Consider the following 60,948-nt stretch of genomic DNA (forward strand, 5'->3'; position numbering starts at 1 on the left):
AGAATGATTTTTGGAAGAAAGGGTTCTTTGATGATTCTTTGGACTGCACGAAGTGTTATACATAAACTAAGCAAAAGAAGAAACATCCCTCTTTCAAAGACAATTCGTAAAAATCCAAATAACTTCTAAGATCTTCATTGTAAAGGGTTTAAAAACACTGTTTCCCACGCTTGTTCAATGAACCATAAATAATTAATGAACATGCACCTGTGGAACCGCCGTTAAGACACTAACAGCTTACAGACGGTTAGTAATTAAGGTCACAGTTTTGAAAACTTAGGACACTAAAGAGGCCTTTCTACTGACTCTGAAAAACACCAAAAGAAAGATGCCCAGTGTCCCTGCTCATCTGCATGAACGTACCTTAGGCATGCTGCAAGGAGGCATGAGGACTGCAGAGGTGTCCAGTGCAATAAATTGCAATGTGAGATGCCAAAGACAGCGCTATAGGGAGACAGGATGGACAGCTGATTGTCCTCGCAGTGGTGGGCCACATGCAACAACTCCTGCACAGGATCAGTACATCTGAACATCACACCTGCGGGACAGGTACAGGATGGCAACAACAACTGCCCGAGTTACACCAGGAACGCACAATCCCTCCATCAGTGCTCAGGCTATACGAAATAGGCTGAGAGAGGCTGGACTGAGGGCTTGTGGGCCTGTTGTAAGGCAGGTCCTCACCAGACATCACCGGCAACTAGGTTGCCTAGGGGCACAAACCCACCGTTGCTGGACCAGACAGGACTGACAAAGAGTGCTCTTCACTGACAAGTCTTGGTTTTGTCTCACCAGGGGTGATGGTCGGATCCACGTTTATCATCGGAGGAATGAGCGTTACAGCGAGGCCTGTACTCTGGAGCAGGATCGATTTGGAGGTGGAGTGTTCGTCATGGTCTTGGGTGGTGTGTCACAGCATCATCGGACTGAGCTTGTTCTCATTGCAGGTAATCTCAACACTGTGCGTTACAGAGAAGGCATCCTCCTCCCTCATGTGGTAGTACCCTTCATGCAGGCTCATCCTGACATGACCCTCCAGCATGACAATGCCACCAGCCATACTGCTCGGTCTGTGCGTGATTTCCTGCAAGACAGGAATGTCAGTGTCCTGCCATGGCCAGCGAAGACCCCGGATCTCAATCCCATTGAGCACGTCTTTGACCTGTTGGATCGGAGGGTAAGGGCTAGGGCCATTCCCCCCAGAAATGTCCGGGAACTTGCAAGTGCCTTGGTGGAAGAGTGGGGTAATATCTCACAGCAAGAACTGGTAAATCTGGTGCAGTCCATGAGGAGGAGATGCACTGCAGTACTTAATGCAGCTGGTGGCCACACCAGATACTGACTTACTTTTGATCCTCCATTTGTTCAGGAACACATTTTTCCATTTCTATCAGTCATATGTCTGTGGAACTTGTTCAGTTCATGTCTCTTGTTAAGTTGTTGAATCTTCTTATTTTCAAGTTAAGTTTGCTGAAAATAAACAGTTGACAGTGAGAGGATGTTTCTTTTTTTGCTGAGTTTAGAACCATACATAATATTTGTTATGCGGAGTGGAACAGGGGAACCCAAGAGCAGACTCAGACGAGGAGACTGGGATGAAGTAACCAAGGTATTCATTGAAACACAGGGGGAGATGGATTGCAGGTCAGGGGAAGCTCGGGCGGGTTGCTGGAAACCAGGTGCGGAGGCTGAGGCTGGAGCGAGAGGGGTTGAGACAGGGTAAGCAGGTCCGGAGGGGAATCCAAGGGAGCAGTAGAGTGTGGAACCCAGGGCAGAGTAGCAGGATGACGAGACGTGGGACTGGAGACAGGGACCAAAGTCAGAGCGGGCAGAAATCTAGCGGAGAGGAAAACAGGCACAACAGGATCTAAATAGTAACAAACGGCTAGGAACATGGACTGACTGAGCAGAGATTACGATCTGGCAGAGTGGAAGTGGCAGGGCTGAGTATTTGTAGGGGTCTTGATTAGAACAGGTTGCAGCTGGTGGGGATCTGCTCTGACTCCAGCACACCTGTCTCCGCCCACACAATCACACACACACACAGTGAGGGAGAGAGAGAGAGCACTGGGGGAGTGGTGGCAGGTCAAGGAGACACAGGATGAGCGTTTCAGGAGAAGATGTGACAATATTTCCCAGCATGCTCTTTTGCAGGGAGATTTTCAGAATTGTTTGTTTCTGTACATTTATTGGTTGATTCACTTTATGTGACACAAATATAAATAACATGCTGTTTTCTAAACTAATCCAATCTATTAATCATTTAATTTATTGCACCAGTTACTGAGATGGTTGTTCCAGTTTAGATGATTGAGGTAGTCTCCATTTCCAAACCTCCTTACCCTGATAGTCATTTTAAATGCAGGTTGCGGGTGATTAACAATTCCACTTGTTGGCTATCCTAACTCTGGCTGGATTCCAATAGAAATTACACATCACTTTGCAAGCCAGCGTAATGTGACTTGCAAACCTGATGTGGCCTGTAAACCAGGAGATTCCTAACACCACCGTGTTAGGGTAAAACTAGGCCCTCAAAGAAAGGCCTTATGATATATTGAATGCATTGTCCTAAATAATTTAATTTGAAAGGCTAATAAGGCTGGTGGAACCGTTCATAGAGGGTCCTAGGAAGAACCCTCCTAAGATAAATGGTTCCAAGTAGAACCCTTCATAGAGGGTTCTAGGTACAGCCATATAAAAGTGGTTCTTTGAAGAACGCTACATAGACGGTTCTAGATAGATCCCTCTGCAAAGGGTTCTACCCATCACCAAAAAGGGTTCCCCTATGGGGACAAACTGAAGAACCCTGTATGGTTCTACTTATAACCTTTTCTTCTAAGAGAAAGCGACTTTACAACCAAACTGTTTCCATCAGTTCTGTATTTCTCCACTCCCCGTTTACACTCAAGAGTATGTGAAAAAGAGAGAGAGCGGAGATAGAGAATACTCAGGGTTTAATGAATGTACTATCATAGTCACAAGCTTATGAATTCCTCATCATACGAGTGACAAGGTTGAAAATGATACGGGATGTCACATTTTAATGGAGAGCGAGCTAACGAGACAAGAGAGAAAAGAGGGTGAAAGAGAGAGAGAGAGAGAAAGAGAGTGAGAGAGAGAGAGAGGGAGGGAGGGAGGGTTGCCATTGGCTCTTCTGATGATGTGGTTGTCACGCTGATAACAGCTGTGGCTCATAGGGATCATATTTTATATTATCTGCTGTATCTGTTGTTGGAGGGGACCAGAGGGAGGAGTTCATTGCCAGGGAGTTGACCGTGTCTCCAAATAAAACACTAGAATGATTTATGAGTCTGAGCTGCTGGAGGGGAGACACACACATACTCACACACACACAAGCACACACACTCACGGGCATCTGCAACAAGCTTTTCCTAAGATGTACTATACCGGTAGACCCTCCAACCCCAGGATAGGACGAGGCATCAGGAGAGGACAGAGCGAGAGAAAACACATTTCCATCACGTGGAGCCAGAAGCCTTATCTTGCACACAGACTACACACAGACACGCCAGTGGCATTCGGTGCAATTTAAGAGGGAGGACAATACATTTTTTATGAGCATGGCCTTATTTCTATTACAGCATATTGGATGACTGTCATTCATATTCCATTCACCCAGTTCAATGTAACATCAGGTATGTTTATCCCTGCTTCGTTCCATTTGCTTCCGTTTAAGAAATAGTTTTCAACAGTATCGGCAGAATGAATACAACACCCTGATCACATGTTCATGTTCATAGCCACATACAAACAGCTTGTTGCATTCCTTCTCACATCTAAGCGCTCTCTTCCTCTCACCTTTTCTCTTCGTTTGTAGATTTCAATGTACAGCTGTCTGTGACCAGGCATAAAAACCTTTACAAGCCAAACCTTCGTATCATAACCTCTACACACAGCCAACATAGTTGTCAATGTGACCATATTAGCTAAATTAACGTCATAGTCAATATAGCTATAGAAGTAATGCGTTAGTAATCCCACTACAATCACGCAATACACTGTACAATCAGTAAGCAAGTTAGCAGTTACACTGGCAGGCCTATAAATAACACCAAAAGCTTACCTTGACTTAGAAGAGTTCCAGTGTTGGATATTCATAGCTAGCTAGCTAACTTAGCATCCCTCTGTCTTAGCTGGGTATTTGAGTAGGCTAAACTAGCTAGCTGCATTTGCTAGCTAAGTAAGTGAAAGTGAAAGCCCCCCCAAAAAAGACTGAATATAACTAGCTCTCTCTCTCTCTCTCTCTGAAGAAAATAATGTGTTTATAACTGTTCAACTATTGTCTTTCTCTCTCTTTGAGTCAACTACTCACCACATTTTAAGCACTGCAGTGCTAGCTAGCTGTGGCTTATGCTTTCAATACTAGATTCCTTCACTGATCCTTTGATTGGGTGGACAACACGTCAGTTCATGCTGCAAGAGCTCTGATAGGTTGGAGGATGTCCTCCTGAAGTTGTCATAATTACTGTGTAAGTCTATGGAAGGGGGTGAGAACCATGAGCCTTCTAGGTTATGTATTGAACCAGAGGACAGAGGAAGCTAGATGTCCTCTGACTAAACCATGGTGCTACCCTACAGAGTGCTGTTGAGGCTACTGTAGACCTTCATTGCAAAACAGTGAATACAATTATTTGGTGACGTGAATATATTTTATATAGTTATATCTAAAAAGGATACCTTTTAAAATGTTTTACTATTTTTATTTTTATGAAATTCACTTAGGAGGATGGTCCATCCCTGCTCTGAGGAGCCCCCACTGACGCACGCACAAGTGCACATACACACACACAAGCAAGAAGAGGAGGGCAATACAGATGGGCATAGAATGAAGGAGGAGAAAGTGAAGTGCTAATAAAAGGAAATAGCCTTTACTTTCTCTCCCCTTCAATCAGACCACGTCTGAGCTAAGGAAACAGGAGAGTACTGTCACTTAGGTGGAATTCATTCCAAACTGTCTTTCGGCTTGAGTTCCCTATGTAACTGTGCCGCCACAAATGAATCTAATTCAAAGTTAACTCAAATGTACCAATGACCTTTGTTGATTGCCTTGGCAACCAATCATGCCATGTTTTAGTGATTGGTGCATTGTGCTGAAATGTTTACTAAAAATGCAGACTTGTGGTTACCCTGTTGTGTGGAATGACAGCATAGGGCACAGAGTCCCTGTGTGTAGGACTCTTTACTGATTCACTTTGTTATTTCCACTGATCTCTGTCTGCATCGTGACAGTACCAGGAAGTAAACATTCATAGAACAACAAAGGCATACTCATTCCCTGGAAATGCTCGTTTAAAAAGTCAAACTGACGTGTTGTTGACACTCCAACTCAAGACTGTGCATGCCCGCGTTTCTCCTCTACTCTAATTTATTTAACGTTTCACTCAGATTTCATTGAACGCAAAACAAATGATTGGGTTTCGTGCTCCGTCTTCTGCGCCTCCTCTAACAATGTTTTATTTACACAATTTAGATAGGATGCATTCGAGTGAAGACGTGTGAACACACACTTTGATTTGTGATCCATACGTCTACACCAATCATTATCCACATTTAACACCCAGTATTGATAGCGGATCTATTGGCTGATGGTGAAGAAGACAAAGCAAGCAGGATTGACTGGAATTGACTCTGGGCTGAAAGATGATCTAAACAAAGCCAATAGGCCAATTCCATGCCAACTCTGGAAATTTGACATGTTTGAAAAGAATATTGTTACAAACAATACATGTACTGTGCCTTCGGAAAGTATTCAGACCCCTTGACATTTTCCACATTTTGTTATTCTAAAATTGATTCAATCGTTTTTTCCCCTTCATCAATCTACACATAATACCAAATAATGACAAAGCAAAAACAGGTTTTTAGACATTTTTGCAAACGTATATATTTTTTACTCAGACCCTTACTCAGTACTTTGTTGAAGCACCTTTGGCAGCAATTACAGCCTCGAGTCTTCTTGGGTATGACGCTACAAGCTTGGCACACCTGTATTTGGGGAGTTTCTCCCATTTTCCTCTGCAGATCCTCTCAAGCAGGTTGGATGGGGAACATTGCTGCACAACTATTTTCAGGTCTCTACAGAGATGTTTGAATGTGTTCATGTCCAAGCTATGGCTGGGCCACTCAAGGACAGTCAGAGACTTGTCTTGAAGCCACTCCTAAGGTGTCTTGGCTGTGTGCTTAGGGTCATTGTCCTGTTGGAAGGTGAACCTTCACCCCAGTCTGAGGTCCTGAGCGCTGTGGAACAGATTTTCATCAAGGATCTCTCTGTACTTCGCTCCATTCATCTTTGCCTCGATCCTGACAAGTCTCCCAGTCACTGCCGCTGAAAAACATCCCCACAACGTGACGCTGCCTCCACCATGCATCACCATAGGGATGGTGCCAGGTTTCATAAAGGCCTGATTGGTGGAGTGCTGCAGAGATAGTTGTTGTCCTTCTGGAAGGTTCTCCCATCTCCACAGAGGAACTCTGGAGCTCTGTCAGAGTGAACATCAGGTTCTTGGTCACCTCCGTGACCATGGACTTTCTCCCCCGATTGCTCAGTTTGGCCGGTTGGACAGCTCTAGGAAGAGTCTTGGTGGTTCCACACTTCTTCCATTTAAGAATGATGGAGGCCATTGTGTTCTTGGGGACCTTCAATGCTGCAGAATTTTTTTGGTAGCCTTCCGCAGATCTGTGCCTCGACACAATCCTGTCTCGGAGCTCCACAGACAATTCCTTCGACCTCCTGGCTTGGTTTTTCTTCTGACATGGACTGTCAGCTATGGGACCTTATATAGACAGGTGTGTACCTTTCCAAATCATGTCCAATCAATTTAATTTACCAGAGGTGGACTCCAATCAAGTTGTGGAAACATCTCAAGGATGATCAATGGAAACAGGATGCACCTGAGCTCAATTTCTGTTTTTTATTTTTAATAAATTTGCAAACAATTCTAAAAACCTGTTTTCACTTTGTTGTTATGGGGTCTTGTGTGTAGATTTCTGATGATTTTTATCCATTTGATCCATTTTAGAATAAGGCTGTAAAGTAACAACATGTGGAAAAAGGCAAGGGGTCTGAATACTTTCCAAATGCACTGTATGTCTGACAATAAGCAACATCTAAAAGGGTAGATTTAAGATATTAATATGTTTTATGTTGAAAAATGAATGTTAGAATGTGCATTTCGGGAATCTAGACTTCCTCCATATTTGAGAGAACACTATAAGGAGTATAATGACACCATGATGTTGTCTGTATCATCTACGGTTCACAGATCATAGGGTTTTACAGGAGGCATGTATAGGTCTAAAGCGGGATTTTCAACAACAACAAAAATGTTAGGGATAGAAATGTATAAAGCATGTTAAACATCCTTCGTCTCAATTAAGCATCTATGTGAGAATTGCCAGAATAATCTGAGATCACAAAAATATTTCACGCTTCAACTGGCATGGAATCGCCCAATAGTAATATGTCGATGTGTGAAGGACAGCCTGCCTCAACACAAGAACATTACGCACCTGTATAAGTCGACCAAGACACTGCAGCACCAAGAGAGAAAAGCTCCTCTTCTCCCCAAAAAAAGTATTTTTAGCCCTAATGATGAGTGCCTGTAATTCTTGGCACCCAACAGCACTTCAGAAAGCTAATTATATAACCCATTAAATTAGCTAGACCTTTTAAATGAAGCGATTCTGGTAGAGAGCGCTAGCAATTAATACAGTTCTGAGAACAGCCCAGACGAAACAATCCCCCAAAAATCTGCACAGCAGACTGTAAAAGTGATAGTCATCTTGAAAATGAAAGCTTTAAAGCCAATAACCTGACGCCTGAATGTTTGGCATTCAGGAGACCATTAGAGCTACAGAGGTTATGATAATGTGCAATCTGCATAGACATTATCCATGTTTTATCTAGGAGCATGGTGGGTAAAATGCTCTATGTCAACACTTCCAGAGGCCATTAAGCGTCATTAACAGAGAGAGAGGCATTAGCAGCCATAGAACATGTAATAGTCCTTGTTTAATTGATAAACATGAATTTGATTATTGTTTACATTTGTTTCACTGACGTTTTATGCATAATGTTGTTCGCTTCTGCCTTTTGCACCAAGAAAACATACCAAAGATGAGGTCAAGATGTTGAATTTCTTACATATTGTATAAAAGCACTGCAGCAAAGAAGGAAAACAGTACCTAAATACAGAAAATGACAAGACTCCTCTGAACAATGTAAGAAACTATTCTCAAATCAATTTCCTGATAATGAGAGATTATCTATGGTAGTGAGATGAGAGAAAGCATAGAAAAATGTTTAGTCTCTCTCTTCTATTGTTTTGAGAGCTGAAACTGTGAATAATTCTCATAATTCCATTTTCGTTTTTTTTGCCTCTGACTTTTTAGAATTATTTCCATGGCCATCATCTCCCTTCTCTTTTCTTTCCATTTGTCTTTTTGTGGGAGGAGAGTGAATGCATGAATTATCTTTCAGTGTAGAATGGTTGTGCTTTAATGAGTTTTATCTTCCCTCGCTACATTTATCGCTCTCATTCAAACTCAGCCGCCGCTGCACTTTCAAAAAATGTATTTCCTTAATATATGATATTTCAAAAGCCGCCTAGTGTCCAACAAAAGCCTTCATTCTTTTCTCTTTTTTTCCCAGAAGGAAAGAGTTTCTCGAATTCCGAGCAGAAAACAATGGAGTTGCTGAATGAAAGGTCTCCACTGCTGCGTACAGGATGAATAGACTAGGAAAAGTCCCTGGAGTTGCCTCTGAGCCACTGTAAGAAAAGCTAAGTCTCCTACTCCTGTTATTACTTCTATTAAAAGCAGTGAAATACTGTCCTTTACCCCTCACGACTAGCCCCAGGAAGAAAAGCAGGTGTGAATGTGAGTCTTAAATTCATGTTCAAATGTACATAATACTGTATGTATGGAGGAGGATGCATTAAAAATGACAATTTCAACAATTGTCCATAGTTACCAGGTTAAAGCTAAGAACCAATAAGCAAACAATCACAAATGTAAAAGTGCCTGCCTCCTCGCTGAATGACTTTGCATGCTGACATACTGACTGAAATGGGTTCAAAAAGGACAGAACAAAGTACTGTGGCACGTTGAACTGTGGCACTTCATTGTTATACATTAATAATTGATTTGATTCATGTCAAATTTTTCCATTGCCAAAATTGCATTGTGACATGCCATGCCTAACAAACAGGGTCAAACATGTCATTACAGAATTAAGAGTAGGATTTTGTTGGACTTTGTTCAGTTGTTTGCATGTTTCCTCTGGGAATAACACGTGATTCATGTAGTGTTCAAATTTGATTTTGTATTTATTTATGTATTTATTTATGTATTTAACCTTTATTTCACTAGGCATGTCAATTAAGAACAAATTCACAATGACGGCCTACCAAAAGGTAAAAAGCCTCCTGCGGTGACGGGGGCTGGGATTTAAAATAATAATAATAATAACAAAAATATAGGACAAAACACACATCACGACAAAAGAGACACCACAACACTACATAAAGAGAGACCTAAGACAACAACATAGCATGGCAGAAAGACATGACAACACAGAATGGTAGAAATACAACATGGCAGTAGCACAACATGGTAGCCGCACTAAACATGGTACAAGCATTATTGGGCACAGACAACAGCACAAGGTGTAAGAAGGTAGAGACAACAATACATCATACGAAGCAGCCACAATTGTCAGTAAGAGTGTCCATGATTGAGTATTTGAATGAAGAGATGGAGATAAAACTGTCCAGTTTGACTGTTTTCTGCAGCTCGTTCCAGTCGCTAGCTGGTGGCAAATCTGATGGCCAAATGGTAAAGAACATCTAGAGCACCCTTACTTGCCGATCTATAAATTACGTCTGTATAATCTAGCATGGGTAGGATGGTCATCTAAATCAGGGTTAGTTTGGCAGTTGGGGTGAAAGAGGAGTAATTACAACAGAGGAAACCAAATCTAGATTTAACCTTAGCCTGCAGCTTTGATATGTGCTGAGAGAAGGAAAGTGTAAAGTCTAGCCATACTCCCAAGTACTTGTATGAGGTGACTACCTCAAGCTCTAAACCCTCCGAGGTAGTTATCACACCAGTGGGGAGAGGGGCATTCTTCTTACCAAACCACAATGACCTTTGTTTTGGAGGTGTTCAGAAGAAGGTTAAGGGCCGAGAAAGCTTGTTGGACACTAAGAAAGCTTTGTTATAGAGTGTTTATCACAAAATCCAGGGAGGGGCCAGCTTATTATAAGAAAGCACTGTAAATTATTCATGTAGTGTTAAAATTTGATGAGTAATCCTATCCATGGTGAGCAGTATATTACTTACAGTATTTCATGTAAAAGACAAACTCCAACTCTGACAGTTGAAAGTGGAAGCTCGTGATGTGTTTAAATCAACAAGCTCATTCTTAAAATGTAATTATAATTTGATTACATCTCTTATGGCGCACCAGTAAACACAATACATCACTTAGAGAGATATTACCATCAGGCTCAGTGCCTCTTCAGAACAAGGCTACGGCAGAGCCAGTCATCTGAACACCATTCAAATCTACATCTTCAGGATGCCAGCATGGGTGCCATGCCATCATGAGTAATGGTGCTAATTTATATAAAGTATTTACAATCTATTTGCAGACTGTCATGATACGCAATTTCAAAGGTGTGAGGAAGAAGGGGAGGACTGTCCTATTCAGTGAATTACAGAAGGAAAAAAATGTGAAAACCTTATATCAACTTATCCTTTTTAGAAAAAACGATACTATAAAACTATACATTCTGTGGTTGCCATAGTGCCATGAGGTAACCTGGGCAGAGAGCTCTGTAAAAATGTTACATATTTGATTGCTTTTAAGTGTTTTTTATTGCATTTTTGTGTCAACTTTTTCGTTTTTGATAACTTGTTGAGCTGTAATATCTGGAACCCACGGAATTGTAATAATTATTTTTTTAATTTAATTTTTAATTCACCTTTATTTAACCAGGTAAGCTAGTTGAGAACAAGTTCTCATTTACAACTGCGACCTGGCCAATATAAAGCAAAGCAGTTTGACAGAAACAACACAGAGTTACACATGGAGTAAAACAAACATACAGTCAATAATACAGTAGAAAAAAAGAAAGTCTATATACAGTGTGTGCAAATGGCTTGAGGAGGTAAGGCAATTATGGCAATTATGGCAAGTCTGGCAAGTTTATTTATGGCTTCGCTAGCTAGCTAGCTCGATTTGAATGATGCAGCAGCAACACCTGATCATAGGGGGATTTTCAGGACTGCTGCTGAGGTGTGGTGGTCTTACTGACGCTTTTACAGTCGCCGAAGCATCACCCAGGTGGGTGCTACATTTCAGAGAGTGAAATTGACTATATTGACTTCAATACAAAACCTAGGAGGCTCATACTCCTCACCCCCTTCCATAGACATACATGGTAATTATGACAACTTCCAGAAGACTGCTTTTGCAGTATGGACTAACATGTTGTCTATCCAATCAAAGGATCAGAGAATGAATCTAGTAATACGCATGTGTGATTTAGAAGCTTGGTGAGTTAGTGACATTGTTGGATAGGTTGAGAGATTGAGATAGTGAGTAGTGATAATTGAGCATTTTTGGGATATTATGCCATTCAAATTAGTCTCTTCAAACTACAGGAGATGGAGGAGGTAGATTATATAAAGTTTTTCTTGGTTTTATAACTTCATTGTTGTGTCGAGTTAGTGCCGTTTTTTTTCGCCAGAAGGGCTAGCTTAAGCTAATGACAATGTAGTGGATTTTTGTTGAAGAACCCCTTTATTTGACCACATTAGATTTATGCTTCTGGAAAAAAAGACCTCATCGATCATGTAATGAACGAAGGTCTGCGTATTCAAACTGCGCAACACAACGAGAAGGTAAGAAGAAACAGGAATGTTCTCAAGCAGCTTATCGACACTACTGTATTTTTGGGCATGTAAGAGTTGGCTTTTAGGGGCACGATGAGAGGGAAAGTCTTGCTAACAAGGGCAACTATAGTACAAAGAGCTTGTAGAGGTAATTGCACGGTATGATGCTTTACTTGCTGAGCATATGGATGTTTCTACTGTCTTCTCTGGGATATCAAAATCATTTCAGAATGATTTGATAGCTTCCATCTCACTAACTATTAAAAGTGAGATTAATAGAGAGGTTGACAGAGCTTTTTTTTGTGGCAATTGGATGAAACCACAGACATCAGCTGTCAGCCATCGTTAGGTATGTAGATGATCAGGGCTTTATTCAGGAATGTTTCTTGGGCTATTTTGATGTGTCAAGTGGGCGAGATGCTCAGTCTCTCTATACACAGTGTTTGACTGTGTGAATTCTGAAGATTAACTTCATGAAGAAATGTGTTGCCCAAACCTGTGATGGCGCTGCTGAAATTGAACTTATCTGCTATTTGTATTCCCCTCCTGGTCCCCGATTTAAGAGGTGATGACCACTACACTCCAATACCAGTGTAAACTCTCTCCTGACATGAACTGAAACCACGTCTCATTTGCCCTCTCATCCACTGGCACATTGAATGTTTCCTCTCCAAGCACTGTGAGTAGCCCTATCAATTTTCTCTCATTACTGTAGAGTCGCACACACAAACACAATCACATTATTAGAGATGAATGTGATTTTAATCTTTGCTTGGTGTAACGGTTTTCTGTATGTGAAGGAGAGTCAGACCAAAATGCGGCGTGGCTATTGCGATCCATGTTTAATGAAACAAAGTAAACACGAATCAAATACAAAACAATAAACAACAAATCACGTCACCCCGCTCCTCCGCTCTCTCCACTGGCTTCCAGTTGAAGCTCGCATCCGCTACAAGACCATGGTGCTTGCCTACGGAGCTGTGAGGGGAATGGCACCTCAGTACCTCCAGGCTCTGATCAGGCCCTACACCCAAACAAGGGCACTGCGTTCATCCACCTCTGGCCTGCTCGCCTCCCTACCACTGAGGAAGTACAGTTCCCGCTCAGCCCAGTCAAAACTGTTCGCTGCTCTGGCCCCCCAATGGTGGAACAAACTCCCTCACGACGCCAGGACAGCGGAGTCAATCACCACCTTCCGGAGACACCTGAAACCCCACCTCTTTAAGGAATACCTAGGATAGGATAAAGTAATCCTTCTCACCCCCTTAAAAGATTTAGATGCACTATTGTAAAGTGGCTGCTCCACTGGATGTCATAAGGTGAATGCACCAATTTGTAAGTCGCTCTGGATAAGAGCGTCTGCTAAATTACTTAAATGTAAATGTAAATAAACGTGCCACGAAAACCGAAACAGCCTAATACTGGTGCAAAGTAACACAGAGACAGGAACAAGGACAATCACCCACAAAACCCAACACCAAACAGGCTACCTAAATATGGTTCTCAATCAGAGACAATGACGAACACCTGCCTCTGATTGAGAACCATATCAGGCCAAACATAGAACTAGACAAACTAGACATGTAACAGAATGCCCACTCAGCTCACACCCTGACCAACCAAAACATAGAAACATACAAAGCAAACTATGGTCAGGGTGTGACACTTGGACTAACTAATTCTTAGCGATTTTGTGTCTATCTGTGTTGTGTTATTGTTTTGTGTCTTCCCAGTCAGATCCTGCCCTCAGTGGAAGAGTTGAGCTCTTCTGCAACAACCATCCATGATGACCATGAAGCCTCTGAACACCTTAACCCCTGTCCTGTCCTGAAGTCAAGCCTCTGAACACCTGAACTCATGCCTGATACCCTCATTCAATTACTGCTGTGATCCCATCCCAACACTGTGTAAGTAGACCTCTCATTCCCATTCCCATAATATTTTACTATAAATTACTTTATTAAATGTTTTAGGTTAAAATAATTTGCCTTTGACGTTTTCTGAAACACACTTTGTTGTCACTGTGTGGTCCAAGCCTATACCGTCGGTCTCCTATCCTCCTACATGTTTTGAGCCACCAGCCTCCAATGGTTTCAAGATGGGAGAGAAAGGGAGGGGTGAGATGGGGCTAGAGATAGCTTTGATGGATGAAGAGAGAGAAAATGGGATAAAATAAAAACGGATGGGGAGAAGGACACAGATGGGGGATAATGTAGAAAGTCAAAGAGAGAGAGACAAAGAGAGTCTGCAAAAATAAGAACAATTCTGAAATAGAGATTAGATGATGGGGGGCTGTGTGAATGTGTGTGTGTGTGCTTGTGTGCGCGCCATGTGTCCATTTATAATATCCATCATCTACACAAAGCTATTGTGAATCATCTCAATTCTCAATGCTCTGCATTGCCATCTACTTTTCCTTCCAAATGTACTCAGCAAAACAGAAATACCTTTATTTAGCAGACTGCCAGGCAGAAGTTGAACTTGTTTACTGTAACTGTGACCATGATTGGTATTCAGCTAGCTTTCCATTCCTATTGACTAGATCCTATATAATCCATGTCCATCCTCTTTTACCTGTTAGCTGGAGTTGGAGCTGTTCCAAATCTGTTGAGTTTTGTTTATATCTTGCACAAAATTGAAGAACTGAACCCCCCCCCGCCTCCCCATTGCATCCTGTCATTTCCCGAACCATATTTACTTCTTTCCTCTCTTGCACCCTCAAAACACTTTTGTTGTCACCACCTTCTCTCTCCCTCACCTCCTCCCATTCCTCCCCCTCACACCCTCTTGTCTATGAACAAGGTTCACTGAAGATCACATCTAAGCAGGAAGCCATTGATGCATACGCTATCGGGGCTGCACTGTGCGCGACGCATGTGGAAATGTGGCATTTGAAGAAGACGAGCTTGCGTGTTAAAAAAGACAAGGGATGAGTGTGAAGGGTGGGGGAAGAAGCAGAAGAGCGAAGGAAAGTATGACGGCGTGCTGCTTGCCAACAAAGCGCCTAGTGTCTGTCTGCTTCCGGGGAGCTGCGGCAGGAGCGGGAGACGTGACCTGTCAGGGAGTGAGGGTGGCTGGCTGAATGACTCCATATCACCCTTTCAGCTCCAGCAACTTCCCATTTATATTGTAATGCAAATCCAATGCGTATCCCAGATGGTGCTTTTCCAGCATCGTGGGTGCATAAAAATATGATTATTTATCCACAGCGCACTCGCGGAGTCCTTACTCCACCCTCCCTCTCTCTCACTCCCCCCCTCCTCTCCTCTCCCCTCACACTCGCAAAGACAAACCTGTGCTCTGTATTTTCTCTCATTAATGATAGAACTTCAGGTAGACAGTGAGGAAAGGTGGATAGAGAGAATGGATGTAGAAATAGGAAGAGAGGGTGATGTAGAATTTAGCAGAAGAGAGACAAGACAGAGAGAGGTGAACGAGCAGCAAGAGTGTGATAGAGAGAGGGGGGAGTAATAGAAAGACACAGGTAGCTCCTCTGCTCCTCTCCTCTGGCTGACCATTAGGCTGAGGAGCGTGAGCAATAACTCTCCCAACTCAAGTGCTCTGTTAATCATCTCCAGTGAGAAAATACAGCTTCCTCCTCAGCGCATATCGCTGTTAAATGTCACGTCTCTGACACAACACGGTGGGAATCCTGGTGGAATAATTCACCCTTTGTCTCTGTGTGTGAGATATGGCTCACCAGCTGTATGTTGCCTTTTATAATAACTCACAGCTTGTTGGTGTTACGTACAATAACCAGTTTTGTCACAACATGGCCATAAGAGGGCTTTGTTTGTTTTGTAATGGCTGTTGCATGCAAAAAAACTTTGCATATCTGTCTTAAAATGAAATAGAATGGTAACTCAGTAGACTTTTGAGGCCTTGGTCAAAAACACCGAAAATATCTAAGGCATAACCTGAGTGAAAGTCTGAGACAAGTTACAATACCCGAATGCGGTGAATATACTGTCTGCAAATACAATCCCTTCTCATTTCCAGTCTGTTCTAAGCCCCTAACTAACTAATGTAATAGCATTATGGTGTCATACGTGATGGAACTTGCTCCTGTTGAAGTGAGGGCACACAGCACAGTGAGCAGTGTTTTGCTGTGAGAGTGCAGCATCATAGGGGATTGAGTTCTCTGTAATCAGCTCTGTAACTCAGCCTGTTGTGTTGTCATACCTGTGCTTTTATCACACAATCCTCACCATACCTCCCTGTCTGTCTGCCTCTGAGATTGTTTTAAAGAAGCCTTCAGTGCTGTCATAGCTGAGTAATCAAATCCCATTCTGGTGTCAGAGCAACTCATCCAACCCCATCACCTCCTTCAATTAGGAGTTTTGACAAGGTGCCTCTCACTTGAACTCCACTTACTTAAAGCACAATGTTTGAGTGATGCAGCAGCAAGTAGAAAATAGAGGTAATTATGGAATATGATGAGCAGTACAATAAGGATGTGTCTGACAGTACAGACAGGATGTTTGGGAGGGGTGCGCGATGGGTGAGAACTAATCCTTAAAGGGTAACAGATGTTTTCTTTAACATCGTTTGGCATATAACAGTTTATTTGCCTGTACCAGCCACAACACGAAGACGACTCCTTCATGTTCTTCCCCATTTTTCAAATTCAAATTGTTTCTATAACGCAGAAGAGTATTCACATACAAAGATCATGTAGGTTTGTTCATGAGTAAATATGATGATACTGTTATATATTTCAGCCAGGGAGGGCATCCCAGTCTAATTCATAATTAACCCATTGCCTATCTCTCTGGAGTGGGTGCTCCTACACTCACCTGATTGATCACTGCTAATTAGTAACACAGCACAGTCATTATGGTTGGTCTGCCTGCTAGCAACTTCCCTGTTTCTGTCATTTAGTGTTTCCAAACTCCATAGTCCTCCACAGTTTTGTGTTATTTGTTAACATTAAGCTAAAATGACTGACAATCTAAGATGACTTCCCTCTTGAATATTTGCAGTGTTGCCAAAATAGAGAAAGCGAGAGAGTAACAGATGGACACAGAAATAGCCAACAGGGTCAAACAAAGAGAGAATGTAGAGAAACTCTACACATTAAATCAGCAATTAAGATAAGTAGTTCCTCGTAATAAATCCCATATAAACCACAGGTTCTCTGAGCTCCTTCGGGCTTACATCTATAATGTGCATCTTTGTCTTGTCGTACTCTACTACCCAACCATCGTCCACAAATAGAACAGATTCTAGGTAATCTAATTTAGAGCAATGTAAATGGTATAATGGAATCTATCTTCGGTAATTGCCCTACTCAGCCAAGTAGTCATTAACCGCGAGTAGGGAAGAGCTGGCTGCTTTCTGCCATAGCCTACTGAAGACAAAGTGTGACAGATCTCCTCCTCGTGAGATGATTCTCTCTTTGTTGCTTTTTCTGTTTGAGAGCAAATGACCTCTTCAACTGTGTGATGGGGAACATGAAACTTGGAGTTGACAGGGAATCAGAAGATCACAAAGTTCATCATGAACTTCTGTCCTCCTGATGTTTGTCTCTGCCTGACCCCTTTCTCTCTATTACGGCCGACCGAGCTCAGACAATGAATTGTGGATATTCATGGCTGCACTGACACTCGGATGAACTGCACTTATTGAACATCTCAAGCATGGGGATCAATTGTTAATTGGCAAAGGTTCTGCTGGACTTTCTTTTTTTGCTGACGATAGATGGAGAGATGGTGACTATTCACCACAACAACGCAAACCATGACGTCTTTCTTCTGTGTAGAATATTATTTCTTCATAACAGTCAAGCCCATTTCAGCTCTGTCCCTGACCAATTGTTGCGAGAACTAAAACGTTTCAGTCGGCTTGAATTAATCACCCTCTTTGCAAATTGGTCACGTCTTGCTGATGAGACCATTGTTTATTTCCAAATCTAATTGTTTGTTTTCCAGATCATGAGATTAGAACATTCCTCTGTGATAACTGTACTTTTTTCTGAATGATTTATCATTTGGTTGATATTGTTGTATTCCTGATCTCTGCTGGTTGTCATAGTATCTCTACTCTTTACCTCCAGACGCCCACACAAAGAGGAGCTAGCAAGCTAGCAGTTGGCCATTAGCCTGGGTAGTCCATGTAGCTCCCTGTAGCTCGCCATCTGTGCTCAAAGAAAACCTTCACAATGATCACCTCAGCCAGAGACAGATAAAAGAGACAAGAGTGTGAGGTGACTGGGAGGTCAGTGTTGGTGTTCTTTGCCCAACGCCAAACTAAACGTAGGGTGGGAGGGGAAACATTGCCTGATTAACGAGTGAAGCAAAGAAAAAGAAGGGATGAAAAGACAAGCAAATAGAGAGAGAGAGAAAGTGAGAGGTGAGAAAGTGAAGAGAAAAAGTGAAGAGGCAGCTAGAGTCATAGGACACTGGTCGAGTCTAAAATAGATACACAGCTAGCATTGTTGGTCATTGACTTCCTTAAATTTGCAGGACACATTAAATAAATACACAGTTGAGGGGTTTACTACGACAACTCAGAGACAACCCAGAGAGTTTCAGTTAGCTTCACATTCCAGCTCAGGCTTCCTCCGTACTACGAAGGTGGATATTACTCATCCACCTGCACCTAACTCTAGCAGGCTTGTAACTGCATATGCACCTCGTACGTGGCTAGTCGAACGTCATATTCTTCATTGAGATAATGCTTAAACATCAATCCATGGGCCACATTTTCATTTGTGCTGAAATCTTGCAAGTTCAGCAGGCTATGGTGTGAAATAGGCTTGTTAAAGTGCCATCTTTATTGTGTTACTTTTATGTGGTTTGATGTGGTTATCAATGCAACTACCTTTTTTCCAACTCCTATTGATAAAATATATTGTTAAAGACAAAAGTTTTACTGTTCTTGAAGTTTCAAGTTTACTCTTTTTTTTATACATAAAAACACACAAGATTAATAAATATTTAGTCAGTTGTCACCGGCTTCAAGTGCATTGACAACGTCGTCCCCACAGTGACTGTATAACATATCCACATCATCCCAGACACCCTGGACCCACTCCAATTTGCATACAGCCCCAAAAGATCTACAGATGACGCAATCCCTATTGCACTTCACACTGCCCTTTCCCACATGGACAAAAGGAACACCTATGTGAGAATGCTGTTTATTGACTACAGCTCAGCGTTCAACACTATAGTTCCCTCTAAGCTTATCACTAAATTTAGGACCCTGGGATTGAACACCTCCCTCTGCAACTGGATCCTGGACTTCCTGATGGGCCGCCCCCAAGTGGTGGGGGGTCGGCAACAACACATCCGCTAGCACTGACCCTCAACACGGGAGCCCCCTACCTGTTCACCCACGACTGTGTGGCCGTGCACAACTCCTCTCACCATCATTAAGTTTGCTGATGACACAACAGTGGTAGGCCTGATCATCAATTCCGATGAGACCTGGCAGTATCGTGCCAGTACAAGAGCCTTTCCCTCAACGTCAGCAAGACAAAGGAGCTGATCGTAGAATACAGGAAACGGAGTGCTGAACACGCTCCCATTTACATCGATGGGGCTGTAGTGGAGCGAGTTGAGAGCTTCGAGTTCCTCAGTGTCCACATCACTAATGACCTATCATGGTCCAAACACACCAGCACAGTCGTGAAGAGGGCACGACCACTACTCTTCCCCCTCAGGAGGATGAAAGATTTGTCATGGGCCCTCAGATCCTCAAAAAGTTCTACAGCTGCACCATTGAGAACATCTTGACTGGCTGCTTCACGGCTTGGTATATCAACGGCTTGGCATCTGACCGCAAGGCACTACAGAGGGTAGTGCAAACAGCCCAGTACATCACAGGGGCCAAGCTCCCTGCCGTCCAGGACCTCTATACCAGGTGGTGTCAGAGGAAGGTCCGAAAAAGGTTAAATGACTCCAGCCAGCCAAGTCATAGACTGTTTTCTCTGCTACCGCACGACAAGCGGTACCAGAGCACTAAGTCTGGGACCAAAAGGCTCATGAAAAACGTCTACTCCCAAGCCATAAGACTGCTGAACAGTTCATCAAATGACTACCCGGACTATTTTCATTGACCCCTTTTTTTTTGCACGGACTCTCTTGAACTGGCTCTATGCACACTCACTGGACTCTACCCACAAACTCACACATACTACACTGACATTCCAACAAACACATACACACACAGACATGCATACTGATGCCACACACACTCACACATAGACACACCTTCACACTCTTCACACACACTGCTGCTACTCTGTTTATGATCTATTCTGATTGCCTAGTCACTCTTACCCCTACGTACAGTGCCTTGCAACAGTATTCATCCCCCTTGGCGTTTTTCCTATTTTATTACATTACAACCTGTAATTTAAATAGATTTTTATTTGGATTTCAAGTAATGGACATATACAAAATAGTCCAAAATGGTGAAGTGAAATGAAAAAAATTACTTGTTTCAAAAAATTATTAAAAATAAAAACGAAAAAGTGGTTGCCTGCATATGTATTTACCCCCTTTGCTATGAAGCCCCTAAATAAGATCTGGTGCAACCAATTACCTTCAGAAGTTACTTGATTAGTTAAATAAAGTCCACCTGTGTGCAATCTAAGTGTCACATGATCTGTCACATGATCTCAGTATATATGTACCTGTTCTGAAAGGCCCCAGAGTCTGCAACACCACTAAGCAAGGGGCACAACCAAGCAAGCGACACCATGAAGACCAAGAAGCTCTCCAAACAGGTCAAGGACAAAGTTGTGGAGAAATACAGATCAGGTTATAAAAAAATATCTGAAACTTTGAACATCCCCCAGAGCAGCACCATTTAATCCATTATTTAAAAAATGGAAAGAATATGGCCCCACAACAAACCTGCCAAGAGAGGGCCGCCCACTAAAACTCACGGACCAGGCAAGGAGGGCATTAATCAGAGAGGCAACAAAGAGACCAAATATAACTGTGAAGGAGCTACAAAGCTCCACAGCAGAGATTGGAATATCTGTCTATAGGACCACTAAACTGTACACTCCACAGAGCTGTGCTTTACGGGAAGAGTGGCCAGAAAAAAAGCCATTGCTAATGGAAACAAATAAGCAAACGCATTTGGTGTTCGCCAAAAGGCATGTGGGAGACTCCCCAAACACATGGAAGAAGGAACTCTGGTCAGATGAGACAACATTTTTTGCTTTTTGGCCGTCAAGGAAAATGCTATGTCTGGTGCAAACCGAACAACTCACATCACCCCGAGAACACCATCCCCACAGTGAAGCATGGTGGTGGCAGCATCATGCTATGGGGATGTGTTTCATTGGCAGGGACAGGGAAACTGGTCAGAATTGAAGGAATGATGGATGGCACTAAATACAGGGAAATTCTTCAGGAAAACCTGTTTCAGTCTTCCAAAGATTTGAGACTGGGACGGAGGTTCACCTTCCAGCAGGACAATGACCCTAAGAATACTGCTAAAGCAACACTCGAGTGGTTTAAGGGGAAACATTTAAATGTACTGGAATGGACTAGTCAAAGCCCAGACCTCAATCCAATTGAGAATCTGAGGTATGACTTAAAGATTGCTGTACACCAGCAGAACCCATCCAACTTGAAGGAGCTGGAGCGGTTTTGCATTGAAGAATGGGCAAAAATCCCAGTGACTAGATTTGCCAAGCTTATTGAGACATACCCCAAGAGACTTGCAGCTGTAATTGCTGCAAAAGGTGGCTCCACAAAGTATTGGCTTTGGGGGGGTGAAGAGTTATGCATGCTATAGTGTCCAGTTTTTTGTCTTATTTCTTGTTTGTTTCACGATAAAAATATTTTGCATCTTCAAAGTGGTAGGCATGTTGTGAAAATCCATTTTAATTCCAGGATGTAAGGCTACAAAGCATGAAAAATGTGAAGGGGGGGTGAATACTTTCGCAAACCACTGTACTTGTACATATTACCTTAATTACCTCAACTACCTCGTACCCCAGCACATTTACTCAGTACCGGTACTCCTTGTATATAGCCTTGTTATGTTATTGTGTTACTTTTTAACTCTGCATTGTTCGGAATGGTCTTGTAAGTAAGCATTTCACAGTAAAGTTTACACCTGTTGTATTTGGCCCCTGTGACAATTTTCTTTATAGATTTTTATTCAAATGAGCAAAAATAGCTTTTTAGGAAGAAAAAATATTGCAAGAATTTTGCTGACTGTCTGGGTGATCTGAGTGGGAGGGTAAAACTGAAAACTAGCTGTTATTGGCTGAAAGATTTGGAACTCTCAATTCAATTCAATTCAAGGGCTTTATTGGCATGGGAAACATGTGTCTGAATTCTGAAGATTAACTTCATGAAGAAATGTGTTGCCCAAACCTGTGATGGCGCTGCTGAAATTGAACTTATCTGCTATTTGTATTCCCCTCCTGGTCCCCGATTTAAGAGGTGATGACCACTACACTCCAATACCAGTGTAAACTCTCTCCTGACATGAACTGAAACCACGTCTCATTTGCCCTCTCATCCACTGGCACATTGAATGTTTCCTCTCCAAGCACTGTGAGTAGCCCTATCAATTTTCTCTCATTACTGTAGAGTCGCACACACAAACACAATCACATTATTAGAGATGAATGTGATTTTAATCTTTGCTTGGTGTAACGGTTTTCTGTATGTGAAGGAGAGTCAGACCAAAATGCGGCGTGGCTATTGCGATCCATGTTTAATGAAACAAAGTAAACACGAATCAAATACAAAACAATAAACAACAAATCACCTCACCCCGCTCCTCCGCTCTCTCCACTGGCTTCCAGTTGAAGCTCGCATCCGCTACAAGACCATGGTGCTTGCCTACGGAGCTGTGAGGGGAACGGCACCTCAGTACCTCCAGGCTCTGATCAGGCCCTACACCCAAACAAGGGCACTGCGTTCATCCACCTCTGGCCTGCTCGCCTCCCTACCACTGAGGAAGTACAGTTCCCGCGCAGCCCAGTCAAAACTGTTCGCTGCTCTGGCCCCCCAATGGTGGAACAAACTCCCTCACGACGCCAGGACAGCGGAGTCAATCACCACCTTCCGGAGACACCTGAAACCCCACCTCTTTCAGGAATACCTAGGATAGGATAAAGTAATCCTTCTCACCCCCTTAAAAGATTTAGATGCACTATTGTAAAGTGGCTGTTCCACTGGATGTCTTAAGGTGAACGCACCAATTTGTAAGTCGCTCTGGATAAGAGCGTCTGCTAAATGACTTAAATGTAAATGTAATGTGTTAACATTGCCAAAGCAAGTGAGGTAGACAACATACAAAGTGAATATATAAGGTGAAAAACAACAAAAATGAACAGTAAACATTACACATACAGAAGTTTCAAAACAGTAAAGACATTACAAATGTCATATTATATATATATATATATATATATATATATATATATATATATACAATGTACAAATAGTTAAAGGACACAAGATAAAATAAATAAGCATAAATATGGGTTGTATTTACAATGGTGTTTGTTCTTCACTGGTTGCCCTTTTCTCGTGGCAACAGGTCACAAATCTTGCTGCTGTGATGGCACACTGTGGAATTTCACCCAGTAGATATGGGAGTTTTTCAAAATTGGATTTGTTTTCGAATTCTTTGTGGATCTGTGTGATCTGGGGGAAATATGTATCTCTAATATGGTCATACATTGGGCAGGAGGTTAGGAAGTGCAGCTCAGTTTCCACCTCATTTTGTGGGCAGTGAGCACATAGCCTGTCTTCTCTTGAGAGCCATGTCTGCCTACGGCGGCCTTTCTCAATAGCAAGGCTATGCTCACTGAGTCTGTACATAGTCAAAGCTTTCCTTAATTTTGGGTCAGTCACAGTGGTCAGGTATTCTGCCGCTGTGTACTCTCTGTTTAGGGCCAAATAGCATTCTAGTTTGCTCTGTTTTTTTGTTAATTCTTTCCAATGTGTTAAGTAATTATCTTTTTGTTTTCTCATGATTTGGTTGGGTCTAATTGTGCTGTTGTCCTGGGGCTCTGTAGGGTGTGTTTGTGTTTCTTTGTGTTTTACTCTCTTTGTCATTGCTCTATTAATCAATTTACCGCATGGTGATGTCACAATGGAAACCTGAAATTCCACCCATGCAAACCTGCTGATTAGAAGGTCCTGTGTAGATTGTATTTTCAACCAGCAGCTACTGTATCAGGAACAAACTTTTACAGTGTTAGTTTTGGCAGCTGATTTTACAACACAGGAAAAACTGCATTTTGACTGCACTGGGCCTCTGTTACATTGTTGGTCATCAACTTACTCCTTAACTCTGCAGCACACATTAAAGCTTAATCCATAAGAGCCCCTACCTGTAGCTTTTGAACACCCTGTGGTCCATAACCCTTTCCTTTGGCAGCTCTGACTGAATACCCTGCAGCTTCAACTGTAGGCCGTCATTGTAAATAAGAATTTGTTCTTAACTGACTTGCCTAGTTAAATAAAGGTTCAATTTAAAAAATAATAAATAAACTGAGAGGTTACCAGGAAATCTTTTCACAGAGAGGAAGAGTACCACCCCCATCCACAGGCTTAAAGAGTAACTACAGCTTCATAGTCACAGAAACAGCAACTGCCTGCTCCACATTGCCCGCTCACCCAACCAGCAGCAAGCCACACACACATGCCCACAAACGCATCCATCACAATCAATTACTCACACAGTGCAGGTCTCACAACAGTTCGTTAATGTTCAATTACCAGTAAATGTTCAATAGCGAGCCTAAAACTGGGAAAAGTTGCAACTCTGACAAGAATGCATTAAAGTATGATAATAAGAACGATAATGATAAGATTAAGGATGAGCACAAGAAGAGCACAAATAAATGCCTTGAAGCAGATGTACTATAAAAAAGGGTGTGTTGTTACAGCACTTGAACTAATGGCAAATTCTCTATTAAAATTATGACTACAGTATGTAATAATTATGAATATCCTTGGTATTATTATTAAAGTCCTGTAATCTCTCTGTCCTAGTTTAATAACTTTTTAATTTAATAGACAAAAATGTGTGGGCTGTCCTAAATTTCAATGCCTGCACAGCAAAAAAATAGATAATTATTTTGTATATTTGTCTGAATGTGATCTTATCTGCAATTACTATCTCCCCTCCCATGTATGCCTCTATTCTGTCTTTTGAAATAATTTATGACCGTGACTTCCCATTCATCTAGCTGAGATTTTGCTTCTGGCCTCAAGAGCAGCCATTTGCAATGATGGCACTTTGCCATCAAACTGAAAACCTAATTTCATGAAACAAGGGCCAAATGCTTCACAACCCCTCAAGTCCCACTAATTATACAGTAAAATCACTGATGTTTTCAGTATAGGGAAAAAAACATGCCAGTACCTCTAGCTCTTTTCTCATATACCCAGACTTCGCAGGAGGTTGGTGGCACCTTAATTGGGGAGGACAGGCTCATGGTAATGGCTGGAGCGGAATTAGTGGAATCACATGTTTTCCATGTGCTGTCCTCCCCTCAGCAGCCTCCACTGCCAGACTTTGACTTTGGATGTTGTTTTGCAGACACAACTGGTATACAGAAAATTCATAGTTTAAGTTTTGACCGTTTATTGGGTTTAGTTGTGTTTTTCCTGTAGTAGTGTTATGTTTCATCATCATCCTCCACATCCCCAGATTCCAGGGATTCTCAGCCCCTAGGGAAGCCAGTCCTAGCACTTGCCTCAAGTTTCATCAGATGGTATTTGAGGTAGCCTAGTGGTTAAGAACATTAGGCCAGTAACTGAAAAGTTGCTGTTTGAATCCCTGAGCTGACTAGGTGAAAATCAGTTGATGTGCCCTTGAGCAAGGCACTTAACCCAAGTTGCACTGGATAAAAGCATCTGGTAAAATGTTTATTGAAATTAGAAAAAAACTTTTCTGAATAAATAAAAAATGATTCAAGTGTTTACTGAAAGAAAATGCCTGTTGATCTCTCTTGAACTCTTCTGTCTACTTTATGTTTTGAGTGGGAAATTTCCCATTTTCTCAAGGTCTTACAAAAAGCTCTTGAGTTTGAGGGACAAACAAGAGTTGGCCTACTTCTTATAAAAATACATATGACAAGTCTATTTCTGCATTTTCTCAAGGACATTTAAAAGTAGACTCCGCTACATGACATAGCTGCACAAAGTAAACAGCATTGTGGGTCATATTCCGCAACAACTAAGAGTGTTGAAACATGAAGCTAATGCTCTGACAGTGTGAAGCGAACTAATCCTTGCACATGTGCAGATACTGTGTGTGACTGTGTGAGCGCTTGCAACTTGCTCATCGCAATATCTGCGGTGCTGCTCGTGGCAACATAATTTAGATGATTCTACATATAATAAAGAGCGGCTGAACTAACCGATTCTGCATGTGTTTTTCTGTGGCTCATTAAGAAAATGTGAGTCTTTGGGGTGTGTAATGTTCGCTTTATCATACCCTGGCAGTTACTGCTGTTTGTCCCTCTTTAGTCATGGTAGCAACCACATAGTCACTACCACTTCTTCAAAATAGTCAGATTTAACATAAGATAAATCAATAAATCTGTGATGAATTTTGACAATGATTATTTCTTAGTCATGCAATTTTACATCTAGCTAAGGAGTTTGGTGCAGTATTTAAAAAAAAAAAAAATGTGCATGAAAAAATCAGTGCACTGCAGACAGTATGGAGTCAGCTGCTGCTGGCTGCGTGCAGGACGGATTTCTGAGAACACGTCAACAACTTCATCATCAGCAAGCTGTCAAACTATCATAAATAAAGCACAAGCGGCTACACACTGTTTATCTGTGCCCAAAATCACTAGCTAGCTAGCTACGTTCCATCTCTGTGATTGTCAATGAAGTCAGTGATTTTCCTTCCATTGAAATACATTGAAATTCCATTGAAATCATCTAAGCATTTTTTCGGGGGCGCCTAAGTCCAAAAAGTGTAAACTGGGTATTGACAAGTGGCAGTTGGGATGCAAGGGCCCATCTTTTCAGGACTCGTTTTGTATTGTCTTACGTCAGAGTCCAAGGTTCCCCACTGGGCACAGACGTCAATTCCACGTCTATTCCACGTTGGCTCAACGTAATTTAATTGAAATTATTTGGAAACAATGTTGATTCAACCAGTGTGTACCCAGTGGGCCTGTGTAATGGGCAGGGGAATATATACGGCTGTGATTATAATCAAAGAGAATTCCCTTGGTAGATAGTGCGGTCGACATTTGATTGTGAGGAATTCTAAGTCGAGTGAACAGAAGGACTTGAGTTCCTGTATGTTGTTATGATCACACCACGTCTCGTTAATCATAAGGCATACCCCCCCGACCCTCTTCTTACCAGAAAGATGCTTGTTTCTGTCGGCGCGATGCATGAAGAAATCAGCCGACTCCGATAGAGCCTCTCGAGTGAGCCATGTTTCCGTGAAGCAAAGAACGTTACAGTGTCTGATGTCTCTCTGGAATGCTACCCTTGCTCGGATTTCATCAACCTTGTTGTCAATAGACTGGACATTGGCAAGTAGTATGCTAGGGAGTGGTGCGCGATGTGCCAGTCTCCGGAGCCTGACCAGAAGACCGCTTCGTTTGCCCCTTTTACGACGCCGTTGTTTTGGGTCGCCGGCTGGGATCCGATCCATTGTCTTGGGTGGAAGGCAGAACACAGGATCTGCTTCGGGAAAGTTGACATTGCTCTTATATTCAGTAGTTCCTCCCGACTGTATGTAATGAAACCTAAGATTACCTGGGGTACCAATGTAAGAAAAAACATGTACAAAAACAAAATACTGCATAGTTTCCTAGGAACACGAAGCGAGGCGGCCATCTCTGTTGGCGCCGGAAGTACAGGTCAGAACCGTCCAGAGTAGTGATGCTAGTCGGGTGGGAGGGTGCGGGCAGCAATCGGTTGAAGAGCATGCATTTAGTTTTACTAGCATTTAAAAGCAGTTGGAGGCCATGGAAGGAGTGTTGTATGGCGTTGAAGCTCGTTTGGAGGTTTGTTAGCACAGTGTCCAAAGAAGGGCCAGATGTATACAGAATGGTGTCGTCTGCATAGAGGTGGATCAGAGAATCACCAGCAGCAAGAGCGGCATCATTGATATGTATAGAGAAAAGAGTTGACCCGAGAATTGAACCTTGTGGCACCCCCATAGAGACTTCCAGAGGTCCGGACAACAGGCCCTCCGATTTGACACACTGAACTCTATCTGAGAAGTAGTTGGTGAACCAGGTGAGGCAGTCATTTGTGAAGCCAAGGCTATTGAGTCTGCCGATAAGAATGTGGTGATTACTCCTTCCGGGTAGTGCAGTGGTCTAAGGCACTGCCTCGCAGTGCTAGCTGTGCCATTAGAGATTCTGAGTTCGAGCACACGCTCTGTCGCAGCCGGCCGCGACTGGGAGGTCTATGGGGTGACACACAATTGGCCCATCGTCGTCCGGGTTGGGAAGGTTTGGATGGCAGGGATATCCTTGTCTCATTGTGCACTAGTGACTCCTGTGGTGGGCTGGGCTCAGTGCATGCTGACCAGGTTGCCAGGTGTACGGTGTTTCTACTGACACATTGGTGTGGCTGGCTTCCAGGTTGGATGTGCATTGTGTCAAGAAGCAGTGTGGCTAGGTTGGGTTGTGTTTCGAAGGACGCATGGCTCTTGACCTTCTCCTCTCCTGAGTCTGTACAGGAGTTTCAGTGATGAGACAAGACTGTAACTACTACAAAAAGGAGTAAAAATAAGAATGTGGTAATTGACAGAGTCAAAATCCAGGTTGATGAAGATGGCAGTTATGATATCGTTTAGGACCTTGAGCGTGGCTGAGGGGCCCCCATGACCAGCTCCAAAACCAGATTTCATAGCGGAGAAGGTACGGTGCGATTCGAAATGGTCAGGGATCTGTTTGTTAACTTGGGTTTTGAAGATTTCAGAAAGGCAGGGCAGGATGGATATAGGTCTATAACAGTTTGGTTCTAGTGTCTCCCCCTTTGAAGAGGCCCACGGCAGCTTTCCAGTCTATGGGTATCTCAGACGATACTAGTAATAGGGGTTGCAACAATTTCAGCGGATAATTTTAGGAAGAGAGGGTCCAGATTGTCTAGCTGAGCTGATTTGTAGGGATCTAGATTTTGCAGTTCTTTCAGAACATCAGCTGTCTGGATTTGGGTGAAGGAGAAGCGGGGTGGTTGGGCAAGTTGTTGCAGGGGGTGCTGAGATGTTGGCCAGGGTAGGGGTAGCCAGGTGGAAAGCATGGCCAGCCGTGGAAAAATGCCTATTGAAATGATCGATTATCGTAGATTTATCGGTGGTGACAGTGTTTCCTATCCTCAGTGTAGTGGGCAGCTAGGAGGAGGTGCTCTTATTCTCTATGGACTTTACAGTGTCCCAAAACGTTTTGGAATTAGTGCTACAGGAAGCAAATATCTGTTTGAAAAAGCTAGCCTTAGCTTTCCTAACTGACTGAGTATATTGGTTCCTGATTTCCCTGTGGCATAAGATACTACAAATCAGTCAGATCAAACTCTGAAGTAAAAGTTCAGCAGCTCCTGATGATCATATTCGATTCATTCCTTCCCTCTAACATGCATGAACTGTAGTAGGCCTAGAAACTCACATGTGCGCACGCACACATACTTGCAATCAAACATATCAATGACATACAGGAACCTATCAATTGTGCTCAAACCATCATTCAAAACTGCTGTTCCCCTATTGAGTACCTTGAGAAATGAGATGTCGCTTAGCAATATTCCACACCTTCTAACCACCCTCATCAGAGCAAAAGAGGGGGAGGGAATAGGTGTGTCCAGGTGAAGGTGTAATTACATTTAGCAGACACTCTTTTCCAGAGTGACTTACAGGAGGAGCAAGGGCACATTGACAGATATTTCACCTATTTAGCTCTGGGATTTGAACCAGCAACCTTTCAGTTACTGGCCCAATGCTCTTAACCACTAGGCTAGGCTACCTACCTGATTAACTGAGAAGGGAATAAATGTTCATACAGGGAGACATTTTCATTGGAGAATCACTGAAGAATATGGATATACTCAAAGCCTTGCGTTACAACCTCTTGGTGAGTACAGTGTGTATGTGTAGGGTTGGAATAATCAGTTACCAATTGGTTATTAGTTAGATGGGGCTTTAACCCTGTCACTCAGGCTTAAAGTAAAGTGTACTTCATAAACATTAGACCTTAAATCAAAGTTTTGCAACGGAATGCAGTGGTCAATGATAATGTAACACATGAAAATCCTCTACTGTTCATGTAAGAACAAAGGACTTCCATGGTGTGTTCAGTGTTCCGTGAGAAACAGAAATAGAGGTGGTTGTGTGTTACTTCTTACAGCCATTGCTGTGTATATATAAACACGGCAGTTGCCCTACACAGTGATTGGTGTTTTTTTTTTTTTTAAGATGTCCTTTGACATTGTCGACAATATAGGGTAAGTGCTAGTGTGTAGAAATATATTCCAATGACGTATGATAATATATGCCAATAGCACTGTGTATCATTACCAGAATAAAAGAGCAGTGTGGATGGGAACATATTGTGGGAACATAATATTGTGTTCTGAATGGTTTGTCTCTAGTTACTCACTTTCCAGTATAGTTAATGATGTCAATTCATTATGGAGGGCTGGCAGATATGTCAATTCTATATTAATCAGAACATTTTCTGTGGAAAGAGATGCTATTAGCTGCCATTATTCCAGGGAAAAGAGGGGTGACAGATCAAGGTGATGATAAAGCTGTTATCAGTTCTATTAATGTCGCTATTATGTAAAAGTGATAATGGCTTTCATTTGTTATACAAGACACAGCTTCAATTCCACACTGCTGGGAAATATATATATTATGCAACGATTACTTAATGGATACATCTTTCCCAGAAGTTTCCTTTATAAAACAGTCAAATCTTTGTAGGATATAAAAGGGAAATGGAATAAATACATTATCAATCTGAGAACTTGAAAAATCAAACAACACAATAATGTCACAATGTTGGATTGTTTTTGAGAACACTGTGCATTTGATCACTCCTTCCTATCAGTCCAGAAAGACTATTTCCTTTCTCACACGGCTCCCTGCAGAGAATGGCCTGAGAGTAGAGAAAGAGAGAGCGAAAAAACATTTTTTAAAGAATGACACAACTTGGTTGGCAAACGTTTGTTTCCCCACCTCCGTCTATCTGAGCGCCCAGCCAAGATGACCATATTGTGTTTCTACACAAGCGCAGTTGCTGGCACTGTGACGAGCGAGTCTCTGCGTGGCTTAGTGCCACATAGGCAGCACGTCTGTGCTCCCCTATTCGCAGGTCACCGCATGCAGAAAGACAGCAGGGAGCTGTTTACTGTACAGTCGTGTGGCAACCATTTCATTGATTTATTCTTTTTGGCTGGGACTGGGAGGCAAAGGAATAGTTAGAGAAGAGTTCAGTGCACTTAAACACTTGATACTGTATAGTTATTATGGATTATAACTTGCACACTAACCAAAGTTTTTCTGGTATTTGGAACAATACCAGGCATGTACTCTCATCCCTATGTCAAAATGTGTAGAATATCAGGAAATTTGCTTTAAACGGCAAAATGAGCTTTCAGCCTCATGAAAAAATTGTAGAATAGCATTATAAAACTGCAAATCCTTCTCTCGGCCCCATGGCAAAATGTGTTGAAATGCAGGAAGTTAACTATTTTCCCAAAAAAATCTGTTTGGGGGGGCCCCCTGGAGGTAGGTGCCCCAGGACCCCAAATCCATAATTCCGGCCCTGTGCTTATGGTACACTTTCAAACATCAGAACATAGCTTTTGTCCACCAGAACTGAAGAAGACCATTACCCATAGAGCAAGCTATTGAGGAAAGAATGGACAATCATAAGCCAGTTAACTGACTGTAAGGCTTTGTGTTGGCTATAGATCCATAGGGAAACCATTGCACTGAAGTCCTGATGGATATAGACTGTGAAAGTACACACAGTCACAAACACACACACAAAGCTCAGCACTCTAAAGCTGTGATTGCGTACTGCAGCCTGCCAGATCAGCAGAAGGATGCAAAAAGCCTCTCACTATGGGAACAGAGAAGGCTACCCTCGGGGTTGATGAATGTTCTTTAAGACTGTGAAGTAAAAGAAGCACACAAACACACACACATCCCCACAGACATATACAGAGTGCATGTGTGCACGGGTACACACACACACAAACACAGTAAACACTCCTTTTCTCTCTCTCACACACACACACACACACACACACACACACACACACACACACACACAGTGGACACACACACACACACACTCAGACATGCACACACAGACACAAATCCATTGCTGTCTCCCTACAACAGCCCTTTACAGAATAACAAAGGGTATTAGTGTTGGTTTTAAAACACCTTCGGTTATGGGTGTCGGACAGCCAAAGCCACCAAGCACTTTCCAGAGAGGGATAAAGGAATTGATCAAGAAAAGAGGGAGAGAGAGGAGGGAAACATGTAGCACTGTGCACTCGGTGGAATGCTAGCAGGCTAATTGCTTGGAGACCAAAGTGAGGAGCAGCGATGGAGAAGAAGAGAGAAAGCAACGCAAAATCGATTGTTGGAACTTTGAGTGATGTCTGATGGAACTCTGAGCTGTCTTCCTACTCCTCTCACCAGGTGTGTGTGTGTGTGTGTGTGTGTGTGTGTGTGTGTGTGTGTGTGTGTGTGTGTGTGTGTGTGTGTGTGTGTGTGTGTGTGTGTGTGTGTGTGTGTGTGTGTGTGTGTGTGTGTGTGTGTGTGTGTGTTTGTGTGTGTGTGTGTGTCACACAGGTCAACCGTGTCAGACAGGCCTCACCCTCATTCCAGCGGATCAATAGTAGGGATGAAGAGAATCAGGAAAAAGATTTTGAGATTGTCGAAGTGGACAGTCTTCATACACAAAGACGGTGCCTTTCAGACAGGCAGGATTTAGACTACCTCAGCTCGGAGGACCCAACGAAGCCTGAGCTCACAGACCAAAGCAGCCTCCTTCACATTGGTCAGCTATGTCAGGTATGACTTCCAGCTCTCAAAGACAGTTATGTTTGCCTGCTTCCTAGTGGCCAAATTCAGAAGTTAACCAAATGCAAGTGATACATAACAAAATATGCTTGGTGATTATAACTGCGATGCTTGACTTGAGTACTTAGCTTGACATAAATATGGCTACAACATTGGTTTGGTCAACTGAGCAACTACATGTTAGCATATTAACACTACAAACAATGCCAAACAATATACTAATGATGAGTTCAAGACAACTGAGGACTGAAAAACCTAGGTCAAATTATAATGTCAGTGATCTTTAGGTTGGAAAGTCAAAGCTCTACAAATAGGTTTCTCGAGTTTCCGACTTGGAATTCCTACATAGATGACCGTTCAAAACTAATTCTTCCCAGTCAGTGCTCGTTTTTATCGAGTTTCCACCCACTGGACAAAAACTGGTTGAATCAACATTTCCAAGTAATTTCAACCAAAACATGTAATGTGATAACTGCAAAACTGGTTTGATTTGAAAAATCGTTTTTTACCCAAATGTTGACCTAAATCCAATGACATGGTGCATTTTTTGTTGATTTCACGTTGAATTCAGGTTAGTTGACTTACAACCAAATGGAAATCAAAACTGGAGGTTGAACTGACGTCTGTTCTTAACCACGAGAAGTATGGGTGCTGAGGGTGCTGCAGCACCCCTTAATAATTCAGAATTTAAAAAATTGTGCCTGGCCCTTTAATACTTGGTATGAGTATACCCTTTAATTTCTCTGTATGAGCGGAGAAAAAAAAGTCAACAAACAGCACACCCACCCCTAAACATCTTCCTCCGAACCAGATGAAGCGAGACGGTGGATGGTAATTGGAAGAGCGCGCTTGTTTGAAATGGAAAAGCGGTGTGGTAGCTTTTGATAAAGAAGGACATCAAGACAAAGCAGCTGCTTTATAATTGGGATGCACTGTTGAGCGCTACATCCCGAGGGTACAGAGATTGTGACAGCCAGTTAAATGGCGTCCCTCGAGAAGGCAAGAACAAGATACATATCAGGAGAACTACAGTATTATCATAAGGAGACGTATACTTGGAATATGGAGAAGGAATGGAGGGAAAAAGAGAGGCAGAGGAGGTCTAAAAGAGAGAGGGAGGAAGAGGGTGGGCTTGAGTGCTAAGACTTGAGACTTACTTGTGACTTGTAAAAAAATGACTTGGTCCCACCTCTGAGTGACTGCCAATGTGAACAAGGCTTTAGACTTTTTAATAAGAAATCCAGCCTGGGCCAAGGTTAGACAAGCTCACTCGTTAGCTGATTGTCAGCTATTTAGGCATTTGAGAAATAGATGCACTGCCTCGGTTAAACAGGCCAAATCAAACTACTTCCTCAGTGCTATGACAGACTGTTAGTGATCCCTCTAAATTCTGGAAAACCGTTAATACACTGAAGAGGCTCTACTTCCCTGCCTAAAGCAAGTAGTTTTAGGCTCCTGCATTGTTACAAAAAAAAGTTCAGATTTGTAATGTTTTTAAATCAGCATTTTATCTCAGCTGGTTTCCTATTTGAAAGAAATGGTGGTCATGCTGGTCTTGGCCAGTCAGTTGACTGTTCTTCCCATGTACAGCCTCCAGTTGCCTCGATGGATGATCATTCAACCTCACGTGACTTGGGAAATGGTAGTCAGGGTTTTTCTTTTGGGCAACTCACAGAAACAGAAGTTCTTGCTGCCTTATTAGCTATTGGCACCAAGAGCTTTTGATACTGTTGTGTAGACCATGTTCTTCTGTTGAATAAGCTGTCCTCGATAGGGTTGGGTACTGATGCTTGTCAATGGTTTCATAATTATCTCAATGACACAACTCAGGCCTTCAAGGTAGCTGGGGTCAAATCTGAGTTCCTTGTATTACATAGAGGAGTGACCCAAGGTTCGATACTCGGGCCACTACAGTTTACAATCTATATAAATAACATTGGGAATGCTGTAAAAAAATATATATAAATATATATACACACACATTAAAGTTTGGACACACCTACTCATTCAAGGGTTTTTCTTTATGTTGTTACTATTTTCTACATTGTATCATAATAGTGAAGACATCAAAACTGTGAAATAACAAATATGGAATCATGTAGTAACCAAAAAAGTGTTAAACAAATCAAAATATATTTGAGATTCTTCAAAGTAGCCACCCTTTGCCTTGATAACAGCTTTGCACATTCTTGGCATTCTCTCAACCAGCTTCACCTGGAAGGCTTTTACAACGGTCTTGAAGGAGTTCCCACATATGCTAAGCACTTGTTGGCTGTTTTTACTTCACTCTGAGGTCCAACTCATCCCAAACCATCTCAATTGGGTTGAGGTCGGTGATTGTAGAGGCCAGGTCATCTGATGCAGCACTCCATCACTATACTTCTTGGTCAAATAGCCCTTACACAGCCTGGAGGTATGTTGGGTCATTGTCCTGTTGAAAAACAAATGATAGTCCCACTAAGCGCACACCAGATGGGATTGCGTATCGCTGCAGAATGCTGTGGTAGCCATGCTGGTTAAGTGTGCCTTGAATTCTAAATAAATTACAGACAGTGTCACCAGAAAAGCGCCTCCTCCTCCATGCTTCACAGTGTGAACCACACATGCGGAGATCATCTGTTCACCTACTCTGCGTCTCAGAAAGACACGGTGCTTAGAACCAAAAATGTCAAATTTGGACTCATCAGACCAAAGGATAGATTTCCACCGGTCTAAAGCTTCTTAGGGATAGGGTCTATTTTTCTCCATTTCCGCCTGACTGACATGCCCAATGTAAGCTGCCTGTTACTCAGGCCTAGAAGCCAGGATACGGATATAATTGGTAGCATTGGATAGAAAACACGTTGAGGTTTGTAGAAAGGTTCAAATAATGTATGAGACTATAACACAATTGATATGGCAGGCTAAAAATCCAAAGAAAAACTACCAAGAATTATTATTTTTTTGTTGAGATCCCAGGCTCATATAATGGAAAACTATGAGTCCTATGTAATTCCAGCTCCCAGATTGCAATTCCTATGGCTTCCACTAGATGTCAACAGTCTTTGTTCATTGTTTCAGGCTTGTTTCTTCAAAAATTAGCAAGAATTTTGTGTTTTTGTACAAAGAGTCCTGGTACGATATCAGTCTGTCGGCATGCGACGAAGAGGACGAGCCCTTGCTAATTTACTTTTCTATTGAACATACTTCTTTCCGAATGAAATATTATAGTTTATTTACATTTTAGGATACCTGCGGATTAAATAGAAACGTAGTTTGACTTGTTTGAACAAAGTTTAGAGGTAGCTTTTTGGACTCCTTTGTTTGCAAGTGGATTACTGAAATCGATGGCGCCAACTAAACTGACTTTTTGGAAGATTTTCAAAAGTAAGTGATTTATTTAATCCCTATTTGTGATTTATAAAGCCTGTGCTGGTTGAAAAATATGTTGATGCGGGGCGTCGTCCTCAATCGCATGCTTTTGCTGTAACGTCTATTGTAAATCAGATAATGCAGTTAGAATAACAAGAATTTAAGCTTTTAAATGAATTGAGATACATGTCTGATCATAAATGTTTAATATTACGATTATTTATTTGAATTGAGCGCACTCCAATTTCACAATCTCCTCTGAACAGTTGATGTTGAGATGTGTCTTTTTAATTGAACTCGGTGAAGCATTTATTTGGGCTTCAATCTGAGGTGCAGTTATCCTCTGCAGCATAGGTAACTCTGGGTCTTCCTTTCTTGTGGCGGTCCTCATGAGATCCCGTTTAATCATAGCGCTTGATGGTTTTTGCGACTGCACTTGAAGAAACTTTCAAAGTTCTTGAAATGTTACATGTTGATTGACCTTCATGTCTTAAAGTAATGATGGACTGTCGTTTCTCTGCTTATTTGAGCTGTTCTTGCCATAATATGGACTTGGTCTTTTACCAAATAGGGCTATCTTCTGTATACCACCCCTACCTTGTAAAAACACAACTGACTGGCTCAAATGCATTAAGAAGGAAAGAAATTCCACAAATTCACTTTTAACAAGGCAGACCTGTTAATTGAAATGCTTTCCAGGTAACTACCTCATGAAGCTGTTTGAGAGAATGCCAAGAGTGTGCAAAGCTGTCATCAAGGCAAAGGGTGGCTACTTTGAAGAATCTCAAATATACAATACTTTTTTTTGGTTACAACATGACTCCATATGTGTTATTTCATAGTTTTGATGTCTTCACTATTATTCTACAATGTAAAAAATAGTAAAGGAGAGGGCAACATTTTCTTGTGTTTATCTACAAAGCACTCATGCAGAAACTTCCAATGTATCTATCATCATTCATTCAATTTAGACTTAGAAATGACCTAACTTGGTCTCAGGCTTGGATATCACTGGAGGTCACTTCGGTCTCCACAGAGTTAGAGGTAGCCTAGTGGCAGGTAGGCCTTGTGGTTAGAGGCTAGTGGTTAGAGCGTTTGGCCAGTAACCGAAAGGTTGCTGGATTGAATCCCCGAGCTGTCAAGGTAAAAATCTGTCATTCTGCCCCTGAACAGGCAGTTAACACATTGTTCCGCAGTAGGCCATCATTGTAAATAAGAATTTGTTCTTAACTGACTTGCCTAGTTAAATAAAAAAGAAGCAGATTTGAGTTTTTTTGTGCCCTTTATGTGGAACAAATTCCAGAGCCCTCTGAAATTAGATGTTCTGGTCCCCCTTGGTCAGTTCAGAGTCATGATTGGAGACCTCTATGTTGATGTTTATTTTTCTTTGTTTTGTAATTTTGTATATTGTGTGTGTTTGATGTATTTATGCAGTGCTCATCTGTAAAAGAGATCCTAGTCTCAGTATGACTTCCCTGTCAAAATAAAGCTTAAATAAAAAGTTGTATTATATGGAGGTTGGAACCAATGTCATTATTAATGACGCATTACCACCAAACTCCCATAAACCAGGGGGATTATTTATCAAAGGTGCATGCGCACAAAAAAGACTCTAAACCTTGAGTGCGCCAATTTTCCCGCAAAGGTTGGTATTTATCCATTTTGAATTTGACAGTAAAGTGTGTATCTCCACGCAAATCTCAGACCATACGTAAGCACAACTTCTAGTGGTTGATCAACTGTATTGCAAGCAAATATTGTTATTTTGGGGGAAATTGTGGTGTTAAATGCACAGGAATTATAATCATGGTAGGGTAATAAACATTCAAACGTAGGCCTAATGATAAAACAGATCCATTTGCCATTGGTGAGAAGATTGCATTGCAGGCGTATTGCCTAATATATTTATTTTACTTTTATTATATAGGCCTAAATCATAATAATATTTGCAGAGCATGTGTCTCCTTTTCTGACATGACTGGTTTGTTCCTGCTACACAACAAATACCATTTATCCATCGCTCTTTCAATAGCCAATCATGCTCAAAAGTAAATAGTCCTGTAGTCTATTTAAAATCTGTGCGTCAATCTAAGTAACATAAAAATAAATACGAAATTTGCATTGGCTGCGTCTCGGCCTTCTACATCTGCAGTGGAAGGTGGCCGAGCTACAGGGTGTTTGTCAACCGAGGTAAAGACAGTTTGAAGTTGGATATTCAACACATTCAAACCTCAATAGCTTTCAAACCACTTGAGCCACAGACTCCAAATAAGTGTCATGATGTTGGAAAAAATGCGCACAACATTGCATTTCACGTTTCGGACATTAATTCGCTTTCCAAAGCTAATAAACATGTGGAAATTTGAGCAGCATTTTGTATTCCTAGTTTAATTAGTTAGGGAGTGTAAACAAAGTACACCCTTTGGGTTGTCCATTTTCATCTCACATGTTTATACATTAATTTTTCCAAATTAAATTTTTCAATAGCTCCTTGATCATGTGACCTACTGGACTCAAACAAACTTCAGAATGTCCACGGACTAGCCTTATATATTGCACACTCTTGTTTGAGTACTGTAAAATCACGCAGTGTAACATACATTTTCATAGTTTTACATTTCGATAGCTCATTGGTCATGTCAATTACACACCTAAGAAGTGTGCAGTGGATATACACCCATATTGCATAACCTCTAGTCATATATCTTCTATATTGTTGTACATTAATATTAGTTTAACAATTAGGGGGTTCAGTGGGTTTGCTGGTCAATACATATACTGAACAATGAACCATGGTAATGGTTGCCAGAAAATCAATTAATAAAAATTGAATATTGACAAATTAAACAGATATTGTAGACCTTTAATCTTTTCCAACATGTCAACAGACACTTTACTTCAAATAAGTACAAAACATTTCACAGTGTTAACTTTCTCTTTATCCCTGGTTGATGTACATTTCAGAGCCTCTTCAGTGTGGATGGGGTATAGCATACATTTTCAACAACACAGACAACACTTCCAGTTTGTGTTCTTCACTCTGTTGAACTCTTTTGTCTTCATTCCTAGGCACAGCACATGGAACCACTGTTGGCATGCAAAACATTCAATATAAAACAAAACAAAGCGTAACACGTTATAAGTAATATCTAATATCAATGCAGTATGACGAATTAGCCATCCATTGTGTTATATCATAACTTGTCTTATATGCTGTCACTGTTGGCAAAAGTTTATAAACATGTTAAATAAAGTTACTAGGGCCTCCTGGGTGGCGCAGTGGTCTAAGCCACTGCATCGCAGTGCCAGCTGTGCCACCAGAGATTCTGGATTTGAGTCCAGGCTCTATTGCAGCTGGCTGCGACCGAGAGGCCCATGGGGTGGCGTGCAATTGGCCCAGTGTCGTTAGCGAGGGTTTGGCCGGCAGGGATATCCTTGTCTCTCTAGCGACTCCTGTGGTGGGCTGGGGGCAGTGCACGCTGACCAGGTGTACTCTGTTTCCTCCAACACATTTGTGCGGCTGGCCTCCGGGTTGGATGGGAGTTGTGACAAGAAGCAGTGCGGCTAGGTTGGATTGTGTTTCGGAGGACGCATGGCTCTTGACCTTTGCCCCTCCCGAGTCGGTATGGGAGTTGCAGCGATGAGAAAAGACTGTAACACCTACCAATTGGGGAGAAAAGGGGTAAAAAAAATATATATATTTTTTTTTTAATTAAATGTCAGACCAGACATTTTCAGGATATCCTCAGCCATTTATTTACTCCATGTGTTTTTGTGAAGGTTCTATACCAAAAAAATATATTTATTTATTGAAAATATACCTATCAATCCTGAATTATAAAGACCCCACAGCTGAAGGTGTCCTGCTGCATGGTGTGAATTTATTTCCCCTTCTTTCCACTTTATGTCCACCCAGTCGTCTTTTCCATGGCAGGATCTTCTCATTTTGAAGTATTTTCTTTTTTATGTAAACATAATGGAATTCGGATTAATCATAGGCAAATAGATACACAAATGGATACACCAAAACTGTATGGTGATTTCATTATCACTTTAATCTAGTAGAGGTCATTTCCTTTATGCCCCACACAGCCTAAATTATAGGCCCTGAACCACTTACAGGACAATAATAAAAGTAGCATATAGGATCAAACCCTATCCCAGAGTGAATAAATGTAGAGCATTTGTAGACTTTAAGAAGAAAAAAATATTAAGTGACAGTTTCATCAGTACGTGCTTAAAGAAAGTCATATCACAAAGACCACAGATGACAGTGCCCACCAAGTCTATGACAATAAAGAATGAATTGTAAGCACCAAAGTGTGTTAAAGTGTGTTTGTCAAAATAACATCTGGAAATGTCAGTTGTTGAACATAATGCTTCTATTTGCAATAGCAATTTATGATATATGCAGTTGAGGAATATTCCATGTACCAACACTACATGTAGGACGGACATAAGACATTCCCACATACAGTAAACACATAGAGGCATTTTTCAGCTGTGATTTTACCACAGCACAGAACGTAATACACCCTTACAACAATCTACTTTTTGATCTTCTTGACTTCTTATCTGGTAAAGTGCTACTTTGTGTCAAGAAAAGAGCCCCACTTAGGTGTCAGTGTACTCCAGTAAAAAAGGTCTGGTTTAGATTAAAAACTATTTCCCTGTGTCCCCATTCATATGGGCATTAGAGACTAGTCAGTGGTAGAATTGAGTTGGCACTTTATTGGCCCAAACACCCACAGACCCATAGGGTTGAGGTTACTCATGTACAGTAATTAGTATTTTTTTTGTTTTTGCCTTGACACATTGTGTCTTCTAACTGTCCAAGAATAGGATCCAAAGTGTTAGGAAATATTTGTTTCCACAAATACAAAGGAGGATGTCTGTCCTCATTTTCATCTACAAGTCCATGCTAGGTAAAGCTCCGCCTTATCTCAGTTCACTGGTCACGATGGCAACACCCATCTGTAGCACGCGCTCCAGCAGGTGTATCTCACTGATCATCCCTAAAGCCAACACCTCATTTGGCCGCCTTTCGTTCCAGTACTCTGCTGCCTGTGACTGGAACAAACTGCAAAAATCGCTGAAGTTGGAGACTTTTATCTCCCTCACCAACTTCAAACATCAGCTATCTGAGCAGCTAACCGATCGCTGCAGCTGTACATAGTCTATTGGTAAATAGCCCACCCATTTTCACCTACCTCATTCCCATACTGTTTTTATACTGTTTTTATTTATTTACTTTTCTGCTCTTTTGCACACCAATATCTCTACCTGTACATGACCATCTGATCATTTATCACTCCAGTGTTAATCTGCAAAATTGTAATTATTCGCCTACCTCCTCATGCCTTTTGCACACATTGTATATAGACTCCCCCTTTTTTTCTACTGTGTTATTGACTTGTTAATTGTTTACTCCATGTGTAACTCTGTGTTGTCTGTTCACACTGCTATGCTTTATCTTGGCCAGGTCGCAGTTGCAAATGAGAACTTGTTCTCAACTAGCCTACCTGGTTAAATAAAGGTGAAATAAAAAAATAAAATAAAAATACCTCTGGCATTTTAGTCAGACTGTGTAAAAACTTTATGATGGGGTCAGCAACGGAGTGCCCAGTGACTAAGCACCACAGAGACCAATCAGGAGAGAATGCATACAGGTCAAGGGATGTGTCTGCCTTTTGGATTACTCTCTCTTTGCAGAGAACCCCTGTGGTTCAAGTCAAGAGCTACCCTTCCCTTTTCATTCTGCTCTGCGCATGTCTGAAAGTGACAGAGTCAGCAGCCAAGAGTATTTCACAGTATGTCATAAAAAGTTATTACACTTAGGAATGTATGTAAAATGCTAACATGTATTTGATCCAGTACAATGGAATAACTATAATCCACTAAACATTCTGAACCTTGTTTGAAGTCAGTAGGTCACATGACCAAGGAGCTATTGAAATTAGAAAGTTTATACATTTAATGTAAAAACGTGTGAGATGAAAATGGACAAACTAAAGGGTGTGCAATATAGGAGGGTAGTGGACATTCTGAACCTTGAGGTCGGTAGGTCACATGACCAAGGAGCTATTGAAATTATAAAGATTGAAAAACATTGAATATTAATGTAAAATTGCATGATGAAAATGGACAAACTAAAGGGTGTGCACTGTGTAGGGCCACTGAATGTACATTCTGAACCTTGTTTGAAGTCAGTAGGTCATATGACCAAAGAGCTATTGAAATTAAAAAATGTAAATAAATCATTTAAAATTTGTGCGAGATGTAAATCGACAAAACAAAAATGTGTGCAATGTGTGTCTATCCTATCGGGTTAGCTACAATAAGTCTTGGAAGTTTTAGGAGTAATGGTTAAAGAGCTATTGAAATGTTAAAATTTTGATTTGTCACTATGTTGACGGTCCCTAACTGCTGTTTGTGGACTTAAAGAAAACTTCAGGCGACTATCTGTCGACTATCCAACATGAAACTGTCTTTATCTCGGTTGTTTGTCAGACCATGAGACATCCCAGAAATCGGTCTTCTCACAAAAACGTCTGTAGTGTCCGAACAGTTTGGCCTACAAACTATTATGACCCCACGATGGTGTTTTCCATTTTGCTCAACGACCTCCACAATTGTCATGGGACTCATCTGAAGGTAATCCATACAAACTAATGGAAGTAAGAAGATAGTTTTGTGCCCCCTCTCAATGGCTTAGACTTTTAGAGAGTAAATTATTTAACATCATGTGTAGGCTACAGTGTTGTTGTGAAATAGTAGCGCTACATGGCCTATTTAATCTCATAGCCTATTATACCAAGGCAGGAGATAGAAACAGTCATGTGTTGGGTCATGTTGCATGTGACAGATTTTTCCAATAATTTGTTTACCCGCACACAAATCCTAGAATCTCCACCAAACCAGAATTAAGTGAAAAATGTAAACAAGGTTGATAAAGAGGCCCTGACACCCAGGGACAGGGCACCACACACCAGCGAGGTGATTGGCAAAAATACGGGAGCAACGATTGGCTGACTGGCTTGTCAATAAATACCCTGATGCAGCCTTTTTTGCATAGATTGGTCAGGTTATATACCATGAAAGCAATAGCGTGTGATTGCAGCCCACAATTCGAGGCCTTCCTGCATGTGGGCATTCTGAGCATCCCATTGGTTCCTGCACTAATAGAAGTTCAGGAATGCCCACATGCAGGTGTAGCAATATTGATGTTACACAGGAAACAGAAACCACTTGTTCACTTACCTACTTCATGTACTGTAGCTGGTTGACAACATGCTCAGTAAAGTTTGCCTAACTATACTGAACAAAAATGCAACAATTTCTAAGATTTTACTGAGTTACAGTTCATATAAGAAAATAAGTCAATTTAAAAATTCATTAGGCCCTAATCTATGGATTTCACATAACTGGTCACAGATACCTTGTCACAGTATCTTGTCACAGTATCTCTTGTGCATTCAAATTGCCATTGATAAAATGCAATTGTGTTCGTTGTCCGTAGCTTATGCCTGCCCATAACATAACCCCATCACCACCATGGGTCAGTCTGTTGATATCAGGTACTGCTCACCCACACCACGCCATACATGTGAGGCTGGTTGGATGTACTGCCAAATTCTCTAAAGCGACGTTGGAGATGGCTTATGGTAGAGAAATTAACATTAAATTATCTGACAAGTGCTCTGGTGGACATTCCAGTAGTCAGCATGCCAATTGCATCTCCCTCAATTTGAGACATCTGTGGCATTGTGTGTTGTGACAAAACTGCGCATTTTAGTGGCCTTTTATTAGGGGCGGCAGGGTAGCATAGTGGTTAGAGTGTTGGACTGGTAACCGAAAGGCTGCAAGTTCAAATCCCTGAGCTGACAAGTTACAAATCTGTCGTTCTGCCCCTGAACAGGCAGTTAACCCACTGTTCCTAGGCTGTCATTGAAAATAAAAATTTGTTCTTAACTGACTTGCCTATAAAGGTTAAAAAATAATAATAATAAAATCCCCAGCACAAGATGTGCCTGTGTAATGATCATGCTGTTTAATCAGCTACTTGATATGCCACACCTGTCAGGTGGATGGATTATATTGGCAAAGGAGAAATGCTCACTAACAGGGATGTAAGCAAATTTGTGCACAAAATTAGAGATATAAAAGCTTTTTGTGCGTTCTGGGATCTATAATTTCAGCTCTTGAAACATGGGACCGACACTTTACATGTTGTGTGTATATTTTTGTTTTAATGTATATATCTATATATCTTTAATGTATATATCTGTCACGATTAGAAAACCAAGCATATTGAAACAGCAGGACGCCCCGAAATGCAGGCTGCAGTTGCACCATTCTCCGTTAAATCAATGCATCACATGTACAGTGGTAAATTATTGCTGTGCTAAATATGCTCCCTATACAAGTCATGATAAATTTTCACATGAATATCAGTGATACAAATAGCAATGTCACAGTGTAATTCCCTGTGGTTTCCAGCTAAATGAGCATCTTCCTGCCCGGCTAGAGCAGTGCCCCTGGTCTCTGGTTTACAGCACCCAGAGACACGGCACCAGCCTGGGCACTCTGTACAAGAGCATGGGGGGCATGGACTGCAGCACCAGTACCCTCACTGTCATCAGAGACAACTGTGGACAGGTGAGGAGAAGCTGAGGCCTTTTACTTGCCTAAACCAAGTTTTCCCACCTATGCCATAAGGCTGTCTGGGATTTTTATCCCTTGCTCTGTAACTCTATTTCTTTGTCCTAGGTGTTTGGTGCATTTTGTCCTACTACTCTTCGAATCAGTCTGTCATACTATGGAACAGGACACACATTCCTCTTCTCCTTCTCTCCACAACTCCAGGTGAGATATCCCCATGTCGAGTCTCAGTATCACTGGTTTAGGGCTGGATTCAATCTAACCTAAATTACCAATACTGTATTACTGCATAATGAGTGTTGCTGTTTCCAAACAACAACTGACAACAAGCTATGATCATTGTTTATTTTACAGGTTTATGAATGGAAGTTTAGTAACTCCTTCTTTGTGAAGGGAAGTCGAGACTACCTGGCATTTGGTGGAGGAGGGTAAGTGAAAATAGGTCCGCTATCATTAATAAACTATAACTACTAACTGGACAAAAACTGGTTGAATCACCATTGTTTCCACGTCATTTCAACAACAAAAAATCTATGTTTATGACGTTGAATTAACGTGGAAAACCGATTTGATTTGAATTTAAAAAATCATTGACTAAAGGACATTGTCTTTGTAACCTAAATCCAATGACATGGTGAATTTTTCTGTTGTTGATGATTTCACGTTGAAGTCTCATTAGTTGGCAACTCATGTAAATCAAAACTGGACTTTGAAATGACGTCTGTGCCCAGTGGGTAGGGCCCTGTGTTTTGCTTAATCATGTCACATGACCTGGATTTGAACCTTTAAATGAAAGCTTTTTCATAAAACTGTCCTCTTTTATTTTGATGTCAGATGGTCCAGTACCATCCTCAGACAATTGCTTTCAGTCTAATTCTGATTTCTGGAATAGGTGTCAAATAAATGTTAAAATCCTGATCATGTGACATAATTAACCAAAACCCAGGACCCTAACTATAATTCAACAAAATATGGAAGTAACTAGTGGTCTAAAGGAGTGCTTGAAAGTTGAGGAATTATGCTCTCTTTTGTTTCTCTCCTCCTCCCCCTTCTCCTGCTCTATCATGCTCTCAGGGGTCTCTTTGGCCTGTGGTTAGACGATGGCCTGATCCGTGGGCAGAGCCAGAGGTGTGACACATTTGACAATGACGTGTTGTCCTCCTCTGACGACTTCCTAATCAACGACCTGGAGGTTTGGGCCATCTCCTGAGACAAGGGACTGCATGCTACTGCTTACTTAAATGTTATACAACGATTGTGACAGTGGATGGAATTGAAAAAGACTGTACCTCTCATCTAATGATCCAAAGCGTGGCTCCCTGTGCAAGGTGATTCAACTCCGTCACCTCAATATTTTCCATTACAAACAGATAAGGCCCCTAACTCACCAGCTTTAGAAGCATTGGGAAAACAGAAATAGAGTACTACTGGCCTCTGGTGTTCAATGATTTAGACCGTGTGTAATAATCACTCCTCTCTGTTGGCCTTATTTTCTGCTTGGTATGTCTGTATCATTCTGTGGAGATTTGGATTACTTCAGAAATATTCTGCTGGGAGTTAAACAATTAAAGGACAGTCAGATTAGCACAGTTGACTGGTCAATCTCAATCAATAACACATGAGAGAAGTTGTCTTTATTGGCAAAGTGCCCAGTGACCGTTGATTTACAACTCTAGAGGGCGCCCTTGTCACAGAGCTCCTTTGTCTTGCTCTCTCTCGCTCTGTTTTGCTCTCTCGCTCTCGTTCTATACATTACCTTCAGAAAGTATTTACACCCTTTGACTTTTTCCACATTTGTGTTACAGCCTGAATTTAGAATTGATTAAAAAAAAAAAAAAATTAAATGTCACCAGCCTACATATAATACCGCATAATGTCAAAGTGCAATTATGCTTTTTGATTTCTTTTGATAAATTACTTACAAATGTAAAGCTGAAATGTCTTGAGTCAATAAGTATTCAAGCCTTTTATGGCAAGCCTAAATAAGTTCAAGAGTAGAAATGTGCTTAATAAGTCACATAAATTGCATGGAGTCTTTCTGTGTGCAATAATGTTTAACATTTTTGAATGACATCCTCATCTCTGTACCCCACCTATACAATTATCTGTAAGGTCCCTCAATCGAGCAGTGAATTTCAAACAGATTCAACCACAAAGACCAGGTACTAAATGGGTTTTTTAAACAGACATTGAATAATATTTTGAGCACGTGTCAAACTCGTTCCACTGAGAATTGAGTGTCTGCGGGTTTTCGCTCCTCTCTTGTCTAGGTTTAAATTTTAAACAAAAACCAGCAGACACTAGGCCCTCCATGGAATGAGTTTGACACCCCTACCTTTGAGCATGGTGAAGTTATTAATTACATTTTGAATGGTCTATCGATACACCCAGTCACAAAGATACAGCAGTCCTTCCTAACTCAGATTCTGGAGAGGAAGGAAACCGGTCAGGGATTTCACCATGAGTCCAATGGTGACTTTAAAACAGTTAGAGTTGAATGGCTGTGAAAGAAGAAAATGGAGGATGGTTCAACAACATTGTACTCCACAATACTAACCTAATTGACAGAGTGAAAAGAAGGAAGCCTGTACAGAATAAAAATATTCCAAAACATGTGTTTGCAACAAGGCACTAAATTAATACTGCAAAAATTGTGGGAAAGCATGTGGTGGTTAATTTCTTTATCAAATGAGGAGACAAACTTATCACATAATACATCTTTATTCACTTATTAATAAGGGAGCAGGTCAATACTAAACACAAAGTGAATCGATTGAGAGCTCTACGATAATGATGGCTGGACGACAAATCACCCTCAGATGATTTGTTGAGAGCCCTGAGACAAATAGACAAAGGTCTTATAGCCAAGATACCTCCCCTTCAGTCTACATGACAAACAACTTATGTATGGAATGGGTCACAGGGTTAAGATTTGAATGAAAGATACTTATTCACAGCAGACAATATCTGCTGTAAAAACTGTTCTCATTGTGTATAAACCAGGTTCTGGTTGTTAGGGTTTTCTTCCGGTGAAGGAGAGGACCAAAATGCAGCATGGTTATCTTCATACATCTTTAATAAAGATAATGACGACCAATACAAAACGTGACAAACCAAAACAGCCCTATCTGGTGCAAACAAACACAGAGACAGGAACAATCACCCACAAAACCCAACACAAAACAGGCTACCTAAATATGGCTCCCAATCAGAGACAATGACTAACACCTGCCTCTGATTGAGAACCGTATCAGGCCCAAACACAGAAACAGACAAACAAGACATCCAACATAGAATGCCCACTCAGATCACACCCTGACCAAACAAAACATAGAACATACAAAGCAAACTATGGTCAGGGTGTGACACTGGTCCTGGAGTCATCTCTCTCTGATACCTTATAAAACAGAAACATTAACTCATGCTCTGGAATGCGTATTACCCAAAGACATCGTAAATCTCCTGTCAGTGTTAAATCTCCCAGAGGCCCACTTTCAGTTCACACAGACACAATATAATTATAAGAACCCTCTTCTGTTGCATAAAACAACCATTTGATGGAATAAAAGTATTATAACAATCTTGTAATTGCTCTCACAAGCAATTCACTTTTTGCCCTGAATACAAGATGTTATGTTTGGAGAAAATCCAATGCAACACAATGTACCAGTCTCTATATTTTCAAGCATAGTGGTGGCTGCATCATGTTATGGGTATGATTGTAATCTTTGAGGACTGGGGAACTTTTCATGATAAAGAAACAGAATGGAGCCAAGTACAGGCAAAATCTTAGAGGAAAACCTGGTTCAGTCTGCTTTCCACCAGACACTGGGAGATTAATTCACCTTTTAAGGACAATAACCTAAAACACAAGGCCAAATCTACACTGGAGTTGCTTACCAAGAAGACAGTGAATGTTCCTGAGTGACTGAAGCAGATTTAAGTAAAAACTATGGCAAGACCTGAAAATGGATGTCTAGCAATGATCAACAACCAGGGCTTGAAGAATTTGGAAAATAATAATGGGCAAATGTTGCACAATCCATGTGTGGAAAGCTCTTAGACTTACCTAGAGACTCACAGCTGTAATCGCTGCCAAAGGTGGTTCAAACATGTATTGACTCAGGGGCTTAAATACTTATCTAATCAAAACATATTTGTGTTTTATTATTTAAAAAAATGTTTTTTATAAATGTTAAAATTTGAATTAAATCCATTTTAATCCCACTTTGTAACATAACAAAATGTGGAAAAAGTCAAGGGATGTGAATCATTTCTGAAGGTACTAAACAGTGCATTCTGAAAGTTTCCAGACCCGTTCACTTTTTCCACATTTTGTTACATTACAGCATTAGTTACATTTGTTACATTTTTTCCCCTCATCAATCTACACACAATATACCATAACGACAAAGCAAAAAATGGTTTTGAGAATTTTTTGCAAATGTATTACAAATAAAAAACAGAAATACCTTATTTGCACAAGTATTAAGACTCTTTGCTATGAGACTCGAAATTGAGCTCAGGTGCAATCTGTTTCCATTGATCATCCTTGATGTTTCTACAACTTGATTAGAGTCAACCTGTGGTAAACTTAACATGATTTGGAAAGGCACACACCGGTCTGTATAAGGTCCAACAGTTGATAGTGTACAAAAACCAAGCCCTGAGTTCGAAGGAATTGTCCGTAGAGCTCCGAGACAGGATTGTGTCGAGGCACAGATCAGGGGAAGGGTACCAAAAAATATCTGCAGCATTGAAGGTCCCCAAGAACACAGTGGCCTCCATCATTCTCAAATGGAAGAAGATTGGAACCACCAAGACTCTTCGTAGAGCTGTCCGCCTGGCCTAACTGAGCAATCGGGGGAGAAGGGCCTTGGTCAGGGAGGTGACCAAGAACCTGATGGTCACTCTGACAGAGCTCCAGAGTTCCTCTTTGTAGATGGGAGAACCTTCCATAGTGAAGTGGCCAGACGTAAGCCACTCCTCAGTAAAGGGCACATGACAGCCCACTTAGAGTTTGCCAAAAGGCTACTAAAGGACTCAGACCATGAGAAACAAGATTCTCTGGTCTGATGAATCTAAGATTTAACTTTTGGCCTGAATACCAAGCATCACGTCTGGAGGAAACCTGGTACCATCCGCACGGTGAAGCATGGTGGTGGCAGTATCATGCAGTGGGGATGTTTTTCAGAGGCAGAGACTAGTCAGGATCAAGGGAAAGATTAATGGAGTCAGGATCGAGGGAAAGATGAAGGGAGCAAAGTACAGAAAGATCCTTGATGAAAACCTGCTCCAGAGCGCTCAGAATCGCAGACTGGGGCGAAGATTCACCTTCTAACAAGACAACGACCCTAAGCACACAGCCAAGATAATGCAGGAGTGGCTTTGGGACAAGTCTGAATGTCCTTGAGTGGCTCAGCCAGAGCCCAGACTTTTACCTGATCAAACATCTCTGGAGAGACCTGAAAATAGCTGTGCAGCAATGCTCCCCATCCAACCTGACAGAGCTTGAGAGGATCTGCAGAGAAGAATGGGAGAAACTCCCCAAATACAGGTGTGCCAAACTTCTAGTGTCATACCAAAGAATACTGGAATCTGTAAGTGCAAAGTACTGAGTAATGGTTCTGAATACTTATGTAAATGCTATATACACTGCTCAAAAAAATAAAGGGAACACTTAAACAACACAATGTAACTCCAAGTCAATCACACTTCTGTGAATCAAACTGTCCACTTAGGAAGCAACACTGATTGACAATACATTTCACATGCTGTTGTGCAAATGGAATAGACAACAGGTGGAAATTATAGGCAATTAGCAAGACACCCCCAATAAAGGAGTGGTTCTCAGTTCCTATGCTTCCTGGCTGATGTTTTGGTCACTTTTGAATGCTGGCGGTGCTGTCACTCTAGTGGTAGCATGAGTGGCTCAGGTAGTGCAGCTCATCCAGGATGGCACATGGTTGATGTGCCATCCTGGATGAGCTGCACTACCTGAGCCATTTGTGTGGTTTGTAGACTCCGTCTCATGCTGTGGCAAGAAGGTTTGCTGTGTCTGTCAGCGTAGTGTCCAGAGCATGGAGGCGCTACCAGGAGACAGGCCAGTACATCAGGAGACGTGGAGGAGGCCGTAGGAGGGCAACAACCCAGCAGCAGGACCGCTACCTCCACCTTTGTGCAAGGAGGAGCAGGAGGAGCACTGCCAGAGCCCTGCAAAATGACCTCCAGCAGGCCACAGGCCGCATGTGTCTGCTCAAACGGTCAGAAACAGACTCCATGAGGGTGGTATGAGGGCCCGACGTCCACAGGTGGTGGTCTTGCTTACGTTTGGCATTTGCCAGAGAACACCAAGATTGGCAAATTTGCCACTGGCACCCTGTGCTCTTCACAGATGAAAGCAGGTTCACACTGAGCACATGTGACAGACGTGACAGAGTCTGGAGATGCCGTGGAGAACGTTCTGCTGCCTGCAACATCCTCCAGACCGGTTTGGCGGTGGGTCAGTCATGGTGTGGGGTGGCATTTCTTTGGGGGGCCGCACAGCCCTCCATGTGCTCGCCAGAGGTAGCCTGACTGCCATTAGGTACCGAGATGAGATCCTCAGACCCCTTGTGAGACCAAATGCTGGTGCGGTTGGCCCTGGGTTCCTCCTAATGCAAGACAATGCTAGACCTCATGTGGCTGGAGTGTGTCTGCAGTTCCTGCAAGAGGAAGGCATTGATGTTATGGACTGGCCCGCCCGTTCCCCAGACCTGAATCCAATTGAGCACATCTGGGACATCATGTCTCACTCCATCTACCAACTGGTCTGTTGCACCACAGACTGTCCAGGAGTTGGCGGATGCTTTAGTCCAGGTCTGGGAGGAGATCCCTCAGGAGACCATCCGCCACCTCATCAGGAGCTTGCCCAGGCGTTGTAGGGAGGTCATACAGGCACATGGAGGCCACACACACTACTGAGCCTCATTTTGACTTGTTTTAAGGACATTACATCAAAGTTGGATCAGCCTGTAGTGTGGTTTTCCACTTTCATTTTGAGTGTGACTCCAAATCCAGACCTCCATGGGTTGATACATTTGATTTCCATTGATAATTTGTGTGTGATTTTGTTGTCAGCACATTCAACTATGTAAAGAAAAAAGTATTTAATAAGAATATTTCATTCATTCAGATCTAGGATGTGTTATTTTAGTGGTCCCTTTATTTTTTTGAGCAGTGTATTTTCAAAAATGTCTAAACCTGTTTTTGCTTTGTCATTATGGGGTATTATGTATAGATTGATAAGGGATTTTTTAAAACCCATTTTAGAATAAAGATGGAACAACAGGTGTCTGAATACTTTCCAAATCTACAGTATATGCACGGCCCTCAAGCCAATAAATCATCAAGGCCATTAATACAGTATCTTTCTAAAATATCTTATTGAGATGATCTCTTTCTGACTCTCTTTCATCCTAACTTTTTCTGTGAAGTGAGAGAATCAATAGCATCTGGTAATTGACTTCATGCACAGAGCGTCTTATTCAGCACAAATGGGAAGTCCATGGAGAATCAGTTTTCTTGTTAGTCACATTTAAATGCATTTTTTTTTAGCCATGATAAACTGTTCGACCATTGTGTGTGTGTGTGTGTGTGTGTGTGAAACTACACATGACCTTCAAGCAGTCAACTGGTCTCAGTGTTGGTTCTGGGAGCATGTTATCTCTATTAGAGATAGACAGCTAGTTGTAGAGTTTATTATATAGAAATGTTAAGGGATTGGGTGAAAAACATTGAAAATATGCATTCTTTTCATTTTGTTTATGATTTCTTCTCATCTTATCCAAGCTGTATCACATCCGGAAGTGATTGGGAGTCCTATAGGGCGGCGCACAATTGGCCCAGTGTCACCCGGGTTTGGCCGGGGTAAGCCGTCAAATGTAAATAAGAACTGACTTCCCTAGTTAAATTTTAAAAATATGTTAGAATATTTTGTCAACATCAAGACAGGGCTTCCCAAGATTAAAAACCAAACCTGATGTAAATTTCAATGACAGTTGCAAGAAAAACAAGATTTGTCTCATCTGAAAACATAATGTGGTTTAAAGGCCCATGGAGCCTGGAAATAAATAGGCTTTACATATTTCTGAAAGGTCTTGCTACATGTCAGGCATGTGCTACATCCATAACATGTAAATCAACACATAGAAGGAAAACTGTCTCTGTGCATGTGTTGTGCATTAGTACAGGGAAATGTATGCGGGGTTGTTTTTAACCTCCTGCTATAAGGACAAGTAATATGATGATTCATATATGTCATTGATATGGTTAATTAAAGGCCATTGCTACCATATTCACGTTCCTATCTATTCATCTCCTCATTAAAACATCATTCCATTAAAGGCATGCAATATGAAGTACTTTCCACAGAATCCGCAGCAACCATCACACTGAGGACCTGCTTTACTCGTGTATGTGTGTGTGTGTGTGTGTACTTAAAAAACAATCATAATACCCAAATATCTATAGTGATAGTCATTTGCATCATTACATTTTTGTTAATATAATTATCATGCCATGTGTATCATCTCAATCATGCATCTCCACTCTTATTTGCATGCAAAAAAATCTATAATGCAGATAATAATAAACTATCTAGGAGGAAAAAAATATTGGGGAAAAAACAAACAACTCACAGAGTATTACAATAATAAGTGAATTGATTCACAAGGTACATCGCCAGCGGCTATAATGCAAAAACAACTTAAATTCATCCTGTATAAATACAGCATTGTAATCATTTCATTAGGGAAAATAGGTTCTAAAATTCCTGTTATAAAACAGATTCTCTTGCCTCTGCCAATACTTTACACCAATTTATTTCTAATCGAGTGTGTGCATCTACAGTGTACTACAACACCTTGCCTATGTAGTGTATAAAAATATGTATAAAATACTTTATTAATCCAACCGTTACAAACAAAGATTCTGTCCCATGTGGTGCTACACTGACTTCCTCCGGCAGTAGGGGTACTCCCTGAAGTTGTGCCCAAGCGAGAGTGTGCTCCCTGGGGACGAGAGTCCTGTGTTGTCTCTGGGGCTCCAGCTCTGGATCCTGTAAGAGATGGAGTTGCAGTAGACCGAGTTAATGTTGCACCCAGGGTGCTCCCTGTGGGAATGCAGGGGGCTCTCACACACCTCCAGACGGTAGCACATACAGGAACACAAGGAGCCCAGGGGAGACTCTGGCCTTCGTCTGCCAGTGCCATGCAGCTGTAAATGCAGCCTCTGCCTGCAGGGGGCACCCCTGGCCCTGTCCCTATCCTCCTGCTCCTCTGCTGGGGAGGAGATGAGGTTGGTGCGGCTAGTGCCCTCCTCCATGGGCAGGGAAAGATTGATGTGACTGCGGCTCTGCCCCATCCTGTCCCTCTCCCTGACCCTAAGCACTCCTCTGCCCTGCCCTGGTCCTCCTCCTCCTCCATGGAGCCCCATGGTCAGCAGGCCCCTCTCCCTCTTGATGGAGGCCCTCTCCTGGGCGTCCCTCCTCTCGTCCTCTGTGTTCATGGTGAGGAAGCGCAGCACTACCAGGTTGAGGAAGGCTCCTATTACTGTCAGTCCAACCAGGATGTACATGAAGCTGAAGGCCACATAGGGTGTCTTCTCCTGGAGGTCCTCCTTCTTCTGCAGGGCCACAAAGTCCCCAAACCCAATGGTGGTGAGCGTGATAAAGCAGTAGTAGTAGGCATGGAAGAAGGTCCAGGCCTCATAGTGGGAGAAGGCTGCTGCCCCAACACACAGGGTGCCGATGCAGGACAGGAAGCCTACCAAGACCATGTTCTCCATGGACACCTCAGTCCTCCGTAACCCTAGGCACTGCTTGACCCTGCGCAGGAGATAGCAGACAAACGTGTTCATCCTCTCGCCCAGGCTCTGGAACATGACCAGGGTGAGTGGGATGCCCAGCACGGCATAGAACATGCAAAAGACCTTCCCTGAATCTGTGCCTGGAGCTGCATGGCCATAGCCTGTGGAGATAGATGGCCACCCAGAGGAACACCGTTACTCTTTACTGTGTGTTATTGTAGACTAATAATGATGCTGTTGAAGCCAATGGTTAAGGGATGCCGAGAATAAGGAATAACATGCTACGATATTCGGTATAGATGTGCAATGTATTAAATTAGACTTTACAATAGGCAAATGGCTGACTCTTCTGTACAGTATTCTATTTGCCGATGCAGAACACTGCAGAGACACTGTATTATAAAACCATTTCCTGACACCTGTAACACTTAAACTCAGCCATGACAAAAGTAGCCTAAAGGAAGCTAGCAAAACTTGCCAATGGTGGTGATGACCGTGATGGCAAAGTAAAAAGACCCGGCGAATTTCCACTGTCTCCCGGCGCGGTGGGGATCCGCTTGCAGCACCACCCGCTCGATCTCCCGGTAGTCGTCCTCGGAGAAGCGGTACTTCTTCTTCATCTCAGTGCGCTTCAGCTCAAGGATGCGTCGGCGGGAGCTCTCCGTCTCGGATTCCAGTGCGTCGAACACCGCAGCGCCCACCAGCAGGTAGGAGAACATGCAGAGGATAAGAGACAGGGTCCGCACATTTTGCTTCTTCATCTTCAAGCCCCCGGGGCGGAGAAACTCTTACAGGTGGGAGTGGTGCTCACTGTGGTTTAGCTCTCGCCTTTCTGGCTGTGGCGTAGAATCAATCCAACAGCAGGTGTAGCGTGGGGAGGAGGTGCACACAGATAAAATAGGAAGTGTATGGAAGGTTTCAAATGTAGGCAACGTTGGGTTCTTTTCCCCTTCCAAAAAACGTGCGCTTACATTTCGATTATTCCCTCAATAAAAATTTCCAGCACTGAGTCTATAGAGTTTCTAAAAAATTCAATCACCATATCTTCCATGTATATTGTAGAATGTTGAGAGATAATCATTGTCCTCGAGATGATTGAGATCCAACGCATTCTGTCCAAAAGATACGTTCCTCCAGCGTTTGCATCTAGTTTGTGCATGCGTGATATGAGAGCCTATAGGCTAGATTAAAAAATGTCTGACTTTATTATTCTACAAAATGCATAGGTTACTGTTGCGCCTGGTTTTCTATTGGAGTATCCAAACCTACTCACATTCAACAAGTGTCCCAACACAACCCTATAAGCCCACTTAATAAAACATTACATAAATCCCCAAGCGCCCACGGAATGTAAAAAAGCGAAGTCAATGCGCGACCACATGGCCGCTCTCTCTCTTTCACTCAATATTGACAGAGTGCTGACTCTCCGAATGAAAACATTCAGCACCATGGATAGCGACTAGCGGAGGCGAGCATTGGCGACCTGCGCATTGGAACTCCTTTCTTCAAATCAAGATGGTAATGGGGGTGTAGCGAAATGCTTGTGCTTGTAGTTCCGACCGTGAAGTAATATCTAACAAGTAATCTAACAATTCCCCAACAACTAACTAATACACACATCTGCTCAGGCTGAATGAGAATATGTACATATACAGATGTCCCGAGCGGCCCAGGCAAGGTGCAATAGATGGTATAAAATACAGTATGATATGAGTAATGTAAGATATGTAGACAATATTAAAGTGGCATTATTTAAAGTGGTATTGTTAAAGTGACAAATTATCTATTTATTAGTGGCCAGTGATTGGGTCTCAATGTAGGCAGCAGCCTCTTTGAGTTAGTGATTGCTGTTTAGCAGTCTGATGGCCTTGAGACTGAAAAACAGTTTCTGTCTCTTGGTCCCAGCTTTGATGCACCTGTACTGACCTAGCCTTCTGGATGGTAGCGGTGTGAACAGGCAGTGGCTCGGGTGGTTGTTGTCCTTTGATCATTTTGGCCATCCTGTGACAACGGGTGCTGTAGGTGTCATGGAGGGCAGGTAGTTTGCGTTGTTCAGACCGCAACACCCTCTAGAGAGTATTGCGGTTGAGGGAGGTGCAGTTGCCGTACCAGCCCGACAGGATGCTCTCAATTGTGCATCTTTTATTTTTTTTATTTTAATTTTATTTTTTATTTAACCAGGTAAGCTAGTTGAGAACATGTTCTCAGTTACAACTGCGACCTGGCCAAGATCAAGCAAAAGCAGTGCGACACAAACAACAACACAGAGTTACAGATGGAATAAACAAGCGTACAGTCAATAACACAATAGAAAAAAAAGAATGTCTATATACAGTGTGTGCAAATGGCGTGAAGAGGTAAGGCAATAAATAGGCCAAAGTGGCGAAGTAATTACAATTTAGCAAATTAACACTGGAGTGATAGATGAGCAGATGTTGATGTGCAAGTAGAAATACTGGTGTGCAAAAGAGCAGAAAAGTAAATAAAAACAATATGGGGATGAGGTAGGTAGATTGGGTGGACTATTTACAGATGAGCTATGCACAGCTGCAGAGATTGGTTAGCTGCTCAGATAGCTGATGTTTCAAGTTAGTGAGGGAAATATAAGTCTCCTGCTTCAGCAATTTTTGCAATTCGTTCCAGTCATTGGTCAAGGAGGTGTTGGCTTTGGGAATGACCAGTGAGATATACCTGCTGGAACACGTGCTACGGGTGGGTGTTGTTATCGTGACCAGTCAGCTGAGATAAGGCAGAGCTTTACCTATCATGGACTTATAGATGATCTGGAGCCAGTGGGTGTCACTACTCCTACCGAAGGTGGCTCCCCTTCCTGTTCGGTGGCGCTCGGCGCACGTCGTCACCGGCCTACTAGCTGCCAATGATCTTTTTCTCCCCCTCCTTGTCTGTTTATTAGTTACACCTGTGTTTAGTTAGGTTAATTAGTTAGGCTTTATTATCCAGCCGGCCCGCCTGCTGGGTGTGCGGGATTGTTTTATGTGTACTCGTGTACACGCCTGTAAGTCACGGTTGTTCGTGTAAGTGAGATATTCAGGACTGTTTAGTTCCCCTGTGTTTTGGGGCATTTGTTTGAGTGGCGTTAGGGTCAGCCATTAGGGTCAGGGTTGGTCCGGGAGGCCACGGTTCCACTGGACATGGTGACGCAGGGGAATCATAGGGAGCGTATAAGTCTCTTCATTATCGATTCGCCTGCGTTTCCAGTGGTGCTGGGGATTCCCTGGCTGGCTAGTCACAATCCCATAATTCCGTGGAGACAGGGGGTTCTCGAGGGGTGGTCAGAGGAGTGTTCTGGAAGGTGTCTGGGAGTTTCCATCGGTGCCACGTCGGTAGAGAGTTCAGACCAGGGTTTCACGGTGCGCATCCCCCCCAAATATGCCGATTTGGCAATCGCTTTCAGTAAAAAGAGAGCGACTAAATTACCACCTCATCGACCGGGAGGGGATTGTGCGAAAGATATCCAGGTAAATGCTGCACTTCCCAAGAGTCACGTGTACCCATTGTACCAGGAGGAGACGTTGGCTATGTCATGGAGTCTCTGGGACAGGGGTACATTCAGCCCTCCATCTCACCCGTCTCCTCGAGTTTCTTTTTAGTGAAGAAAAAGGAGGGAGGTCTGCATCCGTGCATTGATTATAGAGGTCTAAATGCCATCACAGTGGGATTTAGTTACCCACTACCTCTCATCGCTACAGCGGTGGAATCATTTCACAGAGCACAGTTCTTCACAAAACTGGATCTCAGGAGCGCATATAGTCTGGTGCATATTCGGGATGGAGACGAGTGGAAAACCGCGTTTAGTACCACATCGGGCCATTATGAGTACCTCGTCATGCCGTATGGGTTAAAGAATGCTCGAGCCGTCTTTCAATCCTTTGTAGACAAGATTCTCAGGGACATGCACGGGCAGGGCGTGGTTGTTTATATCAATGATATTCTGATCTATTCCGCTACGCATGTGTCTCTGGTACGCAAGGTGCTTGGTAGACTGCTGGAGCATGACCTATACGTCAAGGCTGAGAAGTGTGTGTTCTCCAAATGAGCCGTCTCCTTCCTGGGTTATCGCATTTCCACCTCAGGGTGGTGATGGAGTGTGACCGCATTAAGGCCATGCGTAATTGGCCGACTCCTACCACGGTGAAGGAGGTGCAGCGGTTTTTGGGGTTTGTCAATTACTCCCGGAGGTTTATCCAGGGTTCTGGCCGGGTAGCGGCCCCCATTACCTCACTGCTGAAGGGGGGTGCGTTTGCGGTGGTCAGCAGAGGCGGACAGAGCCTTCAATAGGTTGAACGGGCCTTCAATAGGTTGTTAGCGGTGGTCAAGGCACTGAGGGTGTGGAGACACTGGCTTGAGGGGGCTAAGCACCCTTTCTCATCTGGACCGACCACCAGAATCTGGAGTATATTCGGGCAGCTAGGAGACTGAATCCACGTCAGGCAAGGTGGGCCATGTTCTTGACCCGATTCCGGTTTACTCTGTTGTATAGACCAGGCTCCCAGAACGTAAAGGCTGACGCACTGTCCCGCCTTTATGACACAGAGGATCGGTCCACCGAGCCTACTCCCATCCTTCCCGCCTCGAGGCTGATGGCACCAGTGTTATGGGAGGTGGACTCGGACATCGAGCGGGCGTTACGGGCTGAGCCTGCGCCTCCTCAGTGTCCGGCTGGGCGTAAGTACGTGCCGCTTGGTGTTCGGGACCAACTGATTCGGTGGGCTCACACCCTACCCTCCTCGGGTCACCCTGATGTGGCGAGGACAGTGTGGGGCCTCTGGGAAAAGTATTGGTGGCCCACCTTTGCTAGGGACGTTAGGGTTTATGTCTCTTCCTGTTCGGTGTGCGCCCAGAGTAAGGCTCCTAGGCACCTTCCTAGAGGGAAGTTACAACCCCTCCCCGTTCCACAACGGCCATGGTCTCACCTATCAGTAGATTTCCTGACCGACCTCCCCCCGTCTCAGGGGAACACTACGGTTTTGGTGATTGTGGATCGGTTCTCTAAGTCCTGCCATCTCCTCCCGTTGCCCGGTCTCCCTACAGCCCTACAGACTGCGGAGGCGTTATTCACCCACGTCCTCCGGCACTACGGGGTCCCGGAGGACATCGTCTCTGATCGGGGTCCCCAGTTCACGTCCCAGGTATGGAGGGCGTTCATGGAGCGTCTGGGGGTCTCGGTCAGCCTGACCTCCGGTTATCACCCCGAGAGTAATGGGCAGGTGGAGAGAGTGAACCAGGAGGTGGGTAGGTTTCTGAGGTCGTATTGCCAGGACCGGCCCAGCGAGTGGTCTAGGTACATCCCATGGGCAGAGTTGGCCCAAAATTCACTCCGTCACTCCTCGACTAACCTATCTCCGTTCCAGTGTGTGTTGGGCTACCAGCCGGTCCTGGCACCTTGGCATCCGAGTCAGACCGAGGCTCCTACGGTGGAGGAGTCGGTGCAGCGCTCCAAGGAGACCTGGAGAGCCGTCCAGGAATCCCTCAAACAAGCCAGTGAACGGCAGAAGAGGAGTGCTGACCGCCACCACAGTGAGGCCCCCGTGTTTGTACCGGGGGACAGGGTCTGGCTCTCGACCCGAAACCTACCCCTCCGCTTGCCCTGCCGGAAACTGGGGCGGCAGTGTGTAGGGCCCTTCAAAGTCCTGAGGAGAATAAACGAGGTGTGTTATCGATTACAACTCCCTTCCTATTATCGTGTTAACCCCTTGTTTCCTGTGTCTCTCCTCAGGCCGGTGGTAGCTGCTCCCCTGCAGGACAGTGAGGTGCCGGAGGTACATCGAGGGGTCCCCGGCGTACACGATACGGGCCATTCTGGACTCGAGACGCCGGGTGAGGGGCCTGCAGTACCTCGTGGACTGGGAGGGGTACGGTCCGGAGGAGAGGTGCTGGGTACCGGTGGGGGACATTTTGGATCCGTCAATGTTGAGGGATTTCCATCGCCTCCATCCGGATCGCCCTGCGCCTCCCCTCCAGGTCGCCGTCGAGGCCGGTGTCAGCGCGCTGCGGGAGCCTGTACTGTCACGACTCCTACCGAAGGTGGCTCCCCTTCCTGTTCGGGTGGCACTGGCCTACTAGCTGCCACTGATCTTTTTCTCCCCCTCCTTGTCTGTTTATTAGTTACACCTGTGTTTAGTTAGGTTAATTAAG

The 60,948-nt window shown here is 42.7% G+C and overlaps 2 protein-coding genes across 3 annotated transcripts; one reads left to right on the forward strand and one right to left on the reverse strand.

The window, feature by feature from the left end:
* The first annotated feature begins 29,733 nt into the window (after nucleotides 1-29,733).
* Nucleotides 29,734-47,541, forward strand: LOC115102125 (TLD domain-containing protein 2-like). Of its 2 annotated transcripts, XM_029621724.2 has the most exons (6): nucleotides 29,734-29,965; nucleotides 32,704-32,925; nucleotides 44,785-44,943; nucleotides 45,055-45,150; nucleotides 45,301-45,374; nucleotides 46,021-47,541. In XM_029621724.2, the coding sequence occupies exons 1-6, from the start codon at nucleotides 29,885-29,887 to the stop codon at nucleotides 46,154-46,156; spliced, it is 768 nt and encodes a 255-aa protein (XP_029477584.1). In that variant the 5' UTR covers nucleotides 29,734-29,884; the 3' UTR covers nucleotides 46,157-47,541. The 2 variants fall into 2 exon arrangements, with proteins under 2 accessions (XP_029477584.1, XP_029477585.1); XM_029621725.2 differs by lacking the exon at nucleotides 32,704-32,925.
* A 6,390-nt stretch (nucleotides 47,542-53,931) lies between these two features.
* LOC115101867 (potassium channel subfamily K member 15-like) lies at nucleotides 53,932-55,553 on the reverse strand. Its single transcript, XM_029621335.2, has 2 exons — nucleotides 55,271-55,553; nucleotides 53,932-54,953 (listed from the first exon to the last, which is right to left on the reverse strand). Exons 1-2 carry the CDS (start codon nucleotides 55,551-55,553, stop codon nucleotides 53,932-53,934), a joined length of 1,305 nt encoding a protein of 434 aa, XP_029477195.1.
* Between the last annotated feature and the right edge of the window lie 5,395 nt (nucleotides 55,554-60,948).

Source organism: Oncorhynchus nerka, linkage group LG20 (genome assembly GCF_034236695.1).
Source record: "Oncorhynchus nerka isolate Pitt River linkage group LG20, Oner_Uvic_2.0, whole genome shotgun sequence".
NCBI lineage: Eukaryota > Metazoa > Chordata > Actinopteri > Salmoniformes > Salmonidae > Oncorhynchus > Oncorhynchus nerka.

Bases quoted from the DNA above. Each gene is read 5' to 3' on its own strand.
- LOC115102125 (XM_029621724.2), top strand. From the start codon at position 29,885: ATGTTCATACAGGGAGACATTTTCATTGGAGAATCACTGAAGAATATG. The intron at 44,944-45,054 runs GTGAGGAGAAGC...TCTTTGTCCTAG, and splicing joins TCAGAGACAACTGTGGACAG to GTGTTTGGTGCATTTTGTCC. The intron at 45,375-46,020 runs GTAAGTGAAAAT...TCATGCTCTCAG, and splicing joins CTGGCATTTGGTGGAGGAGG to GGGTCTCTTTGGCCTGTGGT.
- LOC115101867 (XM_029621335.2), bottom strand. From the start codon at position 55,553: ATGAAGAAGCAAAATGTGCGGACCCTGTCTCTTATCCTCTGCATGTTC. The intron at 54,954-55,270 runs GCAAGTTTTGCT...CTATCTCCACAG, and splicing joins CACGGTCATCACCACCATTG to GCTATGGCCATGCAGCTCCA.